A 72,089-nucleotide genomic window follows, 5' to 3' on the forward strand; every position below is an offset into this window, starting at 1 on the left:
TGTGTATAAAGCAGCTCGTCCAGGTGTGTATAAAGCATTCTGCCTGATTCTCGTCCAGGTGTGTATAAAGCAGCTCGTCCAGGTGTGTATAAAGCAGCTCGCCAGGTGTGTATAACGCAGCTCGTCCAGGTGTGTATAAAGCATTCTGCCTGACTCTCGTCCAGGTGTGTATAAAATTCTGCCTGACTCTCGTCCAGGTGTGTATAATGCATTCTGCCTGACGCTCGTCCAGGTGTGTATAATGCATTCTGCCTGACTCGTCCAGGTGTGTATAAAGCATTCTGCCTGACGCTCGTCCAGGTGTGTATAAAGCATTCTGCCTGAGCTCGTCCAGGTGTGTATAATGCATTCTGCCTGACTCTCGTCCAGGTGTGTATAAAGCATTCTGCCTGACTCTCGTCCAGGTGTGTATAAAGCATTCTGCCTGACGCTCGTCCAGGTGTGTATAAAGCATTCTGCCTGACTCTCGTCCAGGTGTGTATAATGCATTCTGCCTGACTCTCGTCCAGGTGTGTATAAAGCATTCTGCCTGACTCTCGTCCAGGTGTGTATAATGGATTCTGCCTGACTCTCGTCCAGGTGTGTATAAAGCATTCTGCCTGACTCTCGTCCAGGTGTGTATAAAGCATTCTGCCTGACTCTCGTCCAGGTGTGTATAATGCATTCTGCCTGAGCTCGTCCAGGTGTGTATAAAGCATTCTGCCTGACTCTCGTCCAGGTGTGTATAATGCATTCTGCCTGACTCTCGTCCAGGTGTGTATAAAGCAAAACGCAGCTCGTCCAGGTGTGTATAAAGCATTCTGCCTGATTCTCGTCCAGGTGTGTATAAAGCAGCTCGTCCAGGTGTGTATAAAGCATTCTGCCTGATTCTCGTCCAGGTGTGTATAAAGCAGCTCGTCCAGGTGTGTATAAAGCAGCTCGTCCAGGTGTGTATAACGCAGCTCGTCCAGGTGTGTATAATGCATTCTGCCTGACTCTCGTCCAGGTGTGTATAAAGCATTCTGCCTGATCGTCCAGGTGTGTATAACGCAGCTCGTCCAGGTGTGTATAAAGCATTCTGCCTGACGCTGTCCAGGTGTGTATAAAGCAGCTCGTCCAGGTGTGTATAAAGCATTCTGCCTGATTCTCGTCCAGGTGTGTATGCAGCTTCCAGGTGTGTATAAAGCAGCTCGTCCAGGTGTGTATAAAGCATTCTGCCTGATTCTCGTCCAGGTGTGTATAAAGCAGCTGTCAGGTGTGTATAAAGCAGCTCGTCCAGGTGTGTATAATGCATTCTGCCTGACTCTCGTCCAGGTGTGTATAAAGCATTCTGCCTGATCAACAGCTCGTCCAGGTGTGTATAAAGCATTCTGCCTGACGCTCGTCCAGGTGTGTATAAAGCAACTCGTCCAGGTGAAAATAAAGCATTCTGCCTGATTCTCGTCCAGGTGTGGCACCAGATGGCAGGTGTGTATAAAGCATTCTGCCTGACTCTCGTAGGTGTGTATAAAGCATCTCGTCCAGGCAGCTCGTCCAGGTGTGTATAAAGCAGCTCGTCCAGGTGTGTATAAAGCATTCTGCCAGAGCCAACGTATTCAGCATGAAGGAAACATGAGCATGATGAGAACCTGCCAGAATTGTCTTCCAACGGTCAAAAGGGAACTGTCATGGCCACTCAGAGCAGACAGTGGATGCCACGCAGGGTAATTAACATAAATATGACGGTAAAATATCTATCCAGAGCAGACAGTGGAACAGGTATGGGTAATTACATTGTCTTAAAAAAAATATGACTAATGATTCCATTCTACAAGGCTGAATGAACACAGTTATTAATTCATGTATTATTATTTAAACATGGCTGTGTTGGCTTGAACTCTTGAAGTGGTGGCTTCCACTGTGAGGAGAGAGAGAGAGGAATGGAGAGAGGGAGAGGAATGGAGAGGGAGGGAGGGAGGAATGGAGAGAGGGAGGGAGGGAGGAATGGAGAGAGGGAGGGAGGGAGGAATGGGAGAGGGAGGGAGGGAGGGAGGAATGGAGAGAGGGAGGGAGGGAGGAATGGAGAGAGGGAGGGAGGGAGGAATGGAGAGAGGGAGGGAGGGAGGAATGGAGAGAGGGAGGGAGGGAGGAATGGAGAGAGGGAGGGAGGGAGGAATGGAGAGAGCGAGAGAGAGAGAGAGAGAGAGAGAGAGGGAGGAATGGAGAGAGGGAGGGAGGAATGGAGAGAGGGAGGGAGGGAGGAATGGAGAGAGGGAGGAGGGAGGAATGGAGGAGGGAGGGAGGGAGGAGGGAGGGAGGGGAATGGAGAGAGGGAGGGAGGGAGGAATGGAGAGAGGAGAGAGAGAGAGAGGAGGGAGGGAGGAATGGAGAGAGGGAGGGAGGGAGGAATGGAGAGAGGGAGGGAGGGAGGAATGGAGAGAGGGAGGGAGGGAGGAATGGAGGGAGGATGGAGGAGGGAGGGAGGAATGGAGAGAGGGAGGGAGGGAGGAATGGAGAGAGGGAGGAGGGAGGAATGGAGAGAGGGAGGGAGGGAGGAATGGAGAGAGGGAGGGAGGAATGGGTGTTGGGTGGAAGGTAGAGCAGCCGAGCTATCTGTCTGATTAGCGAACTGTCAGTCACAAGCTTGCCCTGTGCCATGTTTCCAAACCTATCACATTGAACGCAGCTTAGAGAGAGACAGCAACCAATGTGAGAAAATAAACCCACGCTAATTGTCTTGAAGTTAAGATGAGGTGCAGCAAATTCATCCATAATGGAGGAAATGTAGTTGACACAAGACTACGAGCTTGGGGTTTTCTTAAAAAAATCTACTTTTCTTTGGTTCTGTATAAGAGCCAGTTTATAAGGTAATGGGTCCCAAAACAGGACATTTGTCACAACAAACAAACACTTTACAAAAAGATAAAACTGTATCAGACCCCTTTGACTTCTTCCACATTTTGTTAGGTTACAGCCTTATTTTAAAATTGATTAAATAGTTTATCCCCCCTAATCAATCTACACACATTACCCCATATTTACAAAGCAAAAAAAAAAAATTTTTTTTGCAAATTTCTTTAAATTAAAAAGAAGAAAGAAACGGAAACACTCCATTTTATTAAAAAAAATCAAACCTGAAATATTTCATTTCCGTAAGTGTTCAGACCCTTTACTCAGTACTTTGTTGAAAAACCTTTGGCAGCAATTGCAGCCTCAAGTCTTCTTGGGTATGACGCTACAAACTTGGTACACCTGTATTTGGGGAGTTCTTCCCATTCTTCTCTGCAGATCCTCTCAAGCTCTGTCAGGTTGGATGGGGAGCGTCGCTGCACAGCTATTTTCAGGTCTCTCCAGAGATGTTCAATCGGGTTCAAGTCTGGGCTCTGGCTGGGACACTCAAGGACATTCAGAGACTTGTCCCAAAGCCACTCCTGCGCTGTCTTGGCTGTGGGCTTAGGGTCGTTGTCCTGTTGGAAGGTGAACCTTCGCCCCAGTCTGAGGTCCTGGGCGCTTTGGAGCAGGTTTTCATCAAGGATCTCTCTGTACTTTGCTCCGTTCATCTTTGCCTCGATCCTGACTAGTCTCTCAGTCCCTGCCACAGAAAAACATCCCCACAGCGTGATGCTGCCACCACCATGCTTCACCGTAGGGATGGTGCCAGGTTTCCTCCTGACGTGACGCTTGGCATTCAGGCCAAAGAGTTCAATCTTGGTTTCATCAGACCAGAGAATCTTATTTATTTTACAGAGGAGTGCCTTCTGTCTGGCCTCTCTACCATAAAGGCCTGATTGGTGGAGTGCTGCAGAGATGGTTGTCCTTCTGGAAGGTTCTCCCATCTCCACAGAGGAACTCTAGATCTCTGTCAGAGTGACCATCGGGTCCTTGGTCACCTCCTTGACCAAGGCCCTTCTCCCCCATTTGCGGCCAGCTTTAGGAAGAGTCTAGGTGGTTCCAAACGTCCTCCATTTAAGAATGATGGAGGCCACTGTGTTCTCTGGGACCTTCAATGCTGCAGAAATGTTTTGGTACCCTTCCCCAGATCTGTGCCTACGACACAATCCTGTCTCAGAGCTCTACGGACAATTCCATCAAATCAAATCGATCTCATTGCTTTTTTTCTCTCTGACATGCACTGTCAACTGTGGGACCTTATATAGACAGGTGTGTACCTTTCCAAATCATGTCCAATCAGTTGAATTTACCACAGGTGGACTCCAATCGAGTTGTAGAAACATCTCAAGGATGATCAATGGAAACAGGATGCACCTGAGCTCAATTTAGAGTCTCATAGCAAAGAGTCTGAATACATATGTAAATAAGGTGTTTTATTTATTTTTATACATTTGCAACAAACAAAAAAATAACAACCTGTTTTTCTATGTCTATGTCATTATGGTTATGTGTGTCATTATGGTGTGATGTCATTATGGTGTATTGTGATGTCATTATGGTGTATTGTGATGTCATTATGGTGTATTGTGATGTCAGGGTTATGGTGTCATTTGTGATGTCATTATGGTGTATTGTGATGTCATTATGGTGTATTGTGATGTCATTATGGTGTATTGTGATGTCATTATGGTGTATTGTGTGTATGTCATTGATGTCATTATGGTGAGGATGTTTTATTTTATTTAATCCATTTTTAGAATAAGACATTTTGAATAAGACTGTAACGTAACAAAATGTGGAAAAAGGGAAGGGGTCTGAATGCTTTCCGAAGGCAGTGTATATCAGTATAGTGGCAAAGTAAGAAATACCGGAGAGAGAGCATATAGATATCCAAAATATTCTTTGTGACTTTCTTTTTTTTTCCAATGCAGTAGAATGTTAAAAGAAGCAGCGTTCAGCAGGACTTGTGAGTTACATAGTCCTGTGTCCCACAGTGGTACATGGAAGTGGAACCAATGAACTGTCCCACGCATCCTCCCAGACTGCACTCCTATTCTACTTCCTCTTCTTCTCATCTCTGCCACTTCTTCTTATTCTTCTTCTTCCTGTTGCCTTTTCCAACAGTCTGAATAGGGAGACAGTAGATGTGCATCGGGATGTTCTTGTAATAGCTGGTTACAACGGGCCTGGCAAAACAGAGAGAGTCAGCATGGTGTAAATACAGAGACACAGCATCTGTAGAATAAACTGTACTACCAGGCATCAACAGGTTATCTCCTTTGGGAGGAGACTGTACTACCAGGTATCAGTAGGTTATCTCCTTTGGGAAGAGACTGTACTACCAGGTATCAACAGGTTACCAGTAGGTTATCTCCTTTGGGAGGATAAATGTAGTATACAGTGCCTTGCGAAAGTATTCGGCCCCCTTGAACTTTGCGACCTTTTGCCACATTTCAGGCTTCAAACATAAAGATATAAAACTGTATTTTTTTGTGAAGAATCAACAACAAGTGGGACACAATCATGAAGTGGAACGACATTTATTGGATATTTCAAACTTTTTAACAAATCAAAAACGGAAAAATTGGGCGTGCAAAATTATTCAGCCCCCTTAAGTTAATACTTTGTAGCGCCACCTTTTGCTGCGATTACAGCTGTAAGTCGCTTGGGGTATGTCTCTATCAGTTTTGCACATCGAGAGACTGACATTTTTTCCCATTCCTCCTTGCAAAACAGCTCGAGCTCAGTGAGGTTGGATGGAGAGCATTTGTGAACAGCAGTTTTCAGTTCTTTCCACAGATTCTCGATTGGATTCAGGTCTGGACTTTGACTTGGCCATTCTAACACCTGGATATGTTTATTTTTGAACCATTCCATTGTAGATTTTGCTTTATGTTTTGGATCATTGTCTTGTTGGAAGACAAAATCCCAGTCTCAGGTCTTTTGCAGACTCCATCAGGTTTTCTTCCAGAATGGTCCTGTATTTTCCATCCATCTTCCCCATCAATTTTAACCATCTTCCCTGGCTGAAGAAAAGCAGGCCCAAACCATGATGCTGCCACCACCATGTTTGACAGTGGGGAATGGTCAGGGTGATGAGCTTTTACGCCAAACATAAAGTTCAAAAAGTTCCATTTTGGTTTCATCTGACCAGAGCACCTTCTTCCACATGTTTGGTGTGTCTCCCAGGTGGCTTGTGGCAAACTTTAAACAACACTTTTTATGTATATCTTTAAGAAATGGCTTTCTTCTTGCCACTCTTCCATAAAAGCCAGATTTGTGCAATATACGACTGATTGTTGTCCTATGGACAGAGTCTCCCACCTCAGCTGTAGATCTCTGCAGTTCATCCAGAGTGATCATGGGCCTCTTGGCTGCATCTCTGATCAGTCTTCTCCTTGTATGAGCTGAAAGTTTAGAGGGACTGCCAGGTCTTGGTAGATTTGCAGTGGTCTGATACTCCTTCCATTTCAATATTATCGCTTGCACAGTGCTCCTTGGGATGTTTAAAGCTTGGGAAATATTTTTGTATCCAAATCCTGCTTTAAACTTCTTCACAACAGTATCTCGGACCTGCCTGGTGTGTTCCTTGTTCTTCAAGATGCTCTCTGCGCTTTTAACGGACCTCTGAGACTATCACAGTGCAGGTGCATTTATACGGAGACTTGATTACACACAGGTGGATTGTATTTATCAGCATTAGTCATTTAGGTCAACATTGGATCATTCAGAGATCCTCACTGAACTTCTGGAGAGAGTTTGCTGCACTGAAAGTAAAGGGGCTGAATAATTTTGCACGCCCAATTTTTCCGTTTTTGATTTGTTAAAAAAGTTTGAAATATCCAATAAATGTCGTTCCACTTCATGATTGTGTCCCACTTGTTGTTGATTCTTCACAAAAAAATACAGTTTTATATCTTTATGTTTGAAGCCTTAAATGTGGCAAAAGGTCGCAAAGTTCAAGGGGGCCGAATACTTTCGCAAGGCACTGTATGTCCTTGATAGTGAAAGGCTATCTCATAAATTCATACTACAGTATCATATGTGGAGAAAAAAAATGATATTGTAAAGTCTGTGGTACGTACTTTTTGAGGCGCTGGTTGAGCTGGAGGAAGCACAGTGTCCTCCAGCGTAGCCTGTTGTCCTCCTGTCGCAGAACGTTCAGCTCTCTCTGTCTCGCCACCTCCCTGCGAACACGGTCTATCAGCTCCTCCTCCATACGCGCCAGCTGCACAGCAGAAAGCCCAGGGAGACTTGTTTTAGTATCCACATCACTGCTTTAGTTAACCACAGGGAGTTGTAGCTGTGGCTCTTCTGTGTGTTGACTGCAAGGTGACTCTGCATAGATAAATCGACCAAGACGGATTTTGCCAAAAGGGTACATTACAAACTGAATGGACTTGTACCATTCAGAAGCACTATCCTCACGTATCCCACCCAAACACACAAGAAGCACTATCCTCATGTATCCCACCCAAACACACAGAAGCACTGTCCCATATCCCACCCAAACACACAAGAAGCACTATCCTCACATATCCCACCCAAACACACCAGAAGCACTATCCTCATGTATCCCACCCAAACACACAGAAGCACTGTCCTCACATATCCCACCCAAACACACATCCTCAGAAGCACTATCCTCATGTATCCCACCCAAACACACAAGAAGCACTATCCTCACATATCCCACCCAAACACACAAGAAGCACTATCCTCACGTATCCCACCCAAACACACCAGAAGCACTATCCTCACGTATCCCACCCAAACACACCAGAAGCACTATCCTCATCCCACCCAAACACACCAGAAGCACTATCCTCATGTATCCCACCCAAACACACAGGTGACAACCCTCGCTGCTCACTCACACAAAAAGCCATCTGTTCCAGCTTGAGGACGACTTATCAACACCGTAAAGGACTCATTATCCATCTCCGGTGGGCTGCGGTCCAGACACCATTTCAGACAGAACATCTTAATGGGATTCTGGCTCAGGCCTTGAGTTTCCAATCTGCTTCATTCTCACCTAACAACCCTCCAACTGGGCAACAACATCATGGTCATTTCAGCCAGCAGAGAGCCCATCATTTCAGCCAGCACAGAGCCCATCATTTCAGCCAGCAAAGCTGGGGCGGCAGGGTAGCCTAGTTGTTAGAGCGTTGGACTAGTAACCGAAAGGTTGCAAGTTCGAATCCCCGAGCTGACAAATCTGTCGTTCTGCCCCTGAACAGGCAGTTAACCCACTGTTCCTAGGCCCTCATTGAAAATAAGAATTTGTTCTTAACTGACTTGCCTGGTTAAATAAAGGTAAAATAAATAAAAAATAATTTAAAAAAGCCCATCATTTCAGCCAGCACGAAGCCCATCATTTCAGCCAGCACGAAGCCCAGAGGCTTTATGACTGCAGTTGTGAATGAACAGAGACAAACTCTCTGAAACAAGACGTTATGATTATCTTCTAACACAAACAATACTGTATGTTGGAGACATCGTATTGCATTGGTAAAGGATTCCCAACCACGGTCCAATGAGGCAGATTGAATCTAATGATGTATTTTAGTGTATTTATTTACCTCTTCTCTCTGTCGCTATCAACCAGATAACAACCCTGTAAGATGGCTGAGATAAGATATAATGATGACAGTCAGCACAGCCTCTATAGCGTTATCCCCTCTCAGTCAGTACAACCTCTATAGCGTTATCCCCCCTCACAGTCACAGCCTCTATAGCACAGTCAGTACATCTATAGCGTTATCCCCTCTCACAGTATCCGATATCCCCTCTCACAGTCAGTACAGTCTCTATAGCGTTATCCCCTCTCACAGTCAGTACAGCCTCTATAGTGATATCCCCTCTCACAGTCAGTACAGTCTCTATAGCGTTATCCCCTCTCACAGTCAGTACAGCCTCTATAGTGATATCCTCTCACAGTCAGTACAGCCTCTATAGCGTTATCCCCTCTCACAGTCAGTACACAGCCTCTCACATAGCAGTTATCGTTATCCCTCTCACAGTCAGTACAGCCTCTATAGCGTTATCTCCCAGTCTCACAGTCAGTACAGCCTATCGTTATAGCGTTATCCCTCTCACAGTCAGTACAGCCTCTATAGCGTTATCCCTCTCACAGTCAGTACAGCCTCTATAGCGATACCCCCTCTCACAGTCAGTACAGTCTCTATAGCGTTATCCTCTCATAGTCAGTACAGCCTCTATAGTGATATCCCCTCTCACAGTCAGTACAGTCTCTATAGCGTTATCCCTCTCACAGTCAGTACAGCCTCAAAAGCGTTATCTCCTCTCACAGTCAGTACAGCCTCTATAGCGTTATCCCCTCTCACAGTCAGTACAGCCTCTATAGCGTTATCCCTCTCACAGTCAGTACAGTCTCTATAGCGTTATCCTCTCTCACAGTCAGTACATCCTCTATAGCGTTATCCCCTCTCACAGTCAGTACAGCCTCTATAGCGTTATCCCCTCTCACAGTCAATGCAGCCTCTATAGCATAATCCCCTCACAGTCAGTACAGCCTCTATAGCGTTATCCCCTCTCACAGTCAGTACAGCATCTATAGCGTTATCTCCTCTCAGTCAGTACAGCCTCTATAGCGTTATCCCCTCTCACAGTCAGTACAGCCTCTATAGCGTTATCTCCCCTCTCACAGTCAATACAGCCTCTATAGCGTTATCCCCCTCACAGTCAGTACAGCCTCTATAGCGTTGCCCCTCTCACAGTCAGTACAGCCTCAAAAGCGTTATCCCCTTTCACAGTCAGTACAGTCCTCTATAGCGTATCCCCTCTCAGTCAGTACAGCCTCTATAGCGTTATCTCCTCTCACAGTCAGTACAGCCTCTATAGCGTTATCCCCCTCACAGTCAGTACAGCCTCTATAGCGTTGCCCCTCTCACAGTCAGTACAGCCTCTATAGCGTTATCTCCTCTCACAGTCAGTACAGCCTCTATAGCGTTATCCTCTCACAGTCAGTACAGCCTCTATAGCATTATCCCCTCTCACAGTCAGTACAGCCTCTATAGCGTTATCTCCTCTCAGTCAGTACAGCCTCTATAGCGTTATCCCCCTCACAGTCAGTACAGCCTCTATCGCGATATCCCCTTTCACAGTCAGTACAGCCTCTATAGCGTTATCTCCTCTCAGTCAGTACAGCCTCTATAGCGTTATCTCCTCTCAGTCAGTACAGCCTCAATAGCGTTATCTCCTCTCAGTCAGTACAGCCTCTATAGCGTTGCCCCTCTCACAGTCAGTCCAGCCTCTATCGCGTTATCTCCCCTCACAGTCAGTACAGCCTCTATAGCGATATCCCCTCTCACAGTCAGTACATCCTCTATAGCGTTATCCCCTCTCACAGTCAGTACAGCCTCTATAGCGTTATCTCCTCTCAGTCAGTACAGCCTCTATAGCGTTATCTCCTCTCACAGTCAGTACATCCTCTATAGCGTTAACCCCTCTCACAGTCAGTACAGCCTCTATAGCGTTATCTCCTCTCAGTCAGTACAGCCTCTATAGCATTGTCCCCTCTCACAGTCAGTACAGCCTCTATAGCGTTATCCCCTCTCACAGTCAATACAGCCTCTATAGCGTTATCCCCCTCACAGTCAGTACAGCCTCTATAGCGTTGCCCCTCTCACAGTCAGTACAGCCTCAAAAGCGTTATCCCCTTTCACAGTCAGTACAGCCTCTATAGCGTATCCCCTCTCAGTCAGTACAGCCTCTATAGCGTTATCTCCTCTCACAGTCAGTACAGCCTCTATAGCGTTATCCCCCTCACAGTCAGTACAGCCTCTATAGCGTTGCCCCTCTCACAGTCAGTACAGCCTCTATAGCGTTATCCTCTCACAGTCAGTACAGCCTCTATAGCATTATCCCTCTCACAGTCAGTACAGCCTCTATAGCGTTATCTCCTCTCAGTCAGTACAGCCTCTATAGCGTTATCTCCTCTCAGTCAGTACAGCCTCTATAGCGTTATCTCCTCTCAGTCAGTACAGCCTCTATAGCGTTATCTCCTCTCACAGTCAGTACATCCTCTATAGCATTATCCCCTCTCAGTCAGTACAGTCTCTATCGCGTTATCCCCTCTCACAGTCAGTACACTTTCTATAGCGTTATCCTCCCTCACAGTCAGTACAGCCTCTATAGCGTTATCTCCTCTCAGTCAGTACAGCCTCTATAGCGTTATCTCCTCTCACAGTCAGTACATCCTCTATAGCGTTAACCCCTCTCACAGTCAGTACAGTCTCTATAGCGTTATCTCCTCTCAGTCAGTACAGCCTCTATAGCATTGTCCCTCTCACAGTCAGTACAGCCTCTATAGCGTTATCCTCTCACAGTCAATACAGCCTCTATAGCGTTATCCCCCTCACAGTCAGTACAGCCTCTATAGCGTTGCCCCTCTCACAGTCAGTACAGCCTCAAAAGCGTTATCCCCTTTCACAGTCAGTACAGCCTCTATAGCGTATCCCCTCTCAGTCAGTACAGCCTCTATAGCGTTATCTCCTCTCACAGTCAGTACAGCCTCTATAGCGTTATCCCCCTCACAGTCAGTACAGCCTCTATAGCGTTGCCCCTCTCACAGTCAGTGCAGCCTCTATAGCGTTATCCTCTCACAGTCAGTACAGCCTCTATAGCATTATCCCCTCTCACAGTCAGTACAGCCTCTATAGCGTTATCTCCTCTCAGTCAGTACAGCCTCTATAGCGTTATCTCCTCTCAGTCAGTACAGCCTCTATAGCGTTATCTCCTCTCAGTCAGTACAGCCTCTATAGCGTTATCTCCTCTCACAGTCAGTACATCCTCTATAGCATTATCCCCTCTCAGTCAGTACAGTCTCTATCGCGTTATCCCCTCTCACAGTCAGTACACTTTCTATAGCGTTATCCTCCTCACAGTCAGTACAGCCTCTATAGCGTTATCCCCTCTCACAGTCAGTACAGCATCTATAGCGTTATCTCCTCTCAGTCAGTACAGCCTCTATAGTGTTATCTCCTCTCACAGTCAGTACAGCCTCAATAGCGTTATCCCCTCTCACAGTCAATACAGCCTCTATAGCGTTATCCCCCTCACAGTCAGTACAGCCTCTATAGCGTTGCCCCTCTCACAGTCAGTACAGCCTCAAAAGCATTATCCCCTTTCACAGTCAGTACAGCCTCTATAGCGTTATCCCCCCTCACAGTCAGTACAGTCTCTATAGCGTTATCTCCTCTCTCACAGTCAGTACAGCCTCTATAGCGTTATCTCCTCTCTCACAGTCAGTGCAGCCTCTATAGCGTTATCCCCTCTCACAGTCAGTACAGCCTCTATAGCGTTATCCCCCTCACAGTCAGTACAGCCTCTATAGCATTATATCCTCTCTCATAGTCAGTACAGCCTCTATAGCGTTATCCCCCTCACAGTCAGTACAGGCTCTATAGCGTTATCTCCTCTCTCACAGTCAGTACAGCCTCTATAGCGTTATCTCCTCTCTCACAGTCAGTACAGCCTCTATAGCGTTATCTCCTCTCACAGTCAGTACAGCCTCTATAGCGTTATCCCTCTCACAGTCAATACAGCCTCTATAGCGTTAACCCCCTCACAGTCAGTACAGCCTCTATAGCGTTATCTCCTCTCACAGTCAGTACATCCTCTATAGCGTTATCTCCTCTCTCACAGTCAGTACAGCCTCTATAGCGTTATCTCCTCTCTCACAGTCAGTTCAGCCTCTATAGCGTTATCTCCTCTCACAGTCAGTACATCCTCTATCGCGTTATCTCCTCTCTCACAGTCAGTACGGCCTCTATTGCGTTATCTCCTCTCACAGTCAGTGCAGCCTCTATAGCGTTATCTCCTCTCACAGTCAGCACAGCCTCTATAGCATTATCTCCTCTCTCACAGTCAGTACAGCCTCTATAGAATTGTCCCCTCTCACAGTCAGTACAGCCTCTATAGCGTTATCTCCTCTCACAGTCAGTACATCCTCTATAGCGTTATCTCCTCTCTCACAGTCAGTACAGCCTCTATTGCGTTATCTCCTCTCACAGTCAGTACAGCCTCTATAGCGTTATCTCCTCTCACAGTCAGTACAGCATCTATAGCGTTATCTCCTCTCTCACAGTCACACTCTGCTGTGAAGATGTCACCACCGCTGCAAGACAACTAACCGACTGCTGATCCCATCTCATCTCTCTCACACACACACACACACACACACACACTGCTGATCCCATCTCATCTCTCACACACACACACACTGCTGGCCCCATCTCATCTCTCTATCCCTCTCTCACACACACACACTCCGCTGATCTCATCTCTCTCTCACACACACACACTCTGCTGGCCCCATCTCATCTCTCTCTCTCACACACACACTGCTGGCCCCATCTCATCTCTCTATCTCTCTCTCTCACACACACTGCTGGCCCCATCTCATCTCTCTCTCACACACACACACTGCTGATCCCATCTCATCTCTCTCTCACACACACACACACACACACACACACACACACACACACACACACACACACACACACACACACACACACACACACACACACACACACACACACACACACACACACATACACACTGCTGGCCCCATCTCATCTCACACATCAGTCAACTGTGTGATATTCACTATGAGTGTCTCTCTCTCTCCACCCACCCGGGGCAAGCAGCTTCTGAGGTAGACTCCTTGACTACCTTTCCCACAAGTCCTAGACTACCACATGTACTGTACCTCCTCAAGTAGATGCTTGTTGTCCTCCACTTTCCTCTGGTGCTCCTGGAGGGGGAGCTCCTGGATGGGGAGCTCCTGGAGGGGGAGCTCCTGGAGGGGGAGCTCCTGGAGGGGGAGCTCCCGGAGGGGGAGCTCCCGGAGGGGGAGCTTGGCTGGGTCTCCCCTCTCTTTGCTTTGAGTAGCAGGGTTGATGGGAGGGAAAATACATGGCCTGTAAAAGGAGAACGGGGGGGACACACATTAGATGATGCTCCTTTTTCTAACACATTCTTAAATATATTACTTTATTTTCAAACACATTTCCAGAACATTTAAACCTCCAGACATGGTTTTCATAAGCGTTTCTTTCCACTGACAGCAGGTTTTCTAAGTGAGCAAACGGCACGTTGACAAAGGGATTGATGACGCAGCAGCAGTCCACATACAGTGTAACCTTGAAGTCTCCCATTTACCCATGTCTTCCTCTCTCGTTGCTTCCTTCCCTGCCTGCTGTTAACCAATCAGATGTCTTTACTGTACATTGAGCCTTGCCACTGTAACGTATCCCTGCTCCTGAAAGAGAGGTTGTGTTTCGGTCCTGCATCGCCGTGGAAAATCTGAGTAATCATCATTATTCAGGTCAGTAGCCAAGAGCCCTTCAGTTAAGAGAGGAGAGGCCTGATAGAGGTGTTGGCTTGGGTCTGTATCACAGCAAATACACACACACACACACACACACACACACACACTGATAGAGGTGTTGGCTTGGGTCTGTTTCACAGCAAATACACACACACACACACACACACACTGATAGAGGTGTTGGCTTGGGTCTGTATCACAGCAAATACACACACACACACACACACTGATAGAGGTGTTGGCTTGGGTCTGTATCACAGCAAATACACACACACACACACACACACACACACACACTGATAGAGGTGTTGGCTTGCCTGGGTCTGTATCACAGCAAATACACACACACACACACACACACACACACACACACTGATAGAGGTGTTGGCTTGGGTCTGTATCACAGCAAAACACACACACACACACACACACACACACACACACACACACACTGATAGAGGTGTTGGCTTGGGTCTGTTTCACAGCAAATACACACACACACACACACACACACTGATAGAGGTGTTGGCTTGGGTCTGTATCACAGCAAATACACACACACACACACACTGATAGAGGTGTTGGCTTGGGTCTGTATCACAGCAAATACACACACACACACACACACACACACACACACTGATAGAGGTGTTGGCTTGCCTGGGTCTGTATCACAGCAAATACACACACACACACACTGATAGAGGTGTTGGCTTGGGTCTGTATCACAGCAAATACACACACACACACACACTGATAGAGGTGTTGGCTTGCCTGGGTCTGTATCACAGCAAACACACACACACACACACACACACACACACACACACACACACACACACACACACACACACACACACACACACACACACACACACACACACACACACACACACACACACACACACACACACACACACACACACACACACACACACATACACACATACACACACACAGAGCGCAGGGAGAAGTGAGCTCACGTTGAGGTTGTCTTCGGGGCTTATTTTACAGGTTTGCCTCAATGTGATCATGATGGAACACTAAGTGTTGGGTTACTGGATGGAAACGACACCAAGACATGAGATCGATAGCACCTTGACGTGGCCCACCCCTGTCTCTCTCACTAGAGCCCACCCTGTCTCTCTCTCTCACTAGAGCCCACCCTGTCTCTCTCACTAGAGCCCACCCTGTCTCTCTCTCTCTCTAGAGTCCACCCTGTCTCTCACTAGAGCCCACCCTGTCTCTCTCTCTCTCTAGAGTCCACCCTGGCTCTCACTAGAGCCCACCCTGTCTCTCTCTCTCTCTCTAGAGCCCACCCTGTCTCTCACTAGAGCCCACCCTGTCTCTCTCTCTCTCTAGAGTCCACCCTGTCTCTCACTAGAGCCCACCCTGTCTCTCTCTCTCACTAGAGCCCACCCTGTCTCTCTCTCTCACTAGAGCCCACCTCTCTCTCTCTCTCTCTCTCTCTCTCACTCAGAGCCCACCCTGTCTCTCTCTCACTAGAGCCCACCCTGTCTCTCTCTCTCTCACTAGAGCCCACCCTGTCTCTCTCTCTCACTAGAGCCCACCCTGTCTCTCACTAGAGCCCACCCTGTCTCTCTCTCTCTCTAGAGTCCACCCTGTCTCTCACTAGAGCCCACCCTGTCTCTCTCTCTCTCTAGAGCCCACCCTGTCTCTCACTAGAGCCCACCCTGTCTCTCTCTCTCTCTCTAGAGTCCACCCTGTCTCTCACTAGAGCCCACCCTGTCTCTCTCTCTCACTAGAGCCCACCCTGTCTCTCTCTCTCACTAGAGCCCACCCTCTCTCTCTCTCTCTCTCTCTCTCTCTCACTCGAGCCCACCCTGTCTCTCTCTCACTAGAGCCCACCCTGTCTCTCTCTCTCACTAGAGCCCACCCTGTCTCTCTCTCTCACTAGAGCCCACCCTGTCTCTCTCTCTCACTAGAGCCCACCCTGTCTCTCTCTCACTAGAGCCCACCCTGTCTCTCTCTCACTAGAGCCCACCCTGTCTCTCTCTCACTAGAGCCCACCCTGTCTCTCTCTCTCTCTCACTAGAGCCCACCCTGTCTCTCTCTCTCTCACTAGAGCCCACCCTGTCTCTCTCTCTCACTAGAGCCCACCCTGTCTCTCTCTCTCACTAGAGCCCACCCTGTCTCTCTCTCTCACTAGAGCCCACCCTGTCTCTCTCTCTCACAAGAGCCCACCCTGTCTCTCTCTCTCACTAGAGCCCACCCTGTCTCTCTCTCTCTCTCACTAGAGCCCTCCCAGAGAGAGCGACAGAGAGAGAGAAAGAGAGCGAGAGAAGGAATAAAAGAGAGCCAGAGAGAATGAGCGAGAGCAAGAGAGAGAGAGCGAAAGAAAGAAAGAGCGCGAGAGAAGGAAAAAGAGAGAGGGAGATAATGAGAGAGAGAGAATGAGAGAGAGAGGGAAAAAGAGAGAGGGAGATAATGAGAGAGAGAGAATGAGAGAGAGAGGGAAAAAGAAAGAGTGAGAGAGGAGTCACCTGAAACCCTCACCTTTCTGCTGCTGAATGTGAGAGGTAAAGACGTCTTAATGTCCGGTCCACTAGCGCCTGTCAAATAAAAGACAGAAGGGGATTATCCCTAAGTAACATCCCAGTTTACTGCAGCAGAACAAGAGCCAGACACCTAAAAGCAATACTTCATTATTACTTTCACGCTTTCATTGAGTGAGGTGTCTTTACAGTTTGAGCTGAGTGAGAGGTGGGACCGTGGGAGCTAGGGATGGACGGACTTGTTTTACGACTCTGGTCAACATTGCTGTAATCAAATCGTGTCTCTGTTCATTATACCTATGTGAGACAATGTGTGTATGTCTGTGTGTGTGTGTGTGTGTGTGTGTGTGTTGTCACTAAGGAACCGGACACCTCTCCCACTGCAGCTGAGTTGAGTTTATTTACCTCAGTAGAACTGAACTAGGTAGAGTGGACTGACATCTGAGCCCTCAGTAGAACTGAACTAGGTAGAGTGGACTAACATCTGAGCCCTCAGTAGAACTGAACTAGGTAGAGTGGACTAACATCTGAGCCCTCAGTAGAACTGAACTAGGTAGAGTGGACTAACATCTGATCCCTCAGTAGAACTGAACTAGGTAGAGTGGACTAACATCTGAGCCCTCAGTAGAACTGATCTAGGTAGAGTGGACTAACATCTGAGCCCTCAGTAGAACTGAACTAGGTAGAGTGGACTAACATCTGAGCCCTCAGTAGAACTGAACTAGGTAGAGTGGACTAACATCTGAGCCCTCAGTAGAACTGAACTAGGTAGAGTGGACTAACATCTGAGCCCTCAGTAGAACTGAACTAGGTAGAGTGGACTAACATCTGAGCCCTCAGTAGAACTGAACTAGGTAGAGTGGACTAACATCTGAGCCCTCAGTAGAACTGAACTAGGTAGAGTGGACTGACATCTGAGCCCTCAGTAGAACTGAACTAGGTAGAGTGGACTGACATCTGAGCCCTCAGTAGAACTGAACTAGGTAGAGTGGACTGACATCTGCCATGGAAGACATTCAATAGTATCATACTGTTTGTTTCATGTGGGTACATTCATGAGTTACAAATCCCACATTTCTGTAGACATCTGAGTCAAGTTCTTTGCAAATTGTCCAATACTAATCCTCCATTAAAACGTTGAGAGAACATCACAAAACGGCTTTTTAAAACACATCCAACAGCCTGTCACTTGGTCATTGTTATGTAGTTCATGTCACTGCAGAAGGCAGGGTTGATGACTTCATTCACTATGCACTGTTATTACTGAGTGGACAAAACATTAAGAACACCTGCTCTTTCCAATAACAGACTGACCAGGTGAAATCTATGATCCCTTATTGATGTCACTTGTTAAATCCACTTCAAAGCAGTGTAGATGAAGGTGGAGGAGACGTGTTAAAGATGAAGGGGAGGAGACAGGTTAAAGATGAAGGGGAGGAGACAGGTTAAAGATGAAGGGGAGGAGACAGGTTAAAGATGAAGGGGAGGAGACAGGTTAACGATGAAGGGGAGGAGACAGGTTAAAGATGAAGGGGAGGAGACAGGTTAAAGATGAAGGGGAGGAGACAGGTTAAAGATGAAGGAGAGGAGTCAGGTTAAAGATGAAGGGGGAGGAGTCAGGTTAAAGATGAAGGGAAGGAGTCAGGTTAAAGATGAAGGGGAGGAGACAGGTTAAAGATGAAGGAGAGGAGAGAGGTTAAAGATGAAGGGAGAGGAGTCAGGTTAAAGATGAAGGGGAGGAGTCAGGTTAAAGATGAAGGGGAGGAGACAGGTTAAAGATGAAGGGGAGGAGACATGTTAAAGATGAAGGGGGAGGAGACAGGTTAAAGATGAAGGGGAGGAGACAGGTTAAAGATGAAGGGGAGGAGACATGTTAAAGATGAAGGGGAGGAGACAGGTTAAAGATGAAGGGGAGGAGACAGGTTAAAGATGAAGGGGAGGAGACATGTTAAAGATGAAGGGGAGGAGACATGTTAAAGATGAAGGGGAGGAGACAGGTTAAAGATGAAGGGGAGGAGACAGGTTAAAGATGAAGGGGAGGAGACAGGTTAAAGATGAAGGGGGAGGAGACAGGTTAAAGATGAAGGGGAGGAGACAGGTTAAAGATGAAGGGGAGGAGACAGGTTAAAGATGAAGGGGAGGAGACAGGTTAAAGATGAAGGGGAGGAGACAGGTTAAAGATGAAGGGGAGGAGACAGGTTAAAGATGAAGGGGAGGAGACAGGTTAAAGATGAAGGGGAGGAGACAGGTTAAAGATGAAGGGGAGGAGACAGGTTAAAGATGAAGGGGAGGAGTCAGGTTAAAGATGAAGGGGAGGAGACAGGTTAAAGATGAAGGGGAGGAGACAGGTTAAAGATGAAGGGAAGGAGACAGGTTAAAGATGAAGGGGAGGAGTCAGGTTAAAGATGAAGGGGAGGAGACAGGTTAAAGGAGGAGTTCTCAGCCTTGAGACCATTGAGACATGGATTGTGTTTGTGTCAGAGGGTGAACGGCCAAGACAGAATATTGAAGTGTCTTTGAACAGAGTCTGGTAGTATTCAACCTTTACTTAACTAGGCAAGTCAGTTAATTAAGAACTAATTATTATTTACAATGACAACCTACACCGGCCAAATGACGCTGGGCAAATTGTGCGCCACCCTATGGGAGTCCCAATCACGGCCGGTTGTGATACAACCTGGATTCGAACCAGGGACTGTAGTGACGCCTCTTGCACTGAGATGCAGTGTCTTAGACCGCTGCCCCACTCGGGAGCCAAGAAGGTGCCAGGCTCACAGGTTTGTGTTAAGAACTGCAACGCTGCTGGGTTTTTCTCACTCAACAGTTTCCTGTGTGTATCAAGAATGGTCCACCACCCAAAGGACACCCAGACAACTTGACACAACTGTGGGAAGCATTGGAGTCAACATGGACCAGCATCTCTGTGGAATACTTTCAACACCTTGTAGAGTCCCATGACCTGACGAGTTGAGGCTGTTCTGAGGGCAATAAGGGGGTGGAGTGAATTAGTACGAAGGTGTTCTTAATGTTTTGTCCACTCAGTGTAGAGTCCCTTTCTCTTCTGAACTTCTCTCTTCTATAATAAATAAATCCACGTAGCCTATGCACACAAATTCAATGAAAATGTCTAAACATAATTTGCAATACATCTTTCATCGATTTGACATCACGCGAATGTTATTAATACTCAAGTGTTAGCAGGCTGTGTAGCCCAACTCACACGTACATACCTATAATATGCATTATGTTCACCCAGTGATTAAACAGGCTGTTTGTGCTTTAGTGCTTACATTGTAGACACAGAAGAACATATTAAAAGTAACTGAATCAATACTTTGTGTACTAATAAATAATACATTCTACAGAGCCTCTGTGTACTAATAAATAATACATTCTACATGCAGATATTTATAAAATGTTTTCTGTGGCAGTAACTCACCTCTACGTCCATCTCTGTTGCAGAGGCTTGTGGGAATGCTGCTGATGTGTGGTCTGGGCTGTGTGCCTCTGTTCCCTCCACCCCTGTCCCAGCCTAGTCTACCCTCTCTGACCCTCTCTGCCTCCACCCCTGTCAGCCACAGCCTAGTCTACCCTCTCTGACTCTCTCTGCCTCCACCCCTGTCAGCCACAGCCTATTCCTCACCGCCTGTCACAGCCTAGTCTACCCTCTCTGACTCTCTCTGCCTCCACCCCTGTCAGCCACAGCCTATTCCTCACCGCCTGTCACAGCCTAGTCTACCCTCTCTGACTCTCTCTGCCTCCACCCCTGTCAGCCACAGCCTAGTCTACCCTCTCTGACTCTCTCTGCCTCCACCCCTGTCAGCCACAGCCTAGTCTACCCTCTCTGACTCTCTCTGCCTCCACCCCTGTCAGCCACAGCCTAGTCTACCCTCTCTGACTCTCTCTGCCTCCACCCCTGTCAGCCACAGCCTAGTCTACCCTCTCCGACTCTCTCTGCCTCCACCCCTGTCAGCCACAGCCTAGTCTACCCTCTCTGACACTCTCTGCCTCCACCCCTGTCAGCCACAGCCTAGTCTACCCTCTCTGACTCTCTCTGCCTCCACCCCTGTCAGCCACAGTCTACTCCTCACCGCCTGCCACAGCCTAGTCTACTCTCTCTGCCTCCACCCCTGTCAGCCACAGCCTAGTCTACTCTCTCTGCCTCCACCCGTCAGCCACAGCCTAGTCTACCTTCTCTGCCTCTCTCTGACTACACCCCCTGTCACAGCCTACTCCTCACCGCCTGGCTAACCAGTGTCTTCACTGTTCGTCAATAATGCAGCAGAATCTTCTCCAGTTTCTCCCATCCCTCCAGGTAGAGCAGAAGGATGCGTCTTCTGACTCTTCCAGCCGTCATTCTCCACGCCGTCTACTGCCACCTAATTAGTCTTTCAGAGTGCTGCTTGGGTTGCGCTTGAATAAGTCATAAAACACACAGAGAGATGGGTTGTGTGTCAACGTGTTCCTCTGTGTTTCTGGTTGTAAGGACCACGTCATGTCTGTTGACGGATATTTTGTTCTTTAGTTTTAATGAAGGAATTAGTTGATGACTAAATGAGTGACGGTGGGGTCCTGTGACGGTGTGGTCCTGTGGGGTCCTGTGACGGTGTGGTCCTGTGACGGTGGGGTCCTGTGGGGTCCTGTGACGGTGTGGTCCTGTGACGGTGGGGTCCTGTGACGGTGTGGTCCTGTGACGGTGGGGTCCTGTGGGGTCCTGTGACAGTGTGGTCCTGTGACGGTGGGGTCCTGTGCTTGATCAGGATAATATTGGGAGCATCCTTCTCCGTAACACACAGCTAATTCATTCAGACCTACAGCGTCCACTTACCGTCTGTCCTAACATCTCTAATCCACTCCAACCAACTTTTATCCCTCTACCCCTCTCTCTCCCTCCATCCATCACCCCCATTTCTCCCTCCATTCCCCATTTATCCCTCCATCCCCCATTTATCCCTCCATTCCCCATCTATCCCCAATCTATTCCCCATCCCTCCCTCCATTCCCCATCTCTCCCTCTATGCCTCCCTCCACCCCCATCTCCCCATCTATCCCTCCGTCCCTCACTCCATCCCCCACTCCATTTCTTTCTCCATCCCCCATTTCTCCCTCTATCCCTCCCTCCACCCCCATCTCCCCATCTATCCCTCCATCCCCCTCCGTCCCTCACTCCATCCCCCACTCCATTTCTTTCTCCATCCCCCATTTCTCCCTCTATCCCTCCCTCCACCCCCCATCTCCCCATCTATCCCTCCATCCCCCTCCGTCCCTCACTCCATCCCCCACTCCCCCATTTCTTTCTCCATCCCACTTCTCTTCCTCCATCCCCCATTTCTTCCTCCATCCCACTTCTCTTCCTCCATCCCCCATTTCTTCCTCCATCCCACTTCTCTTCCTCCATCCCCCATTTCTTCCTCCATCCGACTTCTCTTCCTCCATCCCACTTCTCTTCCTCCATCCCCCATTTCTTCCTCCATCCCCCATTTCTTCCTCCATCCCCCATCTATCCCTCCATCACCCATTTCTCCCTCATCTCTCCCTAAATACCCACTCCTCCCTCCATCCCCCAACTCTCCCTCCATCCATCCCCATTTCTTCCTCCATCCCACTTCTCTTCCCCAATCCCTCCCTCCATCCCCCAATCCCCCATTTCTCCCTCATCTCTCTCCCCATCCCCATTTCTCCCTCCATCCCCCATTTCTCCCTCCATCCCCCATTTCTCCCTCCATCCCCCTTTCTCCCTCCATCCCCCTTTCTCCCTCCATCCACCCCTCCCTCCATCCCATTTCTCCCTCCATCCCCCCTTTCTCCCTCCATCCTATTTCTCCCTCCATCCCCCATTTCTTCCTCATCTCTCCCTCCATCCCCCACTTTTCCCCCTCCATCCCCCATTTCTTCCTCATCTCTCCCTCCATCCCCCACTTTTCCCCCTCCATCCCCATTTCTTCCTCATCTCTCCCTCCATCCCCCACTTTTCCCCCATCTCTTCCTCCACCCCCCCTTCCATCAGACAGACACATACACACTGCACTCATATAGGTCATAGACTGCACAAAGATATCTCTTGTCTCCTGTTGGAATGGATTTCAGATTAATTAAAATGTGAATGATTTATACGGATGTCAGAACAGATTATGGGCCGTTGGTTGTGTTCTTTACATTCTAGTGTGTGTGTGTGTGTGTTACTTTCTATTCCAGATTCCTCCAATCCCTCTCTCATGGTGTGTGGATGATGTCAAAGGTTTAAAGAGGAGAGAGGAGAAGGAGACATCTACATTGGTTAGAATAGAGAGGAGAGGAGACATTTCTATTGGCCAGAATAGAGGAGAGGAGAAGGAGACATTTCTATTGGTTAGAATAGAGGAGACATTTCCATTGGCCAGAATAGAGGAGAAGGAGACATTTCTATTGGTTAGAATAGAGGACAGGAGACATCTCTATTGGTTAGAATAGAGGGGAGGACACAGAGACATATCTATTGGTTAGAATAGAGGACAGGACACAGAGACATATCTATTGGTTAGAATAGAGGACAGGACACAGAGACATATCTATTGGTTAGAATAGAGGACAGGACACAGAGACATATCTATTGGTTAGAATAGAGGACAGGAGACATCTCTATTGGTTAGAATAGAGGACAGGAGACATCTCTATTGGTTAGAATAGAGGACAGGAGTCATCTCTATTGGTTAGAATAGAGGACAGGAGACATCTCTATTGGTTAGAATAGAGGACAGGAGACATCTCTATTGGTTAGAATAGAGGACAGGAGACATCTCTATTGGTTAGAATAGAGGACAGGAGACATCTCTATTGGTTAGAATAGAGGACAGGAGACATCTCTATTGGTTAGAATAGAGGACAGGAGACATCTCTATTGGTTAGAATAGAGGACAGGAGACATCTCTATTGGTTAGAATAGAGGACAGGAGACATCTCTATTGGTTAGAATAGAGGACAGGAGACATCTCTATTGGTTAGAATAGAGGACAGGAGACATCTCTATTGGTTAGAATAGAGGACAGGAGACATCTCTATTGGTTAGAATAGAGGGGAGGACACAGAGACATCTCTATTGGTTAGAATAGAGGACAGGAGACATCTCTATTGGTTAGAATAGAGGACAGGAGACATCTCTATTGGTTACAATAGAGGACAGGAGACATCTCTATTGGTTAGAATAGAGGACAGGAGACATCTCTATTGGTTAGAATAGAGGACAGGAGACATCTCTATTGGTTAGAATAGAGGACAGGAGACATCTCTATTGGTTAGAATAGAGGGGAGGACATCTCTATTGGTTAGAATAGAGGGGAGGACATCTCTATTGGTTAGAATAGAGGGGAGGACACAGAGACATATCTATTGGTTAGAATAGAGGAGAGGATCCCTTGTAGCCGTTGGTTTAAAAGTTGTGTTGGCGGTGGTGTGTGTTGTTGGCAACTGACGTCATTCTAAATTTGCATCTGAATGATAAAGTTGACCCTGGATGGGAAGTAGCTGCTTCAGAACAGAGAATTTAGTACTTTATTTTACAGTTTCCAATGGTATTTACCTGGTAATTACAGGGAATGATGCAGTAACACAGAATTCAACACAAGTACTTTCTGAAATAAATGTAATAGCTACCTACATAGTCAAGTATGAGATAGAAGTACTATTTTACTTTGGGACTCATCCTGTCCTCCTGTGTTCCAACAGTGTGACATGATCAATGTATAGTTTAATGAACAATCAATAACCTGTTATACTGCATTTACATTCCACTGAAAACAAAATGATCCTGTTCAGGTCTGTTCCAATTCAATCTCTTTTCACATAGTGCAAGAACTGTCACAAGGCAAAGTGACTCATATGACTCTTATCTACTGTAATTCTGTATCAATAAATATTCTCTTATAACAGTCCTTGTAAAAGAGATTATATACAACGATCTCATCAACAATCAGGACATTTCATAGAAAAACAATACAAAGTGGATGAATTATTCCGGTTGCCATACATCACGAAGAGAAGCATCGACACCCATGTCATTGGCCTGCCAGAGGAACTACAGTACGAGGTCTTCTTCCTCACTCACACCTCCGGTAGAAGTTGAAGTGGTAGTCTGTGAACAGCGCCCCCATGAAGCCACGGTCGGTATTGCAGTCTGCCTGTCCCTGGATGGAGATAGACCAAGATTGTCTATTACATTGACAAGTGATGCCTCTAACAGTGGAGATACTGTACAAGTCCTCAAAGATGGAAGGCAAGCGTGAGGAGGCGAGATCAGGTGGAACCATTCTAGCCAATGACAGGGTAGATAGGCGTGTGCACAACAGGCCTTAGAGATAGAGTTCTCATCTTTGTTTCTGTGCATTACGGGAGACGAGAGCATTACGGGGAGACGAGAGCATTACGGAGAGCATTACGGGGAGCATTACGGTGAGACGAGAGCATTACGGGGAGCATTACGGGAAACATTACGGGAGACGAGAGCATTACGGGGAGACGAGAGCATTACGGAGAGCATTACGGGGAGCATTACGGGGAGCATTACGGTGAGACGAGAGCATTACGGGGAGCATTACGGGGAGCATTACGGGGAGACGAGAGAATTACGGGGAGACGAGAGCATTACGGGGAGATGGGGAGACGAGAGCATTACGATGAGATGGGGAGACGAGAGCATTACGGGAAGACGAGAGCATTACGGGGAGACGAGAGCATTACGGGAGACGAGCATTACGGGGAGACGAGAGCATTACGGGGAGACGAGAGCATTACGGGGAGACGAGAGCATTACGGGGGAGACGAGAGCATTACGATGAGATGGGGAGACGAGAGCATTACGGGGAGACGAGAGCATTACGGGAGACGAGAGCATTACGGGGAGACGAGAGCATTACGGGGAGACGAGAGCATTACGGGGAGACGAGAGCATTACGATGAGATGAGAGCATTACGATGAGATGAGAGCATTACGATGAGATGAGAGCATTACGATGAGATGGGGAGATGAGAGCATTACGGGAGACGAGAGCATTACGGGAGACGAGAGCATTACGGGAGACGAGCATTACGGGAGGAGAGCATTACGGGAGACGAGAGCATTACGGGAGACGAGAGCATTACGGGGAGACGAGAGCATTACGATGAGACGAGAGCATTACGATGAGATGAGAGCATTACGATGAGATGAGAGCATTACGATGAGATGGGGAGATGAGAGCATTGGGGAGACGAGAGCATTACGGGAGACGAGAGCATTACGGGAGACGAGAGCATTACGGGAGACGAGAGCATTACGGGGAGACGAGGCATTACGGGGGAGACGAGAGCATTACGGGGAGACGAGAGCATTACGGGGAGCATTACGGGAGACGAGAGCATTACGGGGAGCATTACGGTGAGACGAGAGCATTACGGTGAGACGAGAGCATTACGGTGAGACGAGAGCATTACGGGGAGACGAGAGCATTACGGGAGACGAGAGCATTACGGGGAGACGAGAGCATTACGGGGAGACGAGAGCATTACGGGGAGACGAGAGCATTACGGGAGATGGGGAGACGAGAGCATTACGGGAGACGAGAGCATTACGGGAGACGAGAGCATTACGGGAGACGAGAGCATTACGGGAGACGAGAGCATTACGGGGAGATGGGGAGACGAGAGCATTACGGGAGACGAGAGCACTACGGGAGACGAGAGCATTACGGGGAGACGAGAGCATTACGGGAGACGAGAGCATTACGATGAGATGGGGAGACGAGAGCATTACGGGAGACGAGAGCATTACGGGAGACGAGAGCATTACGGGAGACGAGAGCATTACGGGGAGACGGGAGCATTACGATGAGATGAGAGCATTACGATGAGATGAGAGCATTACGATGAGATGGGGAGACGAGAGCATTACGGGGAGACGAGAGCATTACGACGAGAGCATTACGATGAGATGGGAGACGAGAGCATTACGGGGAGACGAGCATTACGGGAGACGAGAGCATTACGGGAGACGAGAGCATTACGGGAGACGAGAGCATTACGGGGAGACGAGAGCATTACGGGGAGACGAGGCATTACGGGAGACGAGAGCATTACGGGGAGCATTACGGGGAGCATTACGGGAGACGAGGCATTACGGGAGCATTACGGGAGACGAGAGCATTACGGGAGCATTACGGTGAGACGAGGCATTACGGTGAGACGAGAGCATTACGGTGAGACGAGAGCATTACGGTGAGACGAGAGCATTACGGGGAGACGAGAGCATTACGGGGAGACGAGGCATTACGGGGAGACGAGAGCATTACGATGAGATGGGGAGACGAGAGCATTACGGGAAGACGAGAGCATTACGGGAGACGAGAGCATTACGATGAGATGGGGAGACGAGAGCATTACGGGGAGAGCATTACGGGGAGACGAGAGCATTACGATGAGACGAGAGCATTACGATGAGACGAGAGCATGACGATGAGACGAGCATGACGATGAGACGAGAGCATTACGATGAGACGAGAGCATTACGGGAGACGAGAGCATTACGGGAGACGAGAGCATTACGGGGAGACGGGGAGACGAGAGCATTACGGGGAGACGAGAGCATTACGGGGAGACGAGAGCATTACGGGGAGACGAGAGCATTACGGGGAGACGAGAGCATTACGGGAGACGAGAGCATTACGATGAGACGAGAGCATTACGATGAGACGAGAGCATTACGATGAGACGAGAGCATTACGATGAGACGAGAGCATTACGATGAGACGAGAGCATTACGATGAGACGAGAGCATTACGATGAGACGAGAGCATTACGATGAGACGAGAGCATTACGGGGAGACGAGAGCATTACGATGAGACGAGAGCATTACGGGAGACGAGAGCATTACGGGGAGACGAGAGCATTACGGGAGACGAGAGCATTATGGGGAGACGAGAGCATTACGGGAGACGAGGCATTACGGGAGACGAGGCATTACGGGGGAGCGAGAGCATTACGGGAGACGAGAGCATTACGGGAGCGAGAGCATTACGATGAGACGAGAGCATTACGGGGAGACGAGAGAGCATTACGGGAGATGGGGAGACGAGGCATTACGGGGAGACGATGAGACGAGCATTACGGGGAGACGAGGCATTACGGGGAGACGAGAGCATTACGGGGAGACGAGAGCATTACGGGGAGACGAGAGCATTACGGTGGGTTGAGTAAAGGGAGGGGGTGGTTATCATACTAATGTTATCATACTAATGTTTAACAACTCTGTTAGATTGTGGTTATCAGATCGGGTCGTTTTCCCCCCACAACATACAACACGTAGTAGTTGTGAGGCTACCGGAACAGTGTCGTTTGACATTGATATTTTAGGAAAGGACACATTGGAGAAATCTTTTAGTTCTTACAGCCACTGCTGAGCGGAAGTGGTAGGAGCTCCTGTAGAATCGAGACACTGGCAGAGGCCATTCATGGACGTAGCCCTGGAGAGAACAAGAGAAACACTTTCAACCTTTATACTCTCTTTCTTTTCTTACCTTCTTTGTCCACTTTTTATCATACAAAGACCAGAGAGTTTGTAATTATCAAACAGAGAGCAACCACAGTATAGTGTTGTCTGTGGATGCCATACCTGTGTATTCATGAAATTGTATTCTTCGTTGGTTTGATCATGGTCCATCAAGGCAGAGCATTTAAACGTCTCATCATTATGACACAGGTGGACAACCAGCAGCTCTGTAGTACTGCGTCAGAGGAGAGGAGACACCTAGTGGTCATTTATGGTACTTACAACAAACCCACGGTGCCAAGTACCAAGTACCCTGTGACCATTTGTAATTAGTGTGAACAACAATGAGAGAATGTGCCTCATGCAGCTCTGTCTTAGAGGCCTTCATCTCCTCGTACAGAACAGGAAGTCCTGCCAGACTGGGGTCCAATGTCTGATTCAGACAAAGCTTCAAGTCTCGATTCAATCCGTAGTGCTGAAGATCTGAGGTAGTATAGTGTGATTGACATTTAAAGGTAATTTCCCATTGAGACGACATACGCAGCAACTACGTGACTGCAGTCTCTGCAAATGCCCGGAAACATTGCCTTTAAATTCCAAATCGCACCCTACTGCACTAAGGATTAAATGGAGCCCTTTGACTCACAAGCTCCCACAAGTTCCCCGTGCTCCCCGTGCTCCCCCTGTGCATGGACTCAATGTCTGGGAGGATTCAGACCATCATCAGCCCCGGAGGTAAAACAACCTCTTAGAAACTATCCCCTGCTCCTTCCAGAGTCCACAGTCGATGCCAACCTGTCACCACCGCAGTGGGAAGACAAGTCCTATTGAATTATTCAAATGGAAAACTAAGTGGAGACCAGAGGAAGTCTCATGTCCTGGTCACTCACTTCATCTGGACAGTGACACGCATGTTGGTGGGGACGAACTTGCTGATAGGGATTTGGAAGGAGTAGTTTCCTGACCTAAATGGAAACAGATCAACATAGAGATGAAGTATACCATCGGTTTGGCAGTCTGAATCTACATCTATCAAATGAGTTCAAACTGACTGAATGACGTACCCGCAGCTTCCCCTCTCACAGTACCGAGAGTCAATGATCTGTTCGTTTTCTTTGATGACAAAAGACTTTATTGTTGTGTTTGTCCCTGAAAATAGAACAACAATCTGATGTCATACTCTAAAGTATTGTGAAATAAAGTCAGAAAATAACACATTTGGATGAGCATTAAAATGTGTGTTCAAACGTGTGTGATAGAATTTGACTTACAATCTCCGGCACCTCTGATTTCTTCATTAAATTTGTCTTTCCCTTTATCTGAGAAGGCAGAATTGGAACCAAAAGAAAAGTGGGATTACCGCCTGTCACAAGCAGAATGCCAACACTTTATAGAGCATCAGAATGACGTCTCATTCAAGGTCAGCAACATGTCGGTTTTACGGCAAGATAAGCTAGCATGAAGAAAGAGATACAGTGGAGAATGCTGTTGATAAATGAAGACAGGGAGTAGACAGCTCACCTGCTAGAGAGGGCCAGGTAGTGGGAGATACAGGGAGTAGACAACTCACCTGCTAGAGAGGGCCCGGTAGTGGGAGATACAGGGAGTAGACAGCTCACCTGCTAGAGAGGGCCAGGTAGTGGGAGATACAGGGAGTAGCCAGCTCACCTGCTAGAGAGGGCCAGGTAGTGGGAGATACAGGGAGTAGCCAGCTCACCTGCTAGAGAGGGCCCGGTAGTGGGAGATACAGGGAGTAGCCAGCTCACCTGCTAGAGAGGGCCAGGTAGTGGGAGGACAACTCACCTGCTAGAGAGGGCCCGGTAGTGGGAGATACAGGGAGTAGCCAGCTCACCTGCTAGAGAGGGCCCGGTAGTGGGAGATACAGGGAGTAGCCAGCTCACCTGCTAGAGAGGGCCAGGTAGTGGGAGGACAACTCACCTGCTAGAGAGGGCCCGGTAGTGGGAGGACAACTCACCTGCTAGAGAGGGCCCGGTAGTGGGAGGACAACTCACCTGCTAGAGAGGGCCCGGTAGTGGGAGGACAACTCACCTGCTAGAGAGGGCCCGGTAGTGGGAGGACAACTCACCTGCTAGAGAGGGCCAGGTAGTGGGAGGACAACTCACCTGCTAGAGAGGGCCCGGTAGTGGGAGGACAACTCACCTGCTAGAGAGGGCCAGGTAGTGGGAGGACAACTCACCTGCTAGAGAGGGCCCGGTAGTGGGAGGACAACTCACCTGCTAGAAAGGGCCAGGTAGTGGGAGGACAACTCACCTGCTAGAGAGGGCCAGGTAGTGGGAGGACAACTCACCTGCTAGAGAGGGCCAGGTAGTGGGAGGACAACTCACCTGCTAGAGAGGGCCAGGTAGTGGGAGGACAACTCACCTGCTAGAGAGGGCCCGGTAGTGGGAGATACAGGGAGTAGTCAGCTCACCTGCTAGAGAGGGCCAGGTAGTGGGAGGACAACTCACCTGCTAGAGAGGGCCAGGTAGTGGGAGATACAGGGAGTAGTCAGCTCACCTGCTAGAGAGGGCCCGGTAGTGGGAGATACAGGGAGTAGCCAGCTCACCTGCTAGAGAGGGCCCGGTAGTGGGAGATACAGGGAGTAGCCAGCTCACCTGCTAGAGAGGGCCAGGTAGTGGGAGGACAACTCACCTGCTAGAGAGGGCCCGGTAGTGGGAGATACAGGGAGTAGTCAGCTCACCTGCTAGAGAGGGCCAGGTAGTGGGAGGACAACTCACCTGCTAGAGAGGGCCAGGTAGTGGGAGATACAGGGAGTAGTCAGCTCACCTGCTAGAGAGGGCCCGGTAGTGGGAGATACAGGGAGTAGCCAGCTCACCTGCTAGAGAGGGCCCGGTAGTGGGAGATACAGGGAGTAGCCAGCTCACCTGCTAGAGAGGGCCAGGTAGTGGGAGGACAACTCACCTGCTAGAGAGGGCCCGGTAGTGGGAGATACAGGGAGTAGCCAGCTCACCTGCTAGAGAGGGCCCGGTAGTGGGAGGACAACTCACCTGCTAGAGAGGGCCCGGTAGTGGGAGATACAGGGAGTAGTCAGCTCACCTGCTAGAGAGGGCCCGGTAGTGGGAGATACAGGGAGTAGTCAGCTCACCTGCTAGAGAGGGCCCGGTAGTGGGAGATACAGGGAGTAGACAGCTCACCTGCTAGAGAGGGCCCGGTAGTGGGAGATACAGGAGTAGACAGCTCACCTGCTAGAGAGGGCCCGGTAGTGGGAGATACAGGGAGTAGACAGCTCACCTGCTAGAGAGGGCCCGGTAGTGGGAGATACAGGGAGTAGACAGCTCACCTGCTAGAGAGGGCCCGGTAGTGGGAGATACAGTGGAGGAGAGGAGGGCAGGAGAGATGGTGCTGGTATTATCCATGGAGGCTGTAGTGGGACAGCAGAACACTTCTTCACAGTAGATCAGGCTACAGAAGTCCACATCAGGGGTCCACGGGACAGGGGTGGTTGTTGGGTTGACTAATAAACAAACAAACAAACGTCAATTTCCACATAAAGGACTACTCATGACAGACAGCAACACTTTTACCACCTCTTTGTACAATAGAATTGAATGAGACACTACAACGTTACCACGATGAGACACCACAACGTTACCACGATGAGACACCACAACGTTACCACGATGAGACACCACAACGTTACCACGATGAGACACCACAACGTTACCACGATGAGACACCACAACGTTACCACGATGAGACACCACAACGTTACCACGATGAGACACCACAACGTTACCACGATGAGACACCACAACGTTACTACGATGAGACACCACAACATTACTACGATGAGACACCACAACGTTACCACGATGAGACACCACAACGTTACCACAATGAGACACCACAACGTTACTACTATGAGACATCACAACGTTACCACGATGAGACATCACAACGTTACTACGATGAGACACCACAACGTTACTACGATGAGACACCACAACGTTACTACGATGAGACACCACAACGTTACTACGATGAGACACCACAACGTTACTACGATGAGACACCACAACGTTACTACGATGAGACACCACAACGTTACTACGATGAGACACCACAACGTTACTACGATGAGACACCACAACGTTACTACGATGAGACATCACAACGTTACTACGATGAGACACCACAACGTTACTACGATGAGACACCACAACGTTACTACGATGAGACACCACAACGTTACTACGATGAGACACCACAGCGTTACTACGATGAGACACCACAGCGTTACTACGATGGGACACCACAACGTTACTACGATGGGACACCACAACGTTACTACGATGGGACACCACAACGTTACTACGATGAGCACAACGTTACTATGATGTGACATCACAACGTTACTGTGATGAAAGTAGAACTATATAAAGAGCATTTATGGGTTGTCTACCTAAGGTAGTACTGACTGTTGTGGTGTAGAGAGGTTGTTTACCTAAGGTAGTCCTGACTGTTGTGGTGTAGAGAGGTTGTTTACCTAAGGTAGTACTGACTGTTGTGGTGTAGAGAGGTTGTTTACCTAAGGTAGTACTGACTGTTGTGGTGTAGAGAGGTTGTTTACCTAAGGTAGTACTGACTGTTGTGGTGTAGAGGTTGTTTACCTAAGGTAGTCCTGACTGTTGTGGTGTAGAGAGGTTGTTTACCTAAGGTAGTCCTGACTGTTGTGGTGTAGAGAGGTTGTTTACCTAAGGTAGTCCTGACTGTTGTGGTGTAGAGAGGTTGTTTACCTAAGGTAGTCCTGACTGTTGTGGTGTAGAGAGGTTGTTTACCTAAGGTAGTCCTGACTGTTGTGGTGTAGAGAGGTTGTTTACCTAAGGTAGTCCTGACTGTTGTGGTGTAGAGAGGTTGTTTACCTAAGGTAGTCCTGACTGTTGTGGTGTAGAGAGGTTGTTTACCTAAGGTAGTACTGACTGTTGTGGTGTAGAGAGGTTGTTTACCTAAGGTAGTACTGACTGTTGTGGTGTAGAGAGGTTGTTTACCTAAGGTAGTACTGACTGTTGTGGTGTAGAGAGGTTGTTTACCTAAGGTAGTACTGACTGTTGTGGTGTAGAGAGGTTGTTTACCTAAGGTAGTCCTGACTGTTGTGGTGTAGAGAGGTTGTTTACCTAAGGTAGTCCTGACTGTTGTGGTGTAGAGAGGTTGTTTACCTAAGGTAGTACTGACTGTTGTGGTGTAGAGAGGTTGTTTACCTAAGGTAGTACTGACTGTTGTGGTGTAGAGAGGTTGTTTACCTAAGGTAGTCCTGACTGTTGTGGTGTAGAGAGGTTGTTTACCTAAGGTAGTCCTGACTGTTGTGGTGTAGAGAGGTTGTTTACCTAAGGTAGTCCTGACTGTTGTGGTGTAGAGAGGTTGTTTACCTAAGGTAGTCCTGACTGTTGTGGTGTAGAGAGGTTGTTTACCTAAGGTAGTCCTGACTGTTGTGGTGTAGAGAGGTTGTTTACCTAAGGTAGTCCTGACTGTTGTGGTGTAGAGAGGATGCACAGTAGTCTCGTTGCTGCAAATAAAAAAACATATGACCTTTGAAATGAATTTCACATTCCATTCTGGATAGCATTTGGCACAGATGATAAAGTTTGAGTCTCAGTAGTATTCTTGGCAAAGTAGACTTGGCAGATAAACGCTGGCGGCATCTGTAGTTTGTGAAGCCAGTTCAGTGGTGTGTCTTACGTGTTTCCAGGAAGCAGCATGCCGGCGTCGTCTCTCAGAGTCAGCATGTAGAGAGCTGTGATGGCAATAGAACTGTGGAAGAGACATAGGGATGTCATAACACTTCATAACACATTCATAACACATTACATAAGAAAAGAAAACAACACTTGAGTAAATGAGGGATGCAAAGTATATGGAAAGCAGTCGCTTCCACACAGTTGTGGTTCCTGAGTTAATTAAGCAAGTAACATCCTGGCATGCTTAAGGGTTATTATTTATATTATATCATCATGCTTAAGGGTTATTATTTATATTATCATGCTTAAGGGTTATTATTTATATTATCATGCTTAAGGGCTATTATTTATATTATCATGCTTAAGGGTTATTATTTATATTATCATGCTTAAGGGCTATTATTTATATTATCACGCTTAAGGGTTATTATTTATATTATCATGCTTAAGGGTTATTATTTATATTATCACGCTTAAGGGCTATTATTTATATTATCATGCTTAAGGGTTATTATTTATATTATCATGCTTAAGGGTTATTATTTATATTATCACGCTTAAGGGCTATTATTTATATTATCACGCTTAAGGGTTATTATTTATATTATCATGCTTAAGGGTTATTATTTATATTATCATGCTTAAGGGTTATTATTTATATTATCATGCTTAAGGGTTATTATTTATATTATCACGCTTAAGGGCTATTATTTATATTATCATGCTTAAGGGTTATTATTTATATTATCATGCTTAAGGGTTATTATTTATATTATCATGCTTAAGGGTTATTATTTATATTATCACGCTTAAGGGCTATTATTTATATTATATTATCATGCTTAAGGGCTATTATTTATATTATCACGCTTAAGGGCTATTATTTATATTATCATGCTTAAGGGTTATTATTTATATTATCACGCTTAAGGGCTATTATTTATATTATATTATCATGCTTAAGGACTATTATTTATATTATCACGCTTAAGGGCTATTATTTATATTATCATGCTTAAGGGTTATTATTTATATTATCACGCTTAAGGGCTATTATTTATATTATCACGCTTAAGGGTTATTATTTATATTATCATGCTTAAGGGTTATTATTTATATTATCATGCTTAAGGGTTATTATTTATATTATCACGCTTAAGGGTTATTATTTATATTATATTATCATGCTTAAGGGTTATTATTTATATTATCATGCTTAAGGGTTATTATTTATATTATCATGCTTAAGGGTTATTATTTATATTATCATGCTTAAGGGTTATTATTTATATTATCGTGCTTAAGGGTTATTATTTATATTATCATGCTTAAGGGCTATTATTTATATTATCATGCTTAAGGGTTATTATTTATATTATCACGCTTAAGGGTTATTATTTATATTATCATGCTTAAGGGTTATTATTTATATTACCATGCTTAAGGGTTATTATTTATATTATATTATCATGCTTAAGGGTTATTAAGGGTTATCGATGTCAAGGTGAATCGATGTCAAGGTGCATTGATGCTGTTCTGGCTGGTGGAGACCCAACGCCCTAGTAAGACACTTCATGTTTCCTTTACTTTGGCAGTTACCTGTATATTGCAGTGCTTCAATATCCAGAGGTATTTTCTAACAAAGCAGTCATACTTTTTGTTTCAATATGAAAGTAACATGAACATCTGCTCCTCAGTTGTAACAGGAAGTCTTACCAGAAAGCCATTGTTGCTACCAGAATGATCATGCTGACTTGGACAAACTTGTGTTTTAAGCAGTGGTGGAACTTCACCTACAAGAGAATAAATATGAATATTAATGGTTTTAGTTTCGTTTGATTCAGACTTGCTGTACACCTGTTCTTATACAAGTATACAGTCTTTCTGCAGTTCTACCTCACCTTGACAGATTTGAGAGGTGTTGGCTTCTGTGGTGGTGGAACACTGCTGTGTCTGTTTATTTTCCTGTGTGACACAACACATATATTATCAACACAACACATTAAATAATGACAGTTGAAACACAATACGTTAAATAATGACAGTTGAAACACAACATGTTAAATAATGACAGTTGAAACACGTTAAATAATGACAGTTGAAACACGTTAAATAATGACAGTTGAAACACGTTAAATAATGACAGTTGAAACACGTTAAATAATGACAGTTGAAACACGTTAAATAATGACAGTTGAAACACGTTAAATAATGACAGTTGAAACACGTTAAATAATGACAGTTGAAACACGTTAAATAATGACAGTTGAAACACGTTAAATAATGACAGTTGAAACACGTTAAATAATGACAGTTGAAACACATGTTAAATAATGACAGTTGAAACACATGTTAAATAATGACAGTTGAAACACATGTTAAATAATGACAGTTGAAACACGTTAAATAATGACAGTTGAAACACGTTAAATAATGACAGTTGAAACACGTTAAATAATGAGTTGAAACACAATACGTTAAATAATGACAGTTGAAACACGTGTTAAATAATGACAGTTGAAACACATGTTAAATAATGACAGTTGAAACACGTGTTAAATAATGACAGTTGAAACACGTTAAATAATGACAGTTGAAACACGTTAAATAATGACAGTTGAAACACGTTAAATAATGACAGTTAAATAATGACAGTTGAAACACGTTAAATAATGACAGTTGAAACACGTTAAATAATGACAGTTGAAACACGTTAAATAATGACAGTTGAAACACGTTAAATAATGACAGTTGAAACACGTTAAATAATGACAGTTGAAACACGTGTTAAATAATGACAGTTGAAACACGTGTTAAATAATGACAGTTGAAACACGTGTTAAATAATGACAGTTGAAACACGTGTTAAATAATGACAGTTGAAACACGTGTTAAATAATGACAGTTGAAACACGTGTTAAATAATGACAGTTGAAACACGTTAAATAATGACAGTTGAAACACGTTAAATAATGACAGTTGAAACACGTTAAATAATGACAGTTGAAACACATGTTAAATAATGACAGTTGAAACACATGTTAAATAATGACAGTTGAAACACATGTTAAATAATGACAGTTGAAACACGTTAAATAATGACAGTTGAAACACGTTAAATAATGACAGTTGAAACACGTTAAATAATGACAGTTGAAACACATTAAATAATGACAGTTGAAACACATTAAATAATGACAGTTGAAACACGTTAAATAATGACAGTTGAAACATGTTAAATAATGACAGTTGAAACACGTTAAATAATGACAGTTGAAACACGTTAAATAATGACAGTTGAAACACGTTAAATAATGACAGTTGAAACACGTTAAATAATGACAGTTGAAACACGTTAAATAATGACAGTTGAAACACGTTAAATAATGACAGTTGAAACAAGTTAAATAATGACGTTAAATAATGACAGTTGAAACATGTTAAATAATGACAGTTGAAACACGTTAAATAATGACAGTTGAAACACGTTAAATAATGACAGTTGAAACACGTTAAATAATGACAGTTGAAACACATGTTAAATAATGACAGTTGAAACACGTTAAATAATGACAGTTGAAACACGTTAAATAATGACAGTTGAAACACGTTAAATAATGACAGTTGAAACACGTTAAATAATGACAGTTGAAACACATGTTAAATAATGACAGTTGAAAATGTATTAGAAACCAAAGAACGCTGAGCATTCAGTCCATTACAAGTACAAACTCAGTCCTTCCAAAAGGCGAGATTCCTAAGCTACAATAAAGTGGAGATATTTGACAGTACAGGAGGCGTAATGCAGAAGGCTGTTGTGGTTGAGCTGAGGAAGTGTTGATGGTCCCCATGAGAGTGACCCTGGTCATAAAGACAGACACACAACAAATCCAGAGGTCAACCATCCTCAGTACAACCCCACTGTCTTATACACACCAGTCTGTATCACAACCGGCCGTGATTGGGAGTCCCATAGGGCGGTGCACACTTGGCCCAGCGTCGTCTGGGTTTGGCCGGTGTTGGCTGTCATTGTAAATAAGAATTTGTTCTTAACTGACTTGCCTAGTTATATAAAGGTTAAATAAAATGTGAAAATGGTTGAAACACAGCAGGGATCTGAAAAGAGTCCCTGAGTACCTGACTAAACCGACTGACTGAATGTACTAAAACAAATGTTTTTATGTTGGGTGAAAATCTCTCAGTGTCTCCAAATTATTTTGAAAACTGAAAGAGAACTTGTAGGCAATAGGCCATAGAGAAATAGCACCCCCTGGTGGCACTGTGACATTACCCTTTAGTGCTGCTGTTAGCAGGGTTGCTGCTGTTAGCAGGGCTGCCCATGTCCTTTAGCTTGGCTGACCGTGTGTTCCACACCTCCAGCTCCTGAATCCTGTTCTCCAGGTTGTCAGTCACCTTGCACAGCTGCTTCACAGCCCCTACATTCTCCATGAAGATCTGCTCCTATGGGGGACAAATAGCATAGAAATGGTACAGAGTTTTGTTCTTCAAAGTAAAACTTGATTTTATTCTTTATTTTACCTTTATTTAACTTGGCAAGTCAGTTAAGAAAACATTCTTATTCACAATGAGAGCCTACCCGGGAACAGTGGGTTAACTGCCTTGTTCAGGGGCACAGTGGGTTAACTGCCTTGTTCAGGGGCACAGTGGGTTAACTGCCTTGTTCAGGGGAACAGTGGGTTAACTGCCTTGTTCAGGGGAACAGTGGGTTAACTGCCTTGTTCAGGGGCACAGTGGGTTAACTGCCTTGTTCAGTGGGTTAACTGCCTTGGGGCACAGTGGGTTAACTGCCTTGCTCAGGGGAACAGTGGGTTAACTGCCTTGTTCAGGGGCACAGTGGGTTAACTGCCTTGTTCAGGGGCACAGTGGGTTAACTGCCTTGTTCAGGGGAACAGTGGGTTAACTGCCTTGTTCAGGGGAACAGTGGGTTAACTGCCTTGTTCAGGGGAACAGTGGGTTAACTGCCTTGTTCAGGGGCACAGTGGGTTAACTGCCTTGTTCAGGGGAACAGTGGGTTAACTGCCTTGTTCAGGGGCACAGTGGGTTAACTGCCTTGTTCAAGGGGCACAGTGGGTTAACTGCCTTGCTCTTGTTCAGGGGCACAGTGGGTTAACTGCCTTGTTCAGGGGCACAGTGGGTTAACTGCCTTGTTCAGGGGCACAGTGGGTTAACTGCCTTGTTCACCACAGTGGGTTACTGCCTGCCTGCCTTGTTCAGGGGAACAGTGGGTTAACTGCCTTGTTCAGGGTTCCACAGTGGGTTAACTACCTTGTTAACTGCCTTGTTCAGGGGCACAGTGGGTTAACTGCCTTGTTCAGTGGGGCACAGTGGGTTAACTGCCTTGTTCAACCACAGTGGGTTAACTGAACAGTGGGTTAACTGCCTTGTTCAGGGCACAGTGGGTTAACTGCCTTGTTCAGGGGAACAGTGGGGGCACAGTGGGTTACTGCCTGCCTTGTTCAGGGGCACAGTGGGTTAACTGCCAGTGGGTTTGTTCAGGGGAACAGTGGGTTACTGCCTTGCTCAGGGAACTGCCTTGTTCAGGGGAACAACCCTTGTTGGGAACAGTGGGTTAACTGCCTTGCTCAGGGGACACAGTGGGTTAACTGCCTTGTTCAGGGGAACAGTTCTTGTTCAGGGGGCACAGTGGGGGACCAGTGGGTTAACTGCCTTGTTCAGGGGCACAGTGGGTTAACTGCCTTGTTCACAGTGGGTTACCTGCCAGTGGGTTAACTGCCTCAGGGGAACAACAGGGCAGTAACTGCCTTGGAACAGTGGGTTAACTGCCTTGTTCAGGGCAGTGGGTTCTCAGGGAACAGTGGGTTAACTGCCTTGTTCAGTGGGTTAACTGCCTGTTAACTCTTGTTCAGGGGAACAGTGGGTTAACTGCCTACAGTGGGTTAACTGTGCCTTGTTCAGGGGAACAGTGGGTTACCTGCCTTGTTCAGGGGAACAGTGGGTTAACTGCCTTGTTCAGGGGCACAGTGGGTTAACTGCCTTGTTCAGGGGAACAGTGGGTTAACTGCCTTGTTCAGGGGAACAGTGGGTTAACTGCCTTGTTAACAGTGGGTTAACTGCCTTGTTCAGGGGAACAGTGGGTTAACTGCCACTCAGAACAGTGGGTTAACTGCCTTCTCAGGGGAACAGTGGGTTAACTGCCTTGTTCAGGGGAACAGTGGGTTAACTGCCTTGTTCAGGGGACCAGTGGGTTAACTGCCTTGCCAGGGGAACAGTGGGTTAACCACTCAGGGGCTGCCCCGCCTGTTAACCACTGGGTTAACTGCCCCGCCTCTAACCACTGGGCTGCCCCGCCTCTAACCACTGGGGCTAACCGCCTTAACCACTAACCACTAGGCTACCTGCCTCTAACCACTAGGCTGCCCCGCCTCTAGGGGACCACTAGGCTGCCCCCCTCTAACCAGTAGGCTGGCCTCTAACCACTAGGCTGCCCCGCCTCTAACCACTAGGCTGCCTTGCTCGCCTCTAACCACTAGGGCTGCCCCGCCTCTAACCACTAGGCTGCCCCGCCTCTAACCACTAGGCTGGCCTTAACCCCGCCTCTAACTGCCTTGTCTAACCACTAGAAAGCTGCCCGCCTCTAACCACTAGGCTGGCCTCTAACCACTAGGCTGGTCCCCGCCTCTAACCACTAGGCTGCCCCGCCTCTAACCACTAGGCTGCCCCGCCTCTAACCACTAGGCTGCCCCGCCTCTAACCACTAGGCTGCCCCGCCTCTAACCACTAGGCTGCCCCGCCTCTAACCACTAGGCTGCCCCGCCTCTAACCACTAGGCTGCCCCGCCTCTAACCACTAGGCTGCCCCGCCTCTAACCACTAGGCTGCCCCGCCTCTAACCACTAGGCTGCCCCGCCTCTAACCACTAGGCTACCCTGCCTCTAACCACTAGGCTACCCCGCCTCTAACCACTAGGCTGCCCCGCCTCTAACCACTAGGCTACCCCGCCTCTAACCACTAGGCTGCCCCGCCTCTAACCACTAGGCTGCCCCGCCTCTAACCACTAGGCTGCCCCGCCTCTAACCACTAGGCTGCCCCGCCTCTAACCACTAGGCTGCCCCGCCTCTAACCACTAGGCTGCCCCGCCTCTAACCACTAGGCTGCCCCGCCTCTAACCACTAGGCTGCCCCGCCTCTAACCACTAGGCTGCCCCGCCTCTAACCACTAGGCTGCCCCGCCTCTAACCACTAGGCTGCCCCGCCTCTAACCACTAGGCTGCCCCGCCTCTAACCACTAGGCTGCCCCGCCTCTAACCACTAGGCTGCCCCGCCTCTAACCACTAGGCTGCCCCGCCTCTAACCACTAGGCTGCCCCGCCTCTAACCACTAGGCTGCCCCGCCTCTAACCACTAGGCTGCCCCGCCTCTAACCACTAGGCTGCCCCGCCTCTCTAACCACTAGGCTGCCCCGCCTCTAACCACTAGGCTGCCCCGCCTCTAACCACTAGGCTGCCCCGCCTCTAACCACTAGGCTGCCCCGCCTCTAACCACTAGGCCGCCCCGCCTCTAACCACTAGGCCCCCGCCTCTAACCACTAGGCTACCCCGCCTCTAACCACTAGGCTACCCCGCCTCTAACCACTAGGCTAACCCCCGCCTCTAACCACTAGGCTACCCCCGCCTCTAACCACTAGGCTACCCCGCCTCTAACCACTAGGCTACCCCGCCTCTAACCACTAGGCTACCCTGCCTCTAACCACTAGGCCACCCTGCCTCTAACCACTAGGCCACCCTGCCTCTAACCACTAGGCCACCCTGCCTCTAACCACTAGGCCACCCTGCCTCTAACCACTAGGCCACCCTGCCTCTAACCACTAGGCCACCCTGCCTCTAACCACTAGGCCACCCTGCCTCTAACCACTAGGCCACCCTGCCTCTAACCACTAGGCCACCCTGCCTCTAACCACTAGGCTACCCTGCCTCTAACCACTAGGCTACCCTGCCTCTAACCACTAGGCTACCCTGCCTCTAACCACTAGGCTACCCTGCCTCTAACCACTAGGCTATCCCGCCTCTAACCACTAGGCTACCCCGCCTCTAACCACTAGGCTACCCTGCCTCTAACCACTAGGCTACCCTGCCTCTAACCACTAGGCTACCCTGCCGCCCCCAAAGTGGGACCATATGTTATCAGGCCTTAAATCTCATGTGGACGGACACGTACTTTGTCCACCATGAGGAAGTTGTGGATCCTCTCTCCGTCGCTGCAGGTGATGTCCCCCACCACTTTGACAGCAGTGGGCAGCAGCTCCTTCACCTCCTGGGCTAGGACGCCCGTTTCATGTATGTGATCGATCCCCATCTCTGAGGCGAACTCAGGCTTGTAGTCATACTCCACAATCCTCATCTGAGATATTCTCTTCAACTGTTCTGTTGAATCCACCTACACAGTTGAAATATTGTCCCGTCAGGTAAGATATCATTCCCTGGGCCACTGTGGAGGCATTTTCTGTGTTCCTTCCCGTTATTTCACACCAAAACCATTCATTTGATAGCTATTATATAAGAGCATGTGCTGCTTCCTACCTCTTGTATGTTGTGTTTTGCGCGGCGGTCGGAGGGATGCATAACCTGCCCCATGATCTTAGCGTTGCCACAGACCACCAGGGCTTCATCGGGGGTGTCTGTGTTGATGCCCACCCTCCCCTGGCACACCACCGCGTCCGGAGCCTGTCCTCGTTGCCACAACACCTCACTGTCGTTCTCAAACTGGCCCGGGTTTGACGCCTGTAGTGGAGGAACACGGAAGAGTTTAGAGTTCTGGTTACGGTTGGTTCCATTTAGATCACGGTGCATTCCAGAACTAATTGTCCAATGGAAACATAGTAGGAACTACATTTGATTAAATTTGTATATATTCTTTAGTTAATCTTAAATTTTAGCAAGGAGTCCCATGCTTTAGTATGCTTTAGTACTTAGTGCTTGAGTCTCATGCTTTTAAATACTTTAGTACAGGGTTCCCCAACTGGTGTCATCCGCGCCAAATTTGGCCCCGGGGTGGTCTCATTTGGCCCCCAAGTTTTCAGAGAGAAAAAAAAGAATACATCTGCTCAGCAGTTGATGATCCCTGCTTTAGTACTTCTGGTTCAGTACTGACCCTGACTACGATCCTCTCTGACATGAACGCTATCAGCAGGTAACTCTCTTCCCTCACTGTGGCGTACAGACCCACCACCATCAGGAAGTACCTGGTCATAACACAAGGACACATGGAACGACATGTTGAAACTGCTTTCAATGCCGATATTAGTAACACGGCAGTAACATGGCAAATGGCAATAACACGGCAGTAACACGGCAGTGACACGGCAGTGACACGGCAGTGACACGGCAGTGACACGGCAGTGACACGGCAGTGACACGGCAGTGACACGGCAGTGACACGGCAGTGAACGGCAACCTCTGGTCACGGGTTGGGCAGTTACCCTTCTTCCTCATGTTGTTGGCAGTGGTCTCACTGAAGTGTAACCAACCTCTGGTCAGTCTTCACCAGAGTAACTCTAGTGATCTTGTCCCCTGGTAGACTCACTCTGAGGGACGAGATGTTATTCAGAAATTTAGGCCCGAGATTCGATCCAAATCGCCCCTTTTTGGCTATGCACCGTATACCTTTTAAATCACAATTGTGTCATTGTTCAGATATGACAGATTACACTCCCAACGTTGAACACGGCAGTCTACAATACAGAGTATAGTGACATGGAGGACGGGACACTCACTTGACTGGCAGGAATGGTTTCTTGCTGCGATCCGGCTGGGACTGCTCTATGGTGACTTTGTGAGTCTGTGCCTCAAGCTGCAGAGAACAAACGGTCAAAGTATAGATAACTAGCAGGGTTGGGGAGAACAAACGGTCAAAGTATAGATAACTAGCAGGGTTGGGGAGAACAAACGGTCAAAGTATAGATAACTAGCAGGGTTGGGGAGAACAAACGGTCAAAGAATAAACAGGGTTGATGAGAACAAACGGTCAAAGTATAGATAACTAGCAGGGTTGGGGAGAACAAACGGTCAAAGTATAGATAACTAGCAGGGTTGGGGAGAACAAATGGTCAAAGTATAGATAACTAGCAGGGTTGATGAGAACAAACGGTCAAAGTATAGATAACTAGCAGGGTTGATGAGAACAAACGGTCAAAGTATAGATAACTAGCAGGGTTGATGAGAACAAACGGTCAAAGTATAGATAACTAGCAGGGTTGATGAGAACAAACGGTCAAAGTATAGATAACTAGCAGGGTTGATGAGAACAAATGGTCAAAGTATAGATAACTAGCAGGGTTGATGAGAACAAATGGTCAAAGTATAGATAACTAGCAGGGTTGGGGAGAACAAACGGTCAAAGTATAGATAACTAGCAGGGTTGGGGAGAACAAACGGTCAAAGTATAGATAACTAGCAGGGTTGATGAGAACAAACGGTCAAAGTATAGATAACTAGCAGGGTTGGGGAGTACCGGGGGACATTTAGAGAGTAATCTACCCAACTCTGCTAACTTACATACTAACAAAAACTCTAAGTGCTTTTAATGTCCTCGGCATCATCTGAAGTAGTCTGCCGAGGTCAAACGCTGATGTTCCAGGGAAGTTCGTGTTGCATATTGGGACGGCGTTAAACGAACCTTCACGCCAAACACCTTGATGTGGAAGCTCTCTATCGGCGCAGGGCCGTTGGGTGTTTTGACGTACAGGGGGTCTCCGGCCATCCCTACGTGAACTGTGACCTGAAAGTGGTTCTTTTCTGACACACAAAGGACTCATCAGCTGTGGAGTAGTTGAAACCTTTATCGGTGTCCACATGGTAAGCTGTGGGGAAGGGCTGTGGAGCTCTTTCCATGACGACTGACCAGAATCCATGCGAGACCAGGTGAACACTGACCAGTGACAAAACATTAGGAACACCAGCTCTTTCCATGACATAGACTGACCAGGTGAATCCATGACATAGACTGACCAGGTGAATCCATGACATAGACTGACCAGGTGAATCCATGACATAGACTGACCAGGTGAATCAAGGTGAAAGAAGATATGATCCCTTATTGATGTCACCTGTTAAATCCACTTCAAATCAGTGTAGATGAAGGTGGAGGAGACATGTTAAAGAAGGAGTTTAAAGCCTTGAGACAACGGAGACATGGATGATGTGTGTGTCAGAGGGTGGAGGGGCAAGACATAATATTAAAGAGCCTTTGAACAGGGTAGCCCTTAACTGTGGTATATTGTCAACGTACCACAAACCTATGAGATGCCTTTTGCTATTTTAAACTGGTTACCAACGTAATTAGAATAGTAAAAATACATGTTGTGTCATACGGTCTGAAATACCACAGCTTTCAGCCAATCAGCATTCAGGGCTCAAACCACCCAGTTTATAATTATGAATGACCAAGTACGATAAGAATAACATACAGTAGGAGTCAATTGTGTCCATTTAAGTCTATAATTGAACCAAATGGGGTTTGTTTACAATGACTCATGACTAAAACCATTTTACTGCTGGCTAACAAATGACAAAGATGTTACTGATGAGTTATGACATTGTCAGACATAGAAAGTGAAAAATATTTGCTCCCCCTGCGTTTAACTTGAACAAAAACCAGTCCCTTAAAAGAATGTAGCGTTAGTTGAATAGCCTTTGAGTTTAGAGACTAAGACAGGCAGTTTAGAAGGCATGAGCCTTGGTGAAGAGTGAGGGAACGTCAAGGCAGAAGGACACTCACAGGATGTCATAGTTACTGTTGTAGAGCGGTGTCCACAGGCCAGGCTGGTAGCGATCCCAGGTGAGGAGCTGATAGGTCCCCATCCCAGAGCGGCTCTCTGTGGCCCCGTCACTGTCATAGGACGGGACGTCACCGCCTCCCCTCTCAGAGCCCCCTGTTATAGGAACAGCCACTAAATGGTTCTGTACCTCAAGGGGTTCTGTTAGTCTTCTCTTCCTACAGTCAGGTAATATAAGCCTGTGGAGGAAGAGGAGGAGGAGGAAGAGGATAACTGTTAAAACATTCATATCCCGTCAGGTACAATAAAGTAAAGTAGTTTATGTACTGTACTGTAGTTTAGTAGTTTATGTACTGTACGGTAGTTTAGTAGTTTATGTGCTGTATGGTAGTTTAGTAGTTTATGTACCCATATGTACTGTAAGGTAGTTTAGTAGTTTATGTACTGTATGGTAGTTTAGTAGTTTATGTACCCATATGTACTGTATGGTAGTTTAGTGGTTTATGTACTGTAAGGTAGTTTAGTAGTTTATGAGCTGTCCGGTAGTTTAGTAGTTTATGTACCCATATGTACTGTGCGGTAGTTTATGTACTGTAAGGTAGTTTAGTAGTTTATGTACCCATATGTACTGTAAGGTAGTTTAGTAGTTGATGTACTGTATGGTAGTTTAGTAGTTTATGTACCCATATGTACTGTATGGTAGTTTAGTAGTTTATGTACTGTACGGTAGTTCAGTAATTTATGTGCTGTACGGTAGTTTAGTAGTTTGTGCTGTACTGTAGTTTAGTAGTTTATGTGCTGTACAGTAGTTTAGTAGTTTATGTGCTGTATGGTAGTTTATGTACTGTACAGTAGTTTAGTTGTAGTTCTCACCCTGTGTGTTGACCAGCTGTGGGAGGCAGGTATGAATATCCTGGTTCTGAAGGGCATCCAGGCACAGGTAGTAGGCAGGATGAGGGCAGCCTGAGGCCTGGGGCTAGGTATGGGGCTTGGCCTGGAGGTAGTTCTGAGACCGGGGGTGCGTTGGCCCTGGGGTAGCTGTCTGCCAGGCCCTGGCGTGGAGGAGGCTGATGCTGCTGGAGAGCCTTGTGGTGGACGGGTGGTGTGGTGGCAGTGTTAGCCTGTATATAGCTCTCCCCTGGGCTCAGGTAGTGGGGGTGGTGGAGGGGGGGGTTGTGGGGCAGTGAGCCTGGAGATGTGCCTGCCTTGGTGTAAGAGTTAGTCAGCCCCTGGTGGTATGGCAGTCCTGGTTGTGGTGGGGGTTGTGGTGCCAGCTCTTTATATCGGCACGATGAGGCTGGAGGACGTGTTACTGTCTGGAAGACTTCCTGGTAGCCGTAGCTCACGTCTAGGTTAGGAACGGGGCAAAGGCAGTCATATCATTCATTAAAATAGGAACATTTTATTATTATGATCTGGTTGTACTGTTTGTAACACTTGGCATTAAAAGAGATTCCTATCAACCGTTGTTGATAAAGTATTGCCAATAAAGGAAGAGGTTTCATTTTCACAGTGGCTCACCTGGTATTAGCGGAGGTGAACACGGTTCTGAACCAGAATCTGGTGGTGACTCTGGTAACATGCTAGGAAGACAAAGACACAGTCAGACACACGTCACAGTCCCTCCAAAGACACAGTCAGACACATGGCCCTCCAAAGACACAGTCAGACACGGCCCTCCAAAGACACAGTCAGACATGTCCCTCCAAAGACACAGTCAGACATGGCCCTCCAAAGACAGTCACAGTCAGACATGGCCCTCCAAAGACACAGTCACAGTCAGGCACACACGGCTCTCCAAAGACACACACAGTCAGACATGGCCCTCCAAAGACACATCAGACATGGCCCTCCAAAGACACAGTCAGACATGGCCCTCCAAAGTCAGACACAGTCAGACATGGCCCTCCAAAGACACAGTCAGACATGGCCCTCCAAAGACACAGTCACAGTCAGACATGGCCCTCCAAAGACACAGTCAGACATGGCCCCTCCAAAGACACAGTCAGACATGGCCCTCCAAAGACACAGTCAGACATGGCCCCCAAAGACACAGTCAGACATGGTCCCTCCAAAGACACAGTGTGACAGTCCCTCCAAAGACACAGTCAGACATCCAAAGACACAGGGCCCTCCCCAGTCAGACATGGCCCTCCAAAGACACAGTCAGACATGGCCCTCCAAAGACACAGTCAGACATGGCCCCCCAAAGACACAGTCAGACCTGTCCCTCCAAAGACACACACAGTCCCTCAAAGACATGGTCCCTCCAAAGACACTCAGACATGGCCCCAAAGACACAGTCAGACATGTCCCTTCAAAGACACAGTCAGTCATGTCCCTCCAAAGACACAGTCAGACACGGCCCTCCAAAGACACAGTCAGACACGGCCCTCCAAAGACACAGTCAGACACGGCCCTCCAAAGACAAGGTTTCTAGAACTAGCCTTTCTCTCTGCTTACCTAACGTGTCATTGTCTTGACTAGCTAACAACAAAGCCTACAGCTGTAGCTGTTGGTGCCATGGTGGAGAGCTGCCCCACCTGCAGCAGCTACAGTGTAGGGCAGGAACAAAAGCCTGCAGAACCAGTAGGTCTCCAGGAGGAGGGTTGGACACCCCAGCTCTAGGATTGTGCCGTTGTGTTGTCAACACTTATGTGTGTCGTCCATTCCAATTAACACAGCTGCTGTGTTTATGGGTGGTAGATGGACTAAGAACATGGATGCTTACCAGGTATAAGATGGTCCTGGAAACAGATTTACCCTCAGGTACAATAAAGTAAACATGGATGCTTACAATGTTGGGTCCATGTCGTTGTTGAGGTACTGTTCCAGTGTGCTGGTGTCCACCACCGCACTCTCCAGGACCCCACTCATATCCTGGCATCCTGGAAACACACACACTTTTCATTACATTTCACAAGTGCCTCATTCTGGTTCACAGTCTCTCTCTAAATCTTGCTCCCTCTCCCAATCTTGCTCTCTTTAGCTCTAAAAATCTCGCTCTCTTTATCTGTAAAAATCTTGCTCTAAAAATCTTGCTCTCTTTATCTCTAAAAATCTTGCTCCCTCCCTCTGCAAATCTTTCTCCCTCCTCGGCAAATCTTTCTCCCTCCCTCGGCAAATCTTGCTGCCTCTCCTCGGCAAATCTTGCTGCCTCCCTCTCAAATCTTGCTGCCTCCCTCGGCAAATCTTGCTGCCTCTGCTAAATCTTGCTCCCTCTCTCTCACTCTAAATCTTGCTCCCTCTCTCTCTCTAAATCTTGCTCCCTCTCTCGCTAAATCTTGCTCCCTCTCTCTCTCTCTAAATCTTGCTCTCTCTCTCTCTCTAGATCTTGCTCTCTCGCTCTCACCTACAGAACATGAATCTGCCAAGGTTATAGGTCACCAGGTGAAACTAACCCATCGTTAATATCAGTATGTAACCATTACAGCGTATCAGAGTGTGGTCCATCACCTACAGGCTTGCTGTAGCCTGCCCTATACATGGCTCCCTGTAATGTAGGAGACAGTAGTAATCACAGTTATCAGCCAAGACACAGCTCTCAGAGGCTCCCTGTACTGTAGGAGACACTTATCAGCCAGGACACAGCTCTCATAGAGGCTCCCTGTACTGTAGGAGATAGCAGTAATCACTGCTATCAGCCAGGACACAGCTCTCATAGAGGCTCCTGTACTGTAGGAGATAGCAGTAATCACTGCTATCAGCCAGAAAAGAGGCAGGTCGTTAGAAGAAATGACCGCTCAGTGTGTGCTGTGGTTGATGTCCCAGTCCTGCTGTGTATCTGCGGCGGCAGGGTAGCCTAGTGGTTAGAGCATTGGACTAGTAACCGAAAGGTTGCAAGTTCAAACCCCGAGCTGACAAGTCGTTCTGCCCCTGAACAGGCAGTTAACCCACTGTTCCTAGGCCGTCATTGAAAATAAGAATTTGTTCTTAACTGACTTGCCTAGTTAAATAAAGGTAAAATAAAAAAATACTGTGTGTACACTCCCCTACGTATTACATTTAGGCAGAAGCTTAGTATCTGGTCCCATATATACACCAGAAGTGAATTTGTCCAAATACTTATGACCCCTTCAAGTACATACCTAGCATACCAAATACATACTTAGCATGTACCCGAGTTAAATGCAAGGAGACATTTTACAGTCACAAACACTTATGCAACAAGCAAAGACCTGAACTTAAAAACCAGTTTTCTAAGTTCTTTAAAGAATGTCGGGTCACTCATCTACTAGCTTGTCCCTGAGAGTGATGTGTTTGGCCTTGATCTAATTACTGTGTGACTGATTGTGGGACAGGTGGCCTTGAGCTGCCCATGACGTCAGAGCTCTGCTGCACCTGTGTAGATACGGGGCTGGGAAGTGTCTCTGGTCTGCTAACTTTATGACCGTATTTCAATTGTCATAAGCATCTTATCTGTCCTCGTATGCTGTCCATTTTTAGCCTACAAAACGTGAAATAACTGTCTCCTTTGAACTTTAACTCCAGATATGGAATGTGTGAGTAGGGAAGAGGACCAAGCTTTCGTAGAACTATCAACACAGAACCGGGATCTTTTATTTCAGCTCTTGTGACCAACACTTTACATTTATATTTGTTTTCAGTACACATGGTCAGTCACCGGCTTCATTAGGAAATGTGTTGATGTTGGACCCACAATAACAATCCGGACATACCCCCAACCAAAAACCCTGGATGAACGGAGATTTCCGTACAATGCAGAGAGCCCGTACTGCTGCATTCAATGTCAGCAGAACGGATCCCGATGACTCTGTGGGGCGCTGCACGGCTCGCAGGTACGAGCTCTGCAAATCATTAGGGACGCAAAAACACAACACAGCCTCAAACTTGAATTGATGTTCCACAACTCAGACTCACAACGCATGTGGCAAGGACCACAGACTATCACAGACTACAAAAGGCTAATCCAGCTGTGTGATGCCCACCGAAGCTCCCAGCTGAGTTCAACACATTCTGTTCTTGCTTCGAGGGAGACAATAGCGAGACAATCCGGGAATACTCGCTCCTCCAGCTGCTCCAGACAACCAGGAAGACTCTCGCTCTCCAGACAACCAGGAAGTTTCTCCTCCAGACAACCAGGAAGTCTCTCGCTCCTCCAGACAACCAGGAAGTCTCTCAGACAACCTCCTCCAGACAACCAGGAAGTCTCTCGCTGCTCCAGACAACCAGGAAGTCTCTCGCTGCTCCAGACAACCAGGAAGTCTCTCGCTGCTCCAGACAACCAGGAAGTCTCTCGCTCCTCCAGACAACCAGGAAGCTCTCCAGACAACCAGGAAGTCTCTCGCTCCTCCAGACAACCAGGAAGTCTCTCGCTGCTCCAGACAACCAGGAAGTCTCTCGCTGCTCCAGACAACCAGGAAGTCTCTCGCTGCTCCAGACAACCAGGAAGTCTCTCGCTGCTCCAGACAACCAGGAAGTCTCTCGCTGCTCCAGACAACCAGGAAGTCTCTCGCTGCTCCAGACAACCAGGAAGTCTCTCGCTGCTCCAGACAACCAGGAAGTCTCTCGCTCCTCCAGACAACCAGGTGCTTTCACTCTCTGAGGCTGATGTGAGGAAAACTCAAAAAGAGTGAATACTGCCCGTCTTCAGAGTGTGAGCTGACCAGCTAGTCTTCACTGACATCTTCAACCCGCCCCTGTCCCAGGCTGTAGTCCCCACCTGCTTTAAGGAGACCACCATCGTCCCAGTGCCCAAGGAAAATAAAGTGGCATGCCCAAATGTCTATCGCCCCGTCGCGCTCACCTCAGTCCTCATGAAGTGCCCGGAGAGGCTGGTCATGGCCCACATCAAGGCCAGCATGTCAGGCCCACTGGACCCACTTACATCTGGAAAGAGGAACACCTATGTGAGAATGCTGTTCATTGACTACAGTTCAGCATTCAACACTACTGTTCCCTCCAAGTTTGTTACCAAACTCAGAGCCCTGGGTTAGGACACCAAGCTCTGCAACTGGATTCTGGATTTCCTGACGGGCAGACCACAGGCTGTGAGGATTGGCAACAATACCTTCTCCACACTGACTCAACACAGGGCCCCCCCCAGGGGTGTGTCCTCAGTCCTCTGCTGTACTTCCTGTTCATCCATGACTGTGTAGCTTTGCACCACACCAACTCCATCATCTAGTCTCCATGACGACACCACGGTTGTAGGCCTGATAACCTACTGCCAAGAACAACGAATCAGCCTATAGGGAGGTGGTAAGCAGAGGAGGGAACATGCCCCGATCCACATCAGCGGGACTGTGGTAGAGAGAGTCACAAGTTTTAAGTTCCTCGGCATCCACACCACAGAGTACTTACCATGGACAAACAACACCACCACTCTTGTCAAAAGGGCACAACAGTGTCTCTACTTCCTAAGGCGGCTGAAGAAATTCGGCATGCTAACTAACCCGGGTCCTCTCCAAATATAACCACTGCACCATCGAGAGCATCACGGCCAAGTATGGGAATTGCTCCGTCCACGACTGCAAGGCCCTCCAGGCCGTGCTCCCACCCATCCAGGACATCTACTCTAATTAAGGTGCCACCAACCTCCTGTGATATACATTCATTCTACACACATCATCACAACTGCTGCTACCTGACTGTTACTACACTGCTCGGTTTATACACTGCCCCTCCCATCCCCCTTCTCCAATACACCTGGAAATATAGATCTACAAATTGTGCCTTCCTTTATTATACTTAATAAGCAACAAAAAAATATATATATTCTACTGAGACATTTATTTTAAAATTCTTATTTTATATTATTTCTTATTGTTGTTGCATTGTTCAGAAGGAACCTACAAGTAAGCATTTCATTGGACGATGCATATACGTGTTATGCGTGGTATACGACTAATAAAAAACTTGAAACTTGACAGTGGACCAATTTAGCCAAACGACTATCTATTTCTCAATTGAAACCGCCTCACAACATGACCTATTAACTCATCTAACTGTAGTCACTCACAACGTGACCTATTAACTCATCTAACTGTAGTCACTCACAACGTGACCTATTAACTCATCTAACTGTAGTCACTCACAACGTGACCTATTAACTCATCTAACTGTAGTCACTCACAACATGACCTATTAACTCATCTAACTGTAGTAACTCACAACGTGACCTATTAACTCATCTAACTGTAGTCACTCACAACATGACCTATTAACTCATCTAACTGTAGTAACTCACAACATGACCTATTAACTCATCTAACTGTAGTCACTCACAACATGACCTATTAACTCATCTAACTGTAGTAACTCACAACATTACCTATTAACTCATCTAACTGTAGTAACTCACAACGTGACCTATTAACTCATCTAACTGTAGTAACTCACAACATGACCTATTAACTCATCTAACTGTAGTAACTCACAACATGACCTATTAACTCATCTAACTGTAGTAACTCACAACATGACCTATTAACTCATCTAACTGTAGTAACTCACAACATGACCTATTAACTCATCTAACTGTAGTAACTCACAACATGACCTATTAACTCATCTAACTGTAGTAACTCACAACGTGACCTATTAACTCATCTAACTGTAGTAACTCACAACATTACCTATTAACTCATCTAACTGTAGTAACTCACAACATGACCTATTAACTCATCTAACTGTAGTAACTCACAACGTTACCTATTAACTCATCTAACTGTAGTAACTCACAACGTGACCTATTAACTCATCTAACTGTAGTCACTCACAACGTGACCTATTAACTCATCTAACTGTAGTCACTCACAACATTACCTATTAACTCATCTAACTGTAGTAACTCACAACATTACCCATTAACTCATCTAACTGTAGTCACTCACAACATGACCTATTAACTCATCTAACTGTAGTCACTCACAACATGACCTATTAACTCATCTAACTGTAGTCACTCACAACATTACCTATTGACTCATCTAACTGTAGTAACTTTGGGAAGATGAATCACTGTTTGAATATATTTCTAACCTGACGGGTGATATTTACACCTAACTGACTTTGGGAAGGCATCTTTGAATATATTTCAAACCTGACGGGTGATATTTACACCTCTGACGGGCGATCGTCACACGCCTGACGGGCGATCGTCACATGCCTGACGGGCGATCGTCACACACCTGACGGGCGATCGTCAGGCGATCGTCACACCTGACGGGCGATCGTTACAAGTGATGGGTGATCATTAGACTGTTCTGAGAGGTTAGAGACATCGAATCAGAGCCTCTCTCTCCCCCTCTCTTTCTCTCCCCCTCTCTCGCTCTCTCCCCCAGAACCCCTCTCCTCCACCCCACCCTCTCTCTTCTCCCCCTCTCCCCACCCTCTCTCTTCTCCACCCCCCCTCTCCTCCACCCCACCCTCTCTCTTCCCCCCTCTCCTCCACCCCCTCTCCTCTCCCCCTCTCCTCCACCCCCCTCTTCTCCCCCTCTCTCACTCTCATATTGATAATTCTGTCCAAACCCTGAGAGCTTTAGCCACTTCATATTTCTGTGAAAAGGCCTTTGACATTAATGTTCTGGGATCAGCTAAGACACCTCAGGAACAACACTACTTCCCCTAAGGATTACGTGTTGAAAAACACACACTCATAATTCCATACACACTCACTCACGCACCAGAGGCGGCTGGTGGGAGGTGGTTTAGGAGGATGGGCTCATTGTAATGGCTGGAATGGAATTAGTGCAACGGAGTCAAACATGTGGTTTCTATGTGTTTGATGTGTTTGATACCATTCCATTTATTCCATTCCAGCCTTTACAATGATCCCATCCTCCTAAAGTACCTCCCACCAGCTTCCTCTGACTCGCACAACCCTCTCTCTCACACACACACACACACACTAGGGAATAGGGTGCTGTTTTGGGACACAACTATAGAATGTCTTACCGTCAAAGAACTGCTGCAATGCTTCATTCTCTCCCAGAACATCAACGGGCACTGGGAGTCCTCCGGGGGGCTCCATGGTGATCAGCTGCCTGAGATACACAACTCTTATTGGGGGTGAAACAGTAGGCAAGGCCTAGGCTTGAGCACTGTGTAGGCCCAAGCATGTTCATGAGGAGGTAAACACACAGACTGTACAAAATGGAAGAAACCCCTTCACCAATGCCAACCTATTCTTTTTCAGGCTTGCATGGTAGGCTTTGAATGTAACTCCAGACTCTTAGAAAATTGGAGGCTCTGCTATTTCTGTCAGGAAAACATACTGGCCGAGCTAAAACTATTTCTGTCAGGTAAACATACTGCCCTAGGTCAAAATATTTCTGTCAGGAAAACATACTGGCCTAGGTCAAAATATTTCTGTCAGGTAAACATACTGGCCTAGGTCAAAATATTTCTGTCAGGTAAACATACTGCCCTAGGTCAAAATATTTCTGTCAGGAAAACATACTGCCCTAGGTCAAACTATTTCTGTCAGGTAAAAATACTGCCCTAGGTCAAAATATTTCTGTCAGGAAAACATACTGCCCTAGGTCAAACTATTTCTGTCAGGTAAACATACTGCCCTAGGTCAAACTATTTCTGTCAGGAAAACATACTGCCCTAGGTCAAACTATTTCTGTCAGGAAAACATACTGCCCTAGGTCAAACTATTTCTGTCAGGAAAACATACTGCCCTAGGTCAAACTATTTCTGTCAGGAAAACATAGTGGTCAAACTGAAGGTCAACCTGCCATGGAGTAAACTAACTGTCCGTATCCCCTGGTAACAGTTTCATAAAGCTGTTCTTCACCTGACATGGAGTAAACTAAATCCCCTGGTAACAGTTTCATAAAGCTGTTCTTCTCCTGACATGGAAAACTAATATCCCCTGGTAACAGTTTCATAAAGCTGTTCTTCACCTGACATGGAGTAAACTAACTGTCTGTATCCCCTGGTAACAGTTTCATAAAGCTGCTCTTCACCTGACATGGAGTAAACTAACTGTCCGTATCCCCTGGTAACAGTTTCATAAAGCTGTTCTTCACCTGACATGGAGTAAACTAACTGTCCGTATCCCCTGGTAACAGTTTCATAAAGCTGTTCTTCACCTGACATGGAGTAAACTAACTGTCCGTATCCCCTGGGAAACACATAAAGCTGCTCTGACATGGAGTAAAAACTGTATCCCCTGGTAACAGTTTCATAAACCTGACATGGAGGTATCCCCTGGTAACACATAAACTGTCACCTGACATGGATAAACTAACTGTCTGTATCCCCTGGTAACAGTTTCATAAAGCTGTTCTTCACCTGACATGGAGTAAACTAACTGTCCGTATCCCCTGGTAACAGTTTCATAAAGCTGTTCTTCACCTGACATGGAGTAAACTAACTGTCTGTATCCCCTGGTAACAGTTTCATAAAGCTGTTCTTCACCTGACATGGAGTAAACTAACTGTCCGTATCCCCTGGTAACAGTTTCATAAAGCTGCTCTTCACCTGACATGGACTAAATGATGTGTAAACTGGGAAGACGACTTCTGTATTTGGACTCCAGGTGTTCAGGAGTAAGACACGTTTCGACAGGTCTGACTGGTTTGTGCTTCATAACAAGACCCAGTCTTCCTGCTCTTCACCTTGTGTTGCTCTTCCAGGAAGGACTTTCTCTATTGAGCAAACGGTCCATCCGTCTTCCGTTGGCCTCAGTGTTTTTCACTGGGAATCAGTTCAACTGTAGTAGTCTCTCTCTCTCTCTCTCTCTCTCTCTCTCTGCAATCAGCCGACGCACTCAAGCTTTACTAAAGAAAACCACTGACTCTTCACGCTTCATAACGTTCCTGACTGCTGTTATGTCATTATATATGGAGTGTAATAATAATTCATAATAATTATTGCCTGCTTGCTGACAGGGGTTGTGTGTGTGTGTGTAATATACTGTACATTATAGCTAATCCATGATTAATCATCATCATTACTATTGTCTCTAGTCTCTCTCAGCTCATTTAGGGAATGTGTAATGGCTTTGGCTGGTCTGTTACCAGGGGATATGGACAGTTAGTCTCTCTCAGCTCAGCTCATTTAGGGAAATGTGTAATGGCTTTGGCTGGTCTGTTACCAGGGATATGGACAGTTAGTCTCAGCTCAGCTCATTTAGGGAAATGTGTAATGGCTTTGGCTGGTCTGTTACCAGGGGATATGGACAGTTAGTCTCTCTCAGCTCAGCTCATTTAGGGAAATGTGTAATGGCTTTGGCTGGTCTGTTACCAGGGGATATGGACAGTTAGTCTCTCTCAGCTCAGCTCATTTAGGGAAATGTGTAATGGCTTTGGCTGGTCTGTTACCAGGGGATATGGACAGTTAGTCTCTCTCAGCTCAGCTCATTTAGGGAAATGTGTAATGGCTTTGGCTGGTCTGTTACCAGGGGATATGGACAGTTAGTCTCTCTCAGCTCAGCTCATTTAGGGAAATGTGTAATGGCTTTGGCTGGTCTGTTACCAGGGATATGGACAGTTAGTCTCTCTCAGCTCAGCTCATTTAGGGAAATGTGTAATGGCTTTGGCTGGTCTGTTACCAGGGGATATGGACAGTTAGTCTCTCTCAGCTCAGCTCATTTAGGGAAATGTGTAATGGCTTTGGCTGGTCTGTTACCAGGGGATATGGACAGTTAGTCTCTCTCAGCTCAGCTCATTTAGGGAAATGTGTAATGGCTTTGGCTGGTCTGTTACCAGGGGATATGGACAGTTAGTCTCTCTCAGCTCAGCTCATTTAGGGAAATGTGTAATGGCTTTGGCTGGTCTGTTACCAGGGGATATGGACAGTTAGTCTCTCTCAGCTCAGCTCATTTAGGGAAATGTGTAATGGCTTTGGCTGGTCTGTTACCAGGGGATATGGACAGTTAGTCTCTCTCAGCTCAGCTCATTTAGGGAAATGTGTAATGGCTTTGGCTGGTCTGTTACCAGGGGATATGGACAGTTAGTCTCTCTCAGCTCAGCTCATTTAGGGAAATGTGTAATGGCTTTGGCTTTACACAAGAGGCTTTCTGTAATAATATACACGATGCTTCCCAAATGACACCCTGTTCCCTTTGTAGTACACAGCTTTAGACCAGGGCCCATAGGGACTATTTTGGGGAATAGTCTGTCATTTGGGACAAAGATACAGTGACTAAACTGCTGTGAATAACGAGGCTATTTTCTCCTAGATATTGGCTTAATAACATTGTCAGTTTTGTTCTATGAATTTATGACACACTAAAGTCAGCCAATACGTTATGAGAAACGGTCAGCCTTGTGATAATGAAGAAGGATGTTCAAAATGATTTGGTAAAAAACCATCTCAGTCAGTCCCAGATAAAGATCTGGATGTTTATGTACCACTAACAATTCAAGTGGCTTTTTAAAAAGACAAAAAAAAAACGGAAATATAAATCTTAAAGATTTACAAACACAGAGCTTTGACTAAAACATCCGGAACAAAGCTGAGAGACAGTAATCAAATGGGAGTGTTGTAAATACTAAAAACCATTAGCTTCCTTCTAACAGTCAGTAGAGAAGAGAAACCATTAGCTTCCTTCTAACAGTCTGTAGAGACGGAAAAGGAAGTTTCCGTCTCTACTTCTAACAGTCAGTACTGACTGTTAGGAGAGAAACCATTAGCTTACCTTTAACAGTCTCTACTGACTGTTAGGAGAGAAACTAATAGGTTCCTTCTAACAGTCAGTAGACTGAAGAGAAGGAAGCTAATTGGCTTCGTCTTCTAGAAGGAACATGGTCAGTACTGAGAAAGGAAACCAATGGTTCCTTCTGTTAGAAGGAACAGTCTCTAGAGTTAGAGGAAGCTAATGGTTTTCCGTCTCTAACAGTGACTGTTAGAAGAAGAGAAACCATTAGCTTCTAACAGTCAGTAGAAGCTAACGTCTCTACCATTAGAAGGAAGCTAATGGTTTTCCTTCTAACTGTCAGTAGTTAGAAGGAAACCTTATGGTTTTCCGTCTCTACTGACTGTTAGAAGGAAAAATGGTTTTCCGTCTCTACTGTCAGTTAGGAAGAGAAACCAAGCTTCCTGGTTGTCCATCTCTACTGACTGTTAGAAGGAAGCTAATGGTTTTCCGTCTCTACTGACTGTTAGAAGGAAGCTAATGGTTTTCCGTCCGTCTCTACTGACTGTTAGAAGGAAGCTAATGGTTTTCCGTCTCTACTGACTGTTAGGAGGAAGCTAATGGTTTTCCGTCTCTACAGACTGTTAGGAGGAAGCTAATGGTTTTCCGTCTCTACAGACTGTTAGAAGGAAGCTAATGGTTTTCCGTCTCTACTGACTGTTAGGAGGAAGCTAATGGTTTTCCGTCTCTACTGACTGTTAGAAGGAAGCTAATGGTTTTCCGTCTCTACTGACTGTTAGAAGGAAGCTAATGGTTTTCCGTCTCTACAGACTGTTAGAAGGAAGCTAATGGTTTTCCGTCTCTACTGACTGTTAGAAGGACTGTTAGCTAATGGTTTTCCGTCTCTACTGACTGTTAGAAGGAAGCTAATGGTTTTCCGTCTCTACAGACTGTTAGAAGGAAGCTAATGGTTGTCCGTCTCTACTGACTGTTAGAAGGAAGCTAATGGTTTTCCGTCTCTACTGACTGTTAGAAGGAAGCTAATGGTTTTCCGTCTCTACTGACTGTTAGAAGGAAGCTAATGGTTTTCCGTCTCTACTGACTGTTAGGAGGAAGCTAATGGTTTTCCGTCTCTACTGACTGTTAGGAGGAAGCTAATGGTTTTCCGTCTCTACAGACTGTTAGAAGGAAGCTAATGGTTTTCTCTTCTCTACTGACTGTTAGAAGGGAAAGGCTGAATGTGAACCTCTACCGTTTCTCCAAAATGGAGTCCTGGCTGGTAGTTCCGTTGACAACCTTTTCTGTTAAATGGAGTCCTGGCTGGTAGTTCAGACGTTGAACAACCTTTTCTCCAAAATGGAGTCCTGGCTGGTAGTTGGTTTTCCGTCTCTCTCTGTTAAATGGAGTCCTGGTTTTCCGTCTCTCCGTTGACAACCTTTTCTCCAAAATGGAGTTGGCTGGTTTTCCGTTGACAACCTTTTTCCAAAATGGAGTCCTGGCTGGTAGTTCCGTTGACAATGTGAACCTGACAACCGTTTTCCAAAATGGAGTCTCCACCTTCTCTCCTAAATGGAGTCCTGGCTGACAACCTTTTCTCCAAAGTTCCTGGCTTGTACAACCTTCTCTCCGACTTCAGGTACAATCCATTTGGCAAACAGTATCCATTAAATCCTCAGAGCCCAGTTCCTCCACGTTTGTTCACCCACCCAGGTAGTTGTTTCGCTAGATTTAGGCCCTTTGGTGTTGACAATAATATTCCCAGAATTGTGTATCCAAAATAATGTATGTCACAGGTGTCTCTCCTGTGTACTTTGTTCTCTAGTCTGAAAGGTAAAAACCATTGACATACCCGCGCAGGCGTTCTGCCTGTGTGTGCCAGGTGTCCTTGCCCTGGACCATAAAGCAGGTATTCATTACAGGGTGACACAGAGGGGTAGTACACTAAAAAAAGCAGTCTTATCTCTGGCTTAGACACTCTGCAAATAGAACACTGTCCTTACAGATACACAGTACAGTCCACACAGATATACAGATACACAGTACAGTCCACACAGATATACAGATACACAGTACAGTCCACACAGATACACAGTACAGTACATACAGATATACAGTACAGTACTGTCCACACAGATATACAGTACAGTACAGTCCACACAGATATACAGTACAGTACAGTCCACACAGATATACAGTACAGTACAGTCCACACAGATATACAGTACAGTCCACACAGATATACAGTACAGTACTGTCACACAGATACACAGTACAGTATACAGTACAGTACAGTCCACACAGATACACAGTACAGTCCACACAAATATACAGTACAGTCCACACAGATACACAGTACATTAACACACAGATATACAGTACAGTACTGTCCACACAGATATACAGTACAGTCCACACAGATACACAGTACAGTACTGTCCACACAGATACACAGTACAGTACTGTCCACACAGATACACAGTACAGTCCACACAGATATACAGTACAGTACAGTCCACACAAATACACAGTACAGTCCACACAGATACACAGTACAGTACACACAGATATACAGTACAGTACTGTCCTTTCAGATAAATCAAATCCAATTTTATTTGTCACATTCACCTGGTTAGCAGATGTTAATGCGAGTGTAGCGAAATGCTTGTGCTTCTAGTTCCGACAATGCAGTAATAACCAACAAGTAATCTAGCTAACAATTCCAAAACTACTACCTTATAGACACAAGTGTAAAGGGATAAAGAATATGTACATAAAGATATATGAATGAGTGATGGTACAGAGCAGCATAGGCAAGATGCAGTAGATGGTATCGAGTACAGTATATACATATGAGATGAGTATGTAAACAAAGTGGCATAGTTAAAGTGGCTAGTGATACATGTATTACATAAAGATGCAGTAGATGATAGAGTACAGTATATACGTATGAGATGAATAATGTAGGGTATGTAAACATTATATTAGGTAGCATTGTTTAAAGTGGCTAGTGATATATTTTACATCAATTCCCATCATTAAAGTGGCTGGAGTTGAGTCAGTGTGTTGGCAGCAGCCACTCAATGTTAGTGGTGGCTGTTTAACAGTCTGATGGCCTTGAGATAGAGACTGAAAAACAGCTTCTCGGTCCCAGCTTTGATGCACCTGTACTGACCTCGCCTTCTGGATGATAGCGGGGTGAACAGGCAGTGGCTCGAGTCGTTGTTGTCCTTGATGATCTTTATGGCCTTCCTGTGACATCGGGTGGTGTAGGTGTCCTGGAGGGCAGGTAGTTTGCCCCCGGTGATGCGTTGTGCAGACCTCACTACCCTCTGGAGAGCCTTACGGTTGTGGGCCTAGCAGTTTCCGTACCAGGCGGTGATACAGCCCGACAGGATGCTCTCGATTGTGCATCTGTAGAAGTTTGTGAGTGCTTTTGGTGACAAGCCGAATTTCTTCAGCCTCCTGAGGTTGAAGAGGCACTGCTGCGCCTTCTTCACGATGCTGTCTGTGTGGGTGGACCAATTCAGTTTGTCTGTGATGTGTACGCCGAGGAACTTAAAACTTACTACCCTCTCCACTACTGTTCCATCGATGTGGATAGGGGGTGTTCCCTCTGCTGTTTCCTGAAGTCCACAATCATCTCCTTAGTTTTGTTGACGTTGAGTGTGAGGTTATTTTCCTGACACCACACTCCGAGGGCCCTCACCTCCTCCCTGTAGGCCGTCTCGTTCTCGTTGTTGGTAATCAAGCCTACCACTGTTGTGTCGTCCGATGATTGAGTTGGAGGCGTGTGTGGCCACGCAGTTGAGTACAGGAGGGCTCAGAACGCACCCTTGTGAGTACTGTCCACACAGATATACAGTACAGTGTCATTACAGATATACAGTACAGTGTCATTACAGATATACAGTACAGTGTCATTACAGAGTACTGTCCATACAGATATACAGTACAGTGTCATTACAGATATACAGTCCATACAGATATACAGTACAGTGTCATTACAGATATACAGTAAAGTGTCATTACAGATATACAGTAAAGTGTCATTACAGATATACAGTACAGTGTCATTACAGATATACAGTACTGTCCACACAGATATACAGTACTGTCCACACAGATATACAGTACTGTCCACACAGATATACAGTACAGTCCATACAGATATACAGTAGTGTCATTACAGATATACAGTACACTGTCTATCCATGACCCAGAATGCATTAAAGGTCCTCTCTACCTGGAAAGGTGTGCCATTTGATGCGTTTCTTCTGATATCAGGTGTTTTGATATTCCAAAATGGCAGATGTGCTATTTTGTGTATCTATAAGGATTCTCTTTATCTTTCTACATGAGTAGATAAGAGTTTATAATTGTTAGTTGAGACAACATAAATCTTGCCATTACTTTGATGTTGCAATATACTACAAATGTAGGATCTTAATTTTGATCAATTTTTTTGTTCCTGAGAATTTTCTTGCAAAGCAAACTTGTAGTGTATTTTCATTTGAAAAAGGCTTCTAAAGGTGTGTAATTTACATGTTGAAATGTCGATTTGCCCTAACTGAGACTGTATCAACCCCTACAAAAATGTCCATTAAATATAATCCATTATAATAATTCACTTTTCCTGATGCTGCAGGATACTTTTCCAGCTGTAACAAACTGGCTCAAATTAAGATCCTACATCTGTACAGCAAGTGTTCCACAGGAGAAGTAGGAGCTCCAGCTGATCTGCCAAATCAAAGTGTATTTGTCACGTGCTCCGAATACAACGTAGACCTTACAGTGAAATGCTTTCTTACAAGCCCTTAACCAACTGTGCATGTTTTATTAGGTGAGAAATAGATAAGTAAAAAAATAAAAAATAACAGTAAAAAGACAGTGAAAAATAACAGTAGAGAGGCTCTGTACGGTCGCGAGGCTCTGTACGGTCGCGAGGCTCTGTACGGTCGCGAGGCTCTGTACGGTCGCGAGGCTACGCACGGTCGCGAGGCTCTGTACGGTCGCGAGGCTCGTACGGTCGCGAGGGCGGTCGCGAGGCTCACGGTCGCGAGGCTACGTACGGTCGCGAGGCTACTGTACGGTCGCGAGGCTACGTACGGTCGCGAGGCTCGTACGGTCGCGAGGCTCGTACGGTCGCGAGGCTCGTGTACGGTCGCGAGGCTACGTACGGTCGCGAGGCTACGCACGGTCGCGAGGCTACGTACGGTCGCGAGGCTCTGTACGGTCGCGAGGCTCTGTACGGTCGCGAGGGTCGGGTCGCGAGGCTACGTACGGTCGCGAGGCTACGTACGGTCGCGAGGCTACGTACGGTCGCGAGGCTACGACGGTCGCGAGGCTACGTACGGTCGCGAGGCTACGTAAACGGTCGCGAGGCTACGTACGGTCGCGAGGCTACGACGGTCGCGAGGCTACGCACGGTCGCGAGGCTGCACGCACGGTCGCGAGGCTACAAACGGTCGCGAGGCTAGCGTAACGGTCGCGAGGTTAACCCACTGTTCGCGAGGCTACCCACGGTCGCGAGGCTACGTACAGGCACCAGTTAGTCGGGCTTATTGAGGTAATAAGTACATGAATGTATAGTTAAAGTGACTATGCATATAAACTCAGCAAAAAAAGAAACATCCCTTTTTCAGGACTGTCTTTGTAAAAATCCAAATAACTTCACAGATCTTTATTGTAAAGGATTTTAACACTGTTTCCCATGCTTGTTCAGCGTAGCCTAGTGGTTAGAGTGTTGGACTAGTAACCGGAAGGTTGCAAGATCAAATCCCCGAGCTGACAAGGTACAAATCTGTCATTCTGCCCCTGAACAAGGCAGCTAACCCACTGTTCCTAGACCAGTTAACCCACTATTCCTTGCCTGTCATTGAAAATAAGACTTTGTTCTGAACTGACTTGCCTTGTTAAATAAAGGTTAAATAAATAAAAATAAAAAAAACACCAAAAGATGCCCAGGGTCCCTGCTCATCTGCGTGAACATGCCTTAGGCATGCTGCAAGGAGACATGAGGACTGCGGATAAATTGCAATAAATTGCAATGTCCATACTGTGAGTCGCCTAAGGGAGCTATAGGAGACAGGACGGACAGCTGATCGTCCTCGAAGTGGCAGACCACGTGTAACAACACCTGCACAGAATCGGTACATCCGATTGCGGGAAAGGTACAGGATGGCAACAACACTGCCCGGGTTACACCAGGAACGTACAATCACTGCCCAGGTTACACCAGGAATGCACAATCCCTCCATCACTGCTCAGGCTCTCTGCAATAGGCTGAGAGAGGCTGGACACGTGGGCTTGCAGGCCTGCAATAGGCTGAGAGAGGCTGGACACGTGGGCTTGCAGGCCTGTTGTCAGGCAGGTCCTCACCAGACATCACCGGCAACAACGTCGCCTATAGGCACAAACTCATCGTCGCTGGACCAGACAGGACTGCCAAAAGTGCTCTTCACTGACGAGTCACGGTTTTGTCTCACCAGGGGTGATGGTCAGATTTGTTTATCATCGAAGGAATAAGCTTTACACCGAGGCCTGTACTTTGGAGGCTGATTGATTTGGAGGTGGAGGGTTCGTCATGGACTGGGGCGGTGTGTCACAGCTTCATCGGACTGAGCTTGTTGCCATTGCAGGGAATCTCAACGCTGTGCGTTACAGGGAAGACATCCTTCTCCCTCATGTGGTACTCTTCCTGCAGGCTCATCCTGACATGACAATACCACCAGCCATACTGCTCGCTCTGTGCGTGATTTCCTGCAAGACAGGAATGTCAGTGTTCTGTCATGGCCAGCGAAGAGCCCAGATTTCAATCCCATTGAGCACTCCTGTGACCTATTGTATCGGAGGGTGAGGGCTAGGCCCATACGCCGCAAAAATGTCCGGGGAACTTGCAAGTGCCTTGGTGGAAGAGTGGGGTAACATCTCACAACAAGAACTGGCAAATCTGGTGCAGTCCACGAGGAGGAGATGCACTGCAGTACTTAATGCAGCTGGTGGCCACACCAGATACTTACTGTTACTTTTGATTTTAACCCCCTCTTTGTTCAGGGACACATTATTACATTTGTTAGTCACATGTCTGTGGAACTTGTTCAGTTTATGTCTCAGTTGAATCTTATGTTCATACAAATATTTACACATGTGAAGTTTGCTGAATGTAAACACAGTTGACATGACAACGTCCAGAGGACGTTTCTTTTGCTGAGTTGATGATAGAGAGTAGCAGCAGTGTAAAAGAGGGGTTGGTGGGTGGGCACAATGCAAATAGTCCGGGTAGGCATTTGATTACATGTTCAGGACTCTTATGGCTTGGGGGTAAAAGCTGTTTAGGACAAAAAGGCTTCTCGTCCTAGACTTGGCACTCCGGTACCGCTTGCCATGCGATAGTAGAGAGAACAGTCTATGACTAGGGTGGCTGGGGTCTTTGACAATTTTTAGGGCCTTCCTCTGACACCGCCTATTATATCGGTCCTGGATGGCAGGCAGCTTAGCCCCAGTGATGTACTGGGCCATACGCACTACACTCACTAGTGCCTTGCGGTCGGAGGCCGAGCAGTTGCCGTACCAGGCAATTATGCAACCTGTCAGGATGCTCTTGATGTTGCAGTTGTAGAACCTTGAAGATCTGAGGACCCATTCCAAATCTTTTTAGTTTCCTGAGGGGAATAGGCTTTGTCGTGTCCTCTTCAAGACTGTCTTGGTGTGTTTGGACCATGTTAGTTTGTTGGTGAAGGAACTTGAAGCTCTCAACCTGCTCCACTACAGCCCCGTCGATGAGAACGGGGGCGTGCTCGGTCCTCCTTTTCCTGTTGCCCACAATCATCTTCTCTGTCTTGATTGCGTTGAAGGATAGATTGTTATTCTGGCACCATCCAGCCAGGTCTCTGACCTCCTCCCTATAGGCTGTCTCGTCGTTGTTCAGACCATTGTTGTCGTCTGCAAACTTAATGAAGGTGTTGGAGTCGTGCCTGGCCACGAGGTCGTGGGTGAACAGGGAGTACAGGAAGGGACTGAGCACACACCCTGAGGGGCTCCAGTGTTGAGGATCATCAGCATAGTGGATGTGTTCCTGGCGTGTTCCTGGTGTGTTCCTGTACTTCCTGACGGCGGCCCGTCAGGAAGTACAGGATCCAGTTGCAGAGGGAGGTGTTAAGTCCCAGGATCCTTAGCTTAGTGATGAGCTTTGAGGGCACAGTGTTGAACACTGAGCTGTAGTCAATGAATAGCATTCTCACATAGGTGTTCCTTTTGTCTGGGTGGGAAAGGGCAGTGTGGCGTGCAAAAGAGACTGCATCATCTGTGGATCTGTTGGGGGCGGTATGCAAAGTGAAGTGGGCCTAGAGTTTCTGGGATAACGGTGTTAAGGTGAGCCATTACCAGCCTTTCAAAGCACTTCATGGCTACGGACGTAAGTGCTACGGGTCTGTAGTCATTTAGGCAGGTTGCCTTTGGGGACTATGGCGATCTGCCTTGACTCATTTTGGGTCTTGTTTCTAGTAAACCAACGTAGTAGGTGTAGAAAGACACCTGAAGCGTCCCTACCTCTTCAGGGGGACCAGAAGTTAGGTTGAAGGGGAGCAGATGGACAGCTGTCTATGCCAAGACCTTTCCACTTGTTTCCACTAGGGAACACTGGGCGACAATACAGTCACCGTTTTCAGAGCCCAGAGATAGTCATATTTCAGTACAGTGGTTCCTATTTAGACCAGTGGTTCCTAAGACCAGTGGTTCCTATTCCCTGACCAGTGGTTTCTATTCCCAGACCTGTGTTTCTACTCAGTGGTTCTATTCCCTAGACCAGTGGTTCTATTCCCTAGACCAGTGGTTCCTATTCCCTAGACCAGTGGTTCCTATTCCCTAGACCAGTGGTACAGTAACCAGTGGTTCCTATTCCCATAGACCAGTGGTTCCTATTCCCTAGACCAGTGGGACCAGTGGTTCCTATTCCTAGACCAGTGGTTCCTATTCCCTAGACCAGTGGCATTCCCTAGACCAGTGGTTCCCATGCTACTAGGAGAGCCCCCTGCATGAGAAGACTCATGAGACCATAGGGTTACTGCTAAAAAGCACACGAGTGGGTACTACAGGTGTACTCTGGGAAGAGCAAAATTCCGTTGGTGGTACAGTAACCGAAAAGGTTGGGAACCACTGCCCTATAGAGTGCACTACTGTTGACCAGAGCCCTACATGTACCCTAGTCAAAAGTAGTGTACTATATAGGGAATAGGGCTCTGGTCTAAAGTAGTGAACTATATAGGGAATAGGTTACCGTTTGGGACGCACAACATGGGTATTGAACCAGGAAGTATTTTATATGCAGTATAATTGTGTTCAGTCCAAGATAATAAAGTTTATAGTGTTGAATCTATACTGCAGAGGAGGCTGGTGGGAGGAGATATAGGAGTGTTGAATCTATACTGCAGAGGAGGCTGGTGGGAGGAGATATAGGAGTGTTGAATCTATACTGCAGAGGAGGCTGGTGGGAGGAGATATAGGAGTGTTGAATATATACTGCAGAGGAGGCTGGTGGGAGGAGATATAGGAGTGTTGAATCTATACTGCAGAGGAGGCTGGTGGGAGGAGATATAGGAGTGTTGAATCTATACTGCAGAGGAGGCTGGTGGGAGGAGATATAGGAGTGTTGAATATATACTGTTGAACTCTGTGATTGTGAAAGACGACAACAAATTGACATTTTTAAATGCAGTAGAATTGCAAACATATTGAAACAGTAACATACTACTGTATAAAAGGACATCATTTCACCAAGATTTACAATCCAGTTGAAAGCCCAGAGACGTGGCAGGAAGGAGAACCATTAACAGGAAGATAAGTTGCCCTACTTTTATAAGACAACGCATGGGCAACGTGCAGAATGTACTGAACAATGTACATATCTATTTTTATTATGCAGTAGAATTGTGTCCTGACAATTTTACCCTGAAATGTGTCATCATATCTACACTGACTGAGTGTGTTCGGGACAACAGATTTCATGTTCACAAACAGACACGTTGGTTCCAGAGGTATACCATTTTTATTCACTGTGTTCCAGAAAGGCACTAAAATAAATTGAGGAAAGCTTGGAGTTGGAATGTTAACAGAGGGACATGGAGGGATGGAAGGATGGAAAACCAGGAAAAGGTATATAGATTGGAACGTTCACAGACCACACACACCACACGTACACACACACACACCACGACAACACAGCTACATAGTTCTAACTAAGGATTGGTAAAGAACTAAAAAAAGCCAGAGAGAATGTTCTTCATCATCATCATCATCGATGTGTTTTCTAAAACCTTCAAAACATTTGTCCAGATTCTTCTAAAGTCCTTGTATTGGACAGAACCCAACAGAATCCTCCTCCTCATGTTCTGCTCCCAAATGGCACCTAATTCTCTACATCACGGGTCCCAAACATACGGGGCGCCCGAAGTGTCACGGGAGGGCACGGGACCTTCCGATCTAAAACGAAGCGTCACTCCGCAATGCATTAGGCTAGAAACAAGTAGTAAAATGACAAAGAGGAAGACTCTGATGCACATGGGGAATGTATTTGCTTTGTCTCTATGACATTGAGAAGCTGAGCTTACGACCTTCTAAAGTCGAGGAGTCAAAAGAAATTGGACTTCGCTTGCGGAGTAATGTTATACAATGTGTGACTCCGTCGCTATCAATTGATCGAATCACTTCCTGTAAAATAGAATATGCATAATTAAATTGACGGTTCATATAAATTATTGTTATAAAACATTTGGTAGCGGAAAACATTTTGGGAAATCAGGTCTAGACTATTTATTTCTATTATTATAGTTATCATCATCATCATCATCATCGGGGCTCCTGAGTAGCGCAGCTGTTTAAGGCACTGCATCTCAGTGCTAGAGGAGTCACTACAGACCATGGTTCGAATCCAGGCTGTATCGCAACCAGACGTGATTGGGAGTCCCATAGGGTGGAGCACAATTGACCCCGCGTCGTCAGGCGTCGTCAGGGTTAGGGGGTTTGGCCTTGGTAGGCCGTCATTGTAAATTAGAATGTGTTCTTAACTGACTTGTCTAGTTAAATAAAAAGGTTAAATAAAAAACACAAAATAAAATAAATAAATTGCCTAAAATAAGTCATGAGTCATTTTCCTAGGTCCCTCAAATGAAACAAAATGAAGCTGCTGTTGTATTTAACAAAGGCAGTCTCAATAAACAAAATGATGCAACCGGTTTGGGAACCCCTGCTGTGCATACTGCACCACTACAGCAGTTAACTATATAGGGAATAGGGTGCCATTTGTGACTCAGCCTTGTAGTGTGGACAGAAGAACTCATTCAGCGTTTCTTACATATAATAACGGAGTCAAGTTACATACAGCAGCGTGGTCGTCACCATAGTTACGGTCCTCTGGTTTTAAATACGGACTGGGAGATAGATGGATAGAATAACCACAGATGGCTGGATGGACGGAGCGCCTCGATTTACACTTGTCCTGTGTCCCAAATGGCACCCTATTCCATATTTAGTGCACTACTTTTGACCAGGGCTCATAGGGGCCACAAGTCGTGCACTACAGTGAACAGGGTGCCATTTTGAAAGCAGCCGTTGGGTTTAGAGCACTTCCTCTCTGTTTCAATATGCATTTTAGCAGACCAATCAGAATGACAAGCAATGGTCATGTTCCAGACAGACTGACTGAACTACCAATCCCCTTCCTGAATAACTACTCACTGTTATTGGTAGATCAGTCAGTCTGAACTACCAATCCCCTTACATCCTGATTAACTACTCACTGTTATTGGTAGATCAGACAGTCTGAACTACCAATCCCCTTACATCCTGAATAACTACTCACTGTTATTGGTAGACCAGTCAGGATGTAAGGGGCATGCATTTTAAGTCATATACTTGTAGGTATTGAAGACACAGGATGGGAGGACTCTCCTGAAATGACACGTGATTGGATGAGAGATTGGAAGGGGTAGCGATGAGGAGCGGTCCTTCTTCCTTCTGAGAGCCAGGAGGGTAGGATGATTGGAGAGCTATCCTGTCTGTCACGGGAGTGCATCTGATGATAGGTTGAGATTCAGACACGCATCCTCTGTTCTGTATTGTGATTGGTTGGTCACAGTTCCTCCTTGTAGTAGCCCAGCTTAGCAAAACTCATCTCTTTCCTCAACTGCATCACTTCCCAGAACATCTGTTCTGCTAGAGAACAGGAACAGAGATGGAGGAAGGAAAGGAGATGGAGGGAGGAAAGGAGATGGAGGGAGGAAAGGAGATGGAGGGAGGAACGGAGGATTGGACAGAAGAGAGCATAAACATTACAACACATTCTGACTATACTATAGGGACATTATAACACATTATAACACATTCTGACTATACTATAGGGACATTATAACACATTATAACACATTCTGACTATACTGTAGGGACATTATAACACATTCTGACTATACTGTAGGGACATTATAACACATTCTGACTATACTGTAGGGACATTATAACACATTCTAACACTATACTGTAGGGACATTGACATTATACTGACTATACTGTATTTAGGGACATTATAACACATTCTGACTATACTGTAGGGACATTATAACACATTCTGACTATACTGTAGGGACATTATAACACATTCTGACTATACTGACTATACTGGGACATTATAACACATTATAACACATTCTGACTATACTGTAGGGACATTATAACACATTCTGACTATACTGTAGGGACATTATAACACATTCTGACTATACTGTAGGGACATTATAACACATTCTGACTATACTATAGGGACATTATAACACATTCTGACTATACTATAGGGACATTATAACACATTCTGACTATACTATAGGGACATTATAACACATTCTGACTATACTATAGGGACATTATAACACATTCTGACTATACTATAGGGACATTATAACACATTTTGACTATACTGTAGGGACATTATAACACATTATAACACATTCTGACTATACTGTAGGGACATTATAACACATTATAACACATTCTGACTATACTGTAGGGACATTATAACACATTATAACACATTCTGACTATACTGTAGGGACATTATAACACATTATAACACATTCTGACTATACTGTAGGGACATTATAACACATTATAACACATTCTGACTATACTGTAGGGACATTATAACACATTCTGACTATACTATAGGGACATTATAACACATTCTGACTATACTGTAGGGACATTATAACACATTATAACACATTCTGACTATACTGTAGGGACATTATAACACATTATAACACATTCTGACTATACTGTAGGGACATTATAACACATTCTGACTATACTGTAGGGACATTATAACACATTATAACACATTCTGACTATACTGTAGGGACATTATAACACATTATAACACATTCTGACTATACTGTAGGGACATTATAACACATTCTGACTATACTGTAGGGACATTATAACACATTCTGACTATACTGTAGGGACATTATAACACATTCTGACTATACTGTAGGGACATTATAACACATTCTGACTATACTGTAGGGACATTATAAACACTATACTATAGGGACATTATAACACATTCTGACTATAGTGTAGGACATTATAACACATTCTGACTATACTATAGGGACATTATAACACATTCTGACTATACTGTAGGGACATTATAACACATTCTGACTATAGTGTAGGGACATTATAACACATTCTGACTATACTATAGGGACATTATAACACATTCTGACTATACTGTAGGGACATTATAACACATTCTGACTATACTGTAGGGACATTATAACACATTATAACACATTCTGACTATACTATAGGGACATTATAAC

General features: G+C 46.3%; 3 protein-coding genes and 1 long non-coding RNA gene across 6 annotated transcripts in view; all 4 read right to left on the reverse strand.

The window, feature by feature from the left end:
* Positions 1-24,238: 24,238 nt before the first annotated feature.
* On the reverse strand, positions 24,239-43,422 carry LOC121844357 (myelin regulatory factor-like protein). Its single transcript, XM_042314384.1, has 16 exons — positions 43,419-43,422; positions 43,043-43,133; positions 42,472-42,672; positions 42,110-42,328; positions 38,208-38,377; positions 35,818-35,881; positions 35,633-35,709; positions 33,918-33,989; positions 33,692-33,744; positions 31,522-31,695; positions 29,492-29,539; positions 29,285-29,369; positions 29,111-29,185; positions 28,344-28,455; positions 28,120-28,194; positions 24,239-24,884 (listed from the first exon to the last, which is right to left on the reverse strand). The coding sequence occupies exons 2-16, from the start codon at positions 43,121-43,123 to the stop codon at positions 24,798-24,800; spliced, it is 1,593 nt and encodes a 530-aa protein (XP_042170318.1). The 5' UTR covers positions 43,124-43,133; positions 43,419-43,422; the 3' UTR covers positions 24,239-24,797.
* Positions 43,423-43,434: 12 nt separating this feature from the next.
* Positions 43,435-44,704, reverse strand: LOC121844358. Its single transcript, XR_006081957.1, has 3 exons — positions 44,567-44,704; positions 43,665-43,741; positions 43,435-43,475 (listed from the first exon to the last, which is right to left on the reverse strand). It is a non-coding gene; the product is annotated as an uncharacterized LOC121844358 (long non-coding RNA).
* Positions 44,705-45,256: 552 nt separating this feature from the next.
* LOC121844356 (leucine-rich repeat extensin-like protein 2) lies at positions 45,257-60,053 on the reverse strand. Of its 3 annotated transcripts, none has more exons than XM_042314382.1 (7): positions 59,838-60,053; positions 59,471-59,514; positions 54,585-54,669; positions 48,463-48,553; positions 47,187-47,248; positions 46,539-47,013; positions 45,257-45,904 (listed from the first exon to the last, which is right to left on the reverse strand). In XM_042314382.1, the coding sequence occupies exons 3-7, from the start codon at positions 54,658-54,660 to the stop codon at positions 45,664-45,666; spliced, it is 945 nt and encodes a 314-aa protein (XP_042170316.1). In that variant the 5' UTR covers positions 54,661-54,669; positions 59,471-59,514; positions 59,838-60,053; the 3' UTR covers positions 45,257-45,663. The 3 variants fall into 3 exon arrangements, with proteins under 3 accessions (XP_042170316.1, XP_042170315.1, XP_042170317.1); XM_042314381.1 differs by having other exon boundaries at positions 54,585-54,673; XM_042314383.1 differs by lacking the exons at positions 59,471-59,514; positions 59,838-60,053 and adding an exon at positions 51,433-51,515 and having other exon boundaries at positions 54,585-54,660.
* An 8,609-nt stretch (positions 60,054-68,662) lies between these two features.
* LOC112241107 (rab-3A-interacting protein-like) overlaps positions 68,663-72,089 on the reverse strand; it is a gene marked incomplete at its 5' end in the record, with an annotated part of 9,769 nt that continues 6,342 nt past the window's right edge. The window contains 1 exon segment of the mRNA XM_042314380.1: positions 68,663-70,425. Within this exon segment, the coding sequence (XP_042170314.1) occupies positions 70,343-70,425 (83 nt within the window).

The sequence above is a fragment of the Oncorhynchus tshawytscha genome, unplaced genomic scaffold (genome assembly GCF_018296145.1).
Source record: "Oncorhynchus tshawytscha isolate Ot180627B unplaced genomic scaffold, Otsh_v2.0 Un_contig_8627_pilon_pilon, whole genome shotgun sequence".
NCBI lineage: Eukaryota > Metazoa > Chordata > Actinopteri > Salmoniformes > Salmonidae > Oncorhynchus > Oncorhynchus tshawytscha.

What these genes read in the sequence shown, in the direction of transcription:
- LOC121844356 (XM_042314382.1), bottom strand. Translation starts at nt 54,660, where the DNA reads ATGGAGCCCCCCGGAGGACTCCCAGTGCCCGTTGATGTTCTGGGAGAG. An exon ending in ATTGCAGCAGTTCTTTGACG is followed by an intron (nt 48,554 to 54,584) that starts GTAAGACATTCT and finishes GTGTGTTTCCAG; the next exon opens with GATGCCAGGATATGAGTGGG. An exon ending in ACAGCTGGTCAACACACAGG is followed by an intron (nt 45,905 to 46,538) that starts GTGAGAACTACA and finishes CTTCCTCCACAG; the next exon opens with GCTTATATTACCTGACTGTA.
- LOC121844357 (XM_042314384.1), bottom strand. Translation starts at nt 43,123, where the DNA reads ATGGTGGTGGGTCTGTACGCCACAGTGAGGGAAGAGAGTTACCTGCTG. An exon ending in AATCAGAGGTGCCGGAGATT is followed by an intron (nt 29,370 to 29,491) that starts GTAAGTCAAATT and finishes TTCTATTTTCAG; the next exon opens with GGACAAACACAACAATAAAG. An exon ending in TGTGAGAGGGGAAGCTGCGG is followed by an intron (nt 29,186 to 29,284) that starts GTACGTCATTCA and finishes GTTTCCATTTAG; the next exon opens with GTCAGGAAACTACTCCTTCC.